The sequence below is a fragment of the Elgaria multicarinata genome, chromosome 11 (assembly GCF_023053635.1).
Source record: "Elgaria multicarinata webbii isolate HBS135686 ecotype San Diego chromosome 11, rElgMul1.1.pri, whole genome shotgun sequence".
NCBI classification, from domain to species: domain Eukaryota; kingdom Metazoa; phylum Chordata; class Lepidosauria; order Squamata; family Anguidae; genus Elgaria; species Elgaria multicarinata.
The window spans coordinates 19519420-19580579 of NC_086181.1; the positions used below are offsets into that span (position 1 = coordinate 19519420).

Here is a 61160-nt window from a genome sequence, read left to right on the forward strand (position 1 = left end):
ATACCCAGAGTGCTACCAACAATCTTGTGCCCACTTCCATCCTTACCTCTTTTAGTGCCAGGTCAGCCTGGGATACTTTCTGTAAGTAGAAGCACATGCAATCACAAGTCTCCCTCCCTGCCAATGTTTCTCCCCTCCTTAGCTGCTGCTTTTCTACCCATACATTTCTGTAACTGTCAACGTTATTGGTGGTCCCTGTACCCATATGTAATGCTGTTATCCACCTCAACCAGAGAAAGACTGAGCAATGTGTCCTCATGCTGATGCTGCCTGCCCTAGACGGAAAGACTGGCTGTTGTGATTTCATGCTGCTGATGGCTGCCTAAAAACCAGAGACTGCCCATTTCATGTTGCTTTTGCCTGCCTGAAGATTACAGATGGGACACTGTTATCTCATTGCTAATCTGCCTACCTGAAGGAGAAGCTAGTACACTTCTGCTTGCCTGTGCATCATTGAGGAGGCTGGTTTCTTGTAACCCCTGTTTGTACTCTTCCATCCTGTCAGCTTTAATGTTCTCCTCTCTTCAGACAGGCAAGTAGTCACCCATGTATGACTGTCTACCAGTGTTGTTTAGGACAAAGGATGATTGTCTTCCAATTCATGCTGGTTGTCAATAATAATGTCTTTCTGTGGTGTATCCATCCACCAAGCACTGCTTCTTGAACTCTTGAGTGCCATTTCTCACAATCATATTTGAAAAAAATGCTGTTTCACATAGTCTTAGGGCTCATCTACATTGAGCAGAATATTCCACTATGAAAGCTGAATATAAAAGGCAGAAGCCATATTACTGCTTTGTAGAGGTATTGAAGTGCCCTGCAGGATCTACACTACTGCTTAATAGCGGTTTTGGTGCACTGACAACTGTTGAGGCCCATGACACATCTACACCAAGCAGGATATAGCACTATGAAAGTGGTATGAAAGCGTTATATGGTATGTGTCAATGGGCCCCAACAGTTGTCGGTGCACTTCAATACCGCTATAAAGCAGTAGTGTGGCTCCTGCCTTTTATATACCACTTTCATACCCCTTTCATAGTGGAATATCCTGCTTGGTGTAGATGAGCCCTTAGTTTCATGCTCTATTGACATTATTGCCTCCTCCTCTTCTTCATCATTATCATCATCATCATCATCATCATATGGTAGAAAACCTGTAGTTTGATCATTGAGAAATAGCTTATGTTTTTAATTCAGCTTGCAAGGCAACAGTCCTGGAGGCAACAACCCTGATCCAGGTTGTAAACATGTGTAGGGGAATTTGAAACAGAAAGAAAGTTGGATGGGATGAACTCACATTGGTATTTGGCAGCCCATTTTCTCCCTGCCCCAATGTATATGCAGTCACCAAATCGGGCAGGAATTCCTTTTCAATTTCAATTTGCATAACATTTGCACATTTTTCTATGTATATATGCAAATACAGTAATAATCATTTAAATAGAAATACAGTACATCTCACTAGAGTGTGGAAGACTAGGATCAGGTAATCTGTGTGTTTGCCTGTTCAGTCTGCTATTTGGGTGCTGACTGTCAAAGGGGTACAGCTCTTACGGTTCTTATCTTGAAACCAGAATTGAACAGCACAGTCTGTCAAATAGAGGACACCTACAAATATGATCCTGTGGCCACCTTTCAAACTAAGAACTGTCCTTTGTTAAAGAGGACACATGGCCACCCTAATATTTCATGGCTGATCTTTGGATTATTTTCACATTTGTAATATTCAGGGTAAGTTAGACATGCTAAACCATGGTTAGGCTGCTAACCCATTTGCAGCAAATGGCTAGTGAGCATGTTTAAAACATAGTTATGTAGCCACCATGGTTTGGAATGGTTCACATGACACACTAGCTGTAGTTCACATGATATGCTAAGCCATCATGTTTATCTCAAAATGCTTAACTACCATGGCTTAGTGTGTCTTCTGAACAGGGTCAATGTAGGGTGACCATATGAAAAGGAGGACAGGGGTCCTGTATCTTTAACAGTTGCATAGAAAAGGGAATTTCAGCAGGTGTCATTGGTATATATGGAGAACCTGGTGAATTTCCCTCTTCATCACAACAGCTAGAGGTGCAGGAGCTATACTAGAGTGACCAGATTTAAAAGAGGGCAGGGCACCTGCAGCTTTAATTGTTGTGATGAAGAGGGAATTTCACCAGGTTCTCCATATATACAAATGACACCTGCTGAAATTCTCTTTTCAATACAACTGTTAAAGATACAGGAGCCTTGTCCTCCTTTTCATATGGTCACCCTAGGTCAATGTCTTCTTCAAGCAAGATAGTCCAGGTATTCCTGGGACATATTTTCTTGGAGCATGCAGTGTGTGACTTGAGCAGTACAAGAATTATAGTTAGAACTGAATCAGCTGGGATTACTAGGTTAACAGCAGCAGCAGGGTAATCTACAACTGGGAATGTAGAAATTAGTACAAGGAAGCTAGAACTATTTAAGTGGACAGTCCAGGTCACATGTTATAATCTCTGCACAAATGTGGCCCTGTGGACATTCAGGATACATTGCCTGAAAAAAAATGTCAAATGGGTGAGCCATTCATCAGAAGCACTATGGTTGCTCCCATGGAGCGCAAAGTAGCATAGGAATCTCCTTTGGGTATAGGTGGCTGGTTGCATCATTAAACTTTTTTCAGAAAGCCAGAAAATCAGCCGCAACTCTCCATGGATCACTTAGTTTAAATGCTCATGAGAAGCTGTTTCAGGAGCGCTCATTTGTCATAGCTGATAAGGTTACAGTTTGCTCACAGCTTTTTTTCCCCCCATCAAGAATTTGGAGAAACGGCGGCAGTGAAAACTGGGACCGCCCTGATTGTAAGAGTGACCTGTTGCAGGTAAGTTCAAACATCAGACACTGCTAACCTTTGTCAGGGTGATGCCATATTTCTCTGGCATTTGGATACACCACTTCACTCATTCAAGGGTTTTTCAACAAATGAGAGTAGGAAAAAAACTAATCTTTACTATCAGGCTAACAAAGTCCACCAATTTATTTCCCCATCTCACTCCTTCCCCCAGTCCAAAGGACTGAACTCATTTTTGACAAAATATGTCAAATTATTTAGAGAGCATAAACCCCTGCCTGCCTGCCAAGGGACAGCTTTGTGTATGGCAGATAACCTACCATGATCTATGCTCTACCATGCACACTTGGCTTTCTGAACCAATATCATTTCCTCAGTGAAATTGATCGATGACTTCCACGATTAAACTGATTCAGGGTTAGATCTACACTAGTGCTTTTTGTCAGTGTTGAACTGCACTGATAACCATTAGGACACATTATGCATTTTGTATACTGCTTTTCTAGCATTATTTCCTACTTTTTATTCCATATTATCCAAAATACTGCAACAGATAATTGTGTGTGCTACAAGGTATAAATGCATAAGAGGGATATAGTGTCACCATGATGGGATTGTATCGACATGACACAAGGTGTTGATCTAGCCCAGAACAGACTAAAGAAATGATACTTCTTCACACTGCGCCTGATGAACTAAAGGAATTAACTTCTATGATAATGATATATGGAGAACCTGGTTAAATTCCCTCTTCATCACAACAGTTAAAGTGGAGGAGCTATATTAGAGTGACCTGGGCTGGATCTACACTATTGCTTTAAAGTGCTTTATAACAGTTTTATAGCACTTTAAAGCAGTTAAAGCACTTTATAACTGTTATAAAGCGCTTTAAAGCAGTAGTGTAGATCCGGCCCAGATTTAAAAGAGGGCAGGGCACCTGCAGCCTTAACTGTTGTGATGAAGAGGAAACTTCACCAGGTTCCCCATATATACAAATGATACCTGTTGAAATTCCCTTTTCAATACAGCTGGTAAAGATACAGGAGTCCTGTCCTCCTTTCCATATGGTCACCCTACTCACCACAATGACAGCTAAATGGAATCTCTGGGTTTAAGCCTCTGAGTATCAGTTAGAGGAGGGCAAACAGCAAATCATCTCTCTAGAACTGTCCTCCCTCAACTGTCACCTTGCAGCAGCCATTTCATTGGGCCATCCAACGGGCAGCCATCCTGTCAGCCGGATGAAAGGCTATACCCAACGAAGCCCCTCCTTTCCCTGAATTGTTTCCAGCTGTTTCCATTATAAGAAATACTATTTAACTTGAAGATTTTGTACCGTGTTTGCTTTTTCTTCTTCTTCATTCTCCCCCCCCCCCCTTTTTGGTGATGGCCTCATCTACACCATGCAGGATATTGCACTAAGAAAGCGGTATATAAACAGCAGGAGGCACACCAAGCAGGATATACTGGTATGAGAGCGGTATATGTCAATGGGCCCCAACAGTCCAGTGTGGGGTCAACAGTCACAAAAGTTCAAAAGGCACTGGTCACAGAGAAAAAATCTTGTGGAACTGGAGAGCACCCCCATACTGCAGTATCGGAAGTAAATGGATTAAGTTTATTCTCCAGCCTCGTGTGTTTGATTGGCTATTAACGCGCCAGGGAAGCGGGCCTTTCAATCCTTGGTTAAAGGACAACAGTGTGGCTCCTGCCCTTTATATACCGCTTTCATAGTGCAATATCCTGCTTGGTGTAGATGAGGCCATAGTTTAGATTGTAATCCTGAATGTAGGGACAGCCTTGTTTTATTGGTTGTATGTAAGCAATTCTGGGAGCCTTTTGATGGAGGATACAATTGCTTTAAGGGGAATAACATAAAGAGAACAATTGTGGAAACCACTGCATTAGGATTAGTTTCTTACTGCATAAATGACTATACTCAGAATCCCTTGAGTTTCAGTAAGATCTCATGTATAAAATTTGATTGATACTTCTGCATTAAAATGCCTTGCCTGCTCATTATATTTTAGCATTGGTGTGACGCTCATTGAAGTAAAGTAATGCTGGAGACACAGAAAGGAAACCAGACAACCATCACAGGATTTATACTCGTGGGCTTTGGGAATCTCCCTGAACCACAGCCTCTTCTTTTCTTGCTTTTTTTAATTATCTTTATTGTGACAACTGTTGAGAATATTTTAATCATTTTGCTAGTTGTGGCTGATCACTATCTTCACACGCCCATGTATTTTTTCCTGGCAAACTTGTCCTGCCTGGAGATGTGCTATAGCTCAATCATCTTGCCCAAAACATTGGCCATTTTGTTAACTGGTGAGAGAACTATTACTATTGGTGGATGCATTGCTCAATTTTATTTCTTTGGCTCTTGTGCTGGTATCGAGACCTATCTCCTGGCAGCGATGTCTTATGATCGCTTTCTGGCAATATGTAGACCTTTGCTCTATGCCTCCACTATGAATAACACATTGTGTTTTCAGCTTATGGCAGGAGCATGGGTAAATGCATTGATGGCTAATTGCATTGTGGTAACTCTGATGGCTCAATTATCCTTCTGTGGACCCAATGTCATAGATCATTATTTTTGTGACTTCACCCCAGTGGAAAAACTGTCCTGCAGTGATACCAGTGTGGTTGAACTTGTATTGTTTCTCTCGACCTTCATTTTCACCCTAACCCCATTTCTACTGACACTCACATCCTACGCTTGCATCATTACATCCATCCTGAAGATCCCATCCACCACTGGAAGGCAAAAGGCCTTTTCAACCTGTTCCTCTCATCTAATAGTAGTTTGCCTGTTTTATAGTACATTAATCATTGTCTACATGTTGTCAGACACCCCCATTCTGAGAAACCTAAAAAAAATCGTTTCCATTTTCTACACGATCCTGACTCCTTTGGTCAATCCCCTCATCTATACCTTGAGAAACAAAGAAGTCCACAGGGCCCTAAGACGAATTTGTGGTAAATTGACAATTTTTTCCAGTAGTCAAATGGGCTTGTCCTTTTCATTTCAGTTCATCAGCTACTTAATTATCTAAGTAATAGCTACAAAACCCTGTTGTGAATGGTAGGCTGACCATATTAAAAGGAGGACAGGGCTCCTGTATCTTTAACAGTTGTATTAAAAAGGGAATTTCAGCAAGTGTCATTTGTACGTATGGAGAACCTGGTGAAATTTCTTCATCATCACCACAGTTAAAGCTGCAGGTGTCCTGCCCTCTTTTAAATCTGGTCACTCTAGTAGAGCTCCTGCAGCTTTTACTGTTGTGATGAAGAGGGAATTTCACCAGGTTCTCCATATATACAAATGACACCTGTTGAAATTCCCTTTTCTATGCAACTGTTAAAGATACAGGAGCCCTGTCCTCCTTTTCATATGGTCACCCTAGTGGGAGCTTCCCTCTCATTGCAAATAATGCCCCTGTTCAGAAAACACCTTAAACCATGGTTTAACAAAAAAAGCCTTAACCATCATGGTTAAAGTAGGGTGACCATATAAAAAGGAGGACAGGGCTCCTGTATCTTTAACAGTTGCATAGAAAAGAGAATTTCAGCAGGTGTCATTTGTATATATGGGGAACCTGGTGCAATTCGCCCTTCATTACAACAGTTAAAGGTGCAGGACCTATACTAGAGTGACCAGATTTAAAAGAGGGCAGGGCACCTGCAGCTTTAACTGTGGTGATGAAGAGGAAATTTCACCAGGTTCTCCATATATACAAATGACACCTGCTGAAATGTCCTTTGCAATACAACTGTTAAAGATACAGGAGCCCTGTCCTCCTTTTCATATGGTCAGCCTAGTTAAAGCTTTAGCCAACATGGTTTAAGGTGTTTTTTGAACAGGTTCAATGTGTGTGTGTGTATTAAAAACACCCTCTCCTCATGCCACAGTGCAATTCCAGATCAGCCCTCCAACATGGCGGCTGTTTGTTAAAGAGATATAAATTATGCAAGGAAAAACGATGTCAGATTTGTTCCTTAGTTTTACTCAGGTGTGTTTCACTTGTTTGTTCGTATTACTTTTATCATTGTTTTGTTTAATCCTGAACATCAACTTTCCATTCCTGTAGATTTTTGAGCTGCTCTATGTTTTAGCATGAGTGGCACATTGCCATGGCCTGGGTGGCTGAAATCTACTTTGTGACACTCCTTTACGTCCTACTAACATCTGTGTAGCATTTAGTTGGGATGTGGAAGGGAGCCTCTGCAGTGGCTATGCCCAACCTTTGGAATTTCATCCATGGAGATGTTCATTTCCCTCCTCCTTTATTGAATTAAATCAGCATGGAAATTCTTTTTTCCCCCAGTAGGCGATTGAGTTGCCAAGTTGGTGGTTTTAATCTTCATAGTTTATAATCTTGTGGGATTTTATATACTGTCTTTTATTTCTTGTATTATTTGTATATTGCTTTACTGATGTGTTTTTTGATCAAAGTGAGACTTGCCTGGTTCTTTTTATTGGACTTCAAAGATTATTATTATTATTATTATTATTAATAATAATAATAAGTTGTGTGTGTCGACTTTGATTCTTGGTTGTAATAGGCCACTATTCTATGAGTATCCTCTCTGCATAGGAGATTCGGGATAGGTCCCAAGGCAATGTAAAAGAAATAAAAATAATTCACACACACACACACACACACACACACACACACACACACACACACACACACACACACACTGTAACCATGCAATAAACAGCTGAAGAGAGGCTTCAGGGGTCTCTGCAGGCTGGATTAAGAAGCCCAGCAGGCCAAATTAGGCCTGAGGGTTGAGGATCCTTCAACCTTCTTTAACAAAATATGGCCAGTTCTTAGAGATTCTACAAAATGTCCTCCTAGAATATCTCTGATGCTGCCAACTTGCTGCTGCCCAACTCCATGTCTACCTCTTTTTGTATCAGGCCACCCTGGGTTACTTTCTGTAAGTAGAAGCATGCAATTGCAGGTCTCTGCCTGCCAACTCTTCTCCTCTCCTCACTTGCTGCTTTTTTACTCATACATTACTATGGATTTCAATGAGACATTGGAAGTCACTCTGCCCACACACATTGCTGCTGTCCACCTCATTAAGAAAAAGAGACTCGGCCCACATGCTTCTGCATATGCCTGTCTCAAAGCTTCATCCCATGTACCTGCTTCCCTTGGATTATCCCCGTAGCGCTACGCTTTCATGGTTGTTGTTTTTGCTACCGGGCAACAGCGATCCTTTGCATACCAGGAATCATATCATAAAAAATCAACAGATGACCCAATTTAATTCAAATTTGATATGCTTAAAGCTCTCCCTAATATATATTACTGTGCCAATTTTGGTGTCTTTATCTTTAAAGCTTACGCAGATGTAAGCATTTCTTTAAAAACCTTCTCCTGGCTCGGAAAATATGCTCAAAATTAGGGTTGTGCTCCGCTCCGATTAGGAGCGTAGAAGCAGTAGCGGATTGGCCTGCTCCGCCTTACCCAGAGGTGGAGTAGGAGCGGACCGCGGACCCCCTAGAAGCAAGGCGAAGAGAAGCGACCATTTTTCGGAGCTCCGAGTTCAGGCGGAGTGCTCCGGTCGCCATCTTGAAAACATTTCGCCCATAGGATTGCATTGCGGCAAATAATCGCGCATAACTACGTTGTTTTTGAAGCTATCATTCTGGAAATTCTTGTGCACAGAGAGTCGTGGATGGGGGTCATTTTGAGACCACTCTCAACTTTCTGCGTTGTCTGGGTCGCGGGCTATATTTTTGTGAAAATCGGGTCAACCGCGTGGCTCAAACTGCGTTTTCGGCTTTTCGCCCATAGGATTGCATTGAGGGAAAGAATCGGGGATAACTGGGGGGGGTTTTAAGCTATCGTTCTGAAAATTCTTGTGCACAGAGAGTCGTGGATGGGGGTCATTTTGAGACCACTCTCAACTTTCTGCATCGTACGGGTCGCGGGCTAGACGTTTTTAAAAAATCGGCGGGAAAAATACCTTTTTCAAAGGGCTGAGGGGCAGAGTCAGCTCCCGGTCATGATGATCCCAAAGTTGGAGGAGGGCATAGGCAAAAAAGGTAACTTGGGATTCTGGGAAACTTCTCTTTCTTCATCTGAACGGGCTTTTCCCCGTGTTTTTTAACACAGTAGCCCCACCAAATGCACAAACACAACCTGAAATCATATACTAAGCCAAGAATAAGAGATAGAACACAGCACTGCTCCCCACCCTAACCTTGGGGAACAACTGAATCGATGTGGTGCAAGGGGACGAGCTCCCCTAGGGCATCTCATCTTGGACGTGCCCCCACTCTCTCCTGCACTGGAAGGCCATTAGAGCCTTCCAAAGAGAGTAAAACGGTGGAGCAATGCCTATCATGAGTTGAAGTGAATGGTCACTTTTCAGTGGTGGAGCAATGCCTGTTCTGAGTCGAAGTGAGCGTTTTACTTCTTCTCAGAGCTGTGGCTGTCAGTGTCTTGAACTGGCAGCTACTTCCCCCTCCCCCGGGCACGTCCCCCTATTGCTGGTAAAAGACAGATATAGCCTTTTAAAAAAAGTTCTTCTTGTTGTTTATTGAGCAACACTGCTGCTTTTAATTCCACCCCTCCTTTGTTTATTGATTGATTTATTCCATTTTATATGCATTACTGGCTTATCCTTGGCTCACTTCCTTATGCCCCCAGAAATGCCAGCTGCATGCCTGCCTGCCTTCCCTCCCTCCTCCCCTGCCCACCTCGCAGGGATGTTGTGTGTGGGGTGCCCGATTTTCAAAAATTCCCCAAAAATCAGGGGATGATGGGATTGCTTTGAAACTTGGCATGCGTGTGTATATCCCCATGAGGTGTCATGGTGCCAAACATGAGGTTTCTAACTTGAACAGAAAAAAAGTTGTATAATTTTTTAGCTTTCAATGCAAGCCTATGGGGGGGGGAAACGGAGCTCCGGATCCGGATCCGGAGCTCCGGGCGGAGCGGAGCGGAAGTGGGCGGAGCGGGGGCGGGGCGGAGCGGCCCGATCCGGAAAATGGCGGATCTGCAAGTGAAGCGGAGCGGGGGGTCTGTGCACACCCCTACTCAAAATGTAGGGGCTAAATACGGCGAATCTTTTTGCTTTATTGCACAATTTAGGCAGGATGCATGGGAGTACTTCACAATCAAAGCACATTATAAAGTGGAAAACTTCTGAGTCCTTTGCATGCAATTCGCAGTGATTACACATTATAACACTGGTGTGATAAAACTCTCAGACCTCTTCTTTCATCACCTTACAGTGATAATTGTTGAAACTTGAAGCATATGTTGCAGGTACATCTGCCTGCCTGCCAAGTATATTTTCTCCTTACCTTCTGCTTCCTTGTCTGCACTTTACTGTAGATGTCAACAAGACATCAGTGGTCACTCTACCCACACACATTTATTCATTTATTTATTTAAGCATTTTTATGCCGCCATTCAGCCAAAAAAGGCTCTCACAGCGGCTTACAAAAGTATTTCTTGACAGTCCCTGCCCACAGACTTACAACCTAAAAGACATGACACAAAAGGAAAGGGGATTGGGAGAGAGGAGGAGGGAGGAAAGTAAAGCAAATTGGGGCACTACAATCTTAGTTGCAAAGTTCAGCAGTGACAGTTGACAGTTGGCAGCAGCAGGGAGGGGGCTCTCAGCTGAAGCTGGACCCAGGCATGATGGAGAGGTGCCTGGCTGCTGCTTCGTCCCTCACTGGTGGCCTCTGCAGAAGCACTTGGTAGCAGGAGGAAGGGGGGCTCTCAGCTGGAGCTGGACCCAGGCATGATGGAGAGGTGCCTGGCTGCTGCTTCCTCCCTCACTGGTGGCCTCTGCAGAGGCAGTTGGTAGCAGGAGGAAGGGGGCTCTCAGCTGGAGCTGGACCCAGGCACGATGGAGAGGTGCCTAGCTGCTGCTTCCTCCCTCACTGGTGGCCTCTGCAGTGACAGTTGATAGCAGGAGGGAGAGACACACATTGCTGCTGTCCACCTCAATAAAAGAAAGGGACTGCAGCCACGTGGTTGTGCCTATGCCTATATAAAACGTCTTCTTCTGCATCCTTTAGTAAGAGAGAGAAATAGTGGCCAGATCTACACCAAGCAGTATACAACCCTTTGAATGTGGTTTGAAAATGCTATATGGAATGTGTCAAGGGCCCAAGCAGTTGTCAAGTTCATTATTAACCATTATGAAATGGTAGTGTAGATCCTGCTAGTGTTTCCATGTTGCTGCTGCTTAAATGAGTGAAAGAGATTGACCAATGTGTCCCCCATGCTGATGCCGCCTGCCTAAAGGTGGGAGACTGACCACTATGACCTCATGCTAATGTTGCCTGTCCTGAGAAGAAAGACTGGGGCCCTTTCTACTGAGACATTTATCATGCACTCGTGATTTGTCACTCACAGACTTTCACAGGTCCTCTACATGACATCACCATCCTCCAGAGCACCTCACACTCATTGTAGCCTTTATTGCGTTCCCCCCCCATGACAACAAAAGTGCGGCATTTTCACTCCTTCTGCTATGAACCCTGGTTAATCTATGGTGTACTGATGAAACAGTCCTTTATCACACATCGCCATCTGGTGGCTTTATATTGAAACATATAGAAACACATAGAACCTGTGTAGAATTTGCGGGGGGGGGGGGGGGAGAAGGAGAAAGAACAAAACACACAGAAAGGAGCCAATCATAATTCCAGAAGGAATCCGGAAGCAGAAGCCCTGGTAAAGTTGTGATATTTTAGCTTCATGTAGAGAAGCCCTGGATATTGTAAGTTCATGCTGATGATGTTTGTCTAAACATGAGAGACTGGCCATTGTGATTTCATGTTGATTGTATCTGCCTCAAGTAGAGTGAAGAGCCATTGTGACTATATCCTGATGCTGCCTACCAGAAGATTACATATGGGCCACTGTGACCTCATGGCTATTCCGCCCAAATGAAGGAGAGGGACAATATATTGGCATACGGGTTTTGGTTCACTTTGCACCACTGAATAGGGTTCTTATAAACTTCATTCTTATTCTTCCATCCTCTCACCTGTCATCAGACTGTGCACCTGTGCTTTGGAGGACATGGATCCTCCAACTCCTGTTGGTTACCAATGTTAGTATCTCTCTGTGCTGTCTGTACCCTGACATTTGCAAGCACCACTACATGAATGCTCATGACTCCTCTTCTCACAACCACATTTGAACCAATGTTCTTGCACGTAAACACAAGAACATTGGTTCACAACAGCAATAGTCTAGGACAATTGACCAAGGAGACTACATCATCCTAAAACATTATCTGCCATATAGTATAAAAGACTGCTGGAATAAAAGAGTCTTCAGCAACTAGTGAAAACCAGCAAGGGATGGGGCCAATAGCACTGCATGTGGAGGGCTTTCCATCATCTGGGTGTAATTGTGTTGTTCCACCTTAGAGGGGACATAGAGTATGCCAAGTCATTTTGCATGGCAACTCCTCTCAGCACTTGTTAACTGGAGACAGAGCCATTACTATTAGTGGTATGGAGGCATACTACTTTCCCAATAGCCACCTCCTTTTACTCTGCCCCTCCCTCTTTTTCTCTGGCAGTCCCTTTTTTAATGTCCCCTGTATTTGCTGTGTTTGGGTCATAGGAAGGGAATGTAATATCGAAGGACAGGGGTACTCCTGTAAATTTATTTCCTTTGCTTTCTAGTAGGGGTGTGCACAGACCCCCCGCTCCGCTTCACTTGCAGATCCACCATTTTCCGGATCGGGCCGCTCCGCCCCGCCCCCGCTCCGCCCACTTCCGCTCCGCTCCACCCGGAGCTCCGGATCCGGATCCGGAGCTCCGTTTCCCCCCCCCATAGGCTTGCATTGAAAGCTAAAAAATTATACAACTTTTTTTCTGTTCAAGTTAGAAACCTCATGTTTGGCACCATGACACCTCATGGGGATATACACACGCATGCCAAGTTTCAAAGCAATCCCATCATCCCCTGATTTTTGGGGAATTTTTGAAAATCGGGCACCCCACACACAACATCCCTGCGAGGTGGGCAGGGGAGGAGGGAGGGAAGGCAGGCAGGCATGCAGCTGGCATTTCTGGGGGCATAAGGAAGTGAGCCAAGGATAAGCCAGTAATGCATATAAAATGGAATAAATCAATCAATAAACAAAGGAGGGGTGGAATTAAAAGCAGCAGTGTTGCTCAATAAACAACAAGAAGAACTTTTTTTAAAAGGCTATATCTGTCTTTTACCAGCAATAGGGGGACGTGCCCGGGGGAGGGGGAAGTAGCTGCCAGTTCAAGACACTGACAGCCACAGCTCTGAGAAGAAGTAAAACGCTCACTTCGACTCAGAACAGGCATTGCTCCATCACTGAAAAGTGACCATTCACTTCAACTCATGATAGGCATTGCTCCACCGTTTTACTCTCTTTGGAAGGCTCTAATGGCCTTCCAGTGCAGGAGAGAGTGGGGGCACGTCCATGATGAGATGCCCTAGGGGAGCTCATCCCCTTGCACCACATCGATTCAGTTGTTCCCCAAGGTTAGGGTGGGGAGCAGTGCTGTGTTTCTATCTCTTATTCTTGGCTTAGTATATGATTTCAGGTTGTGTTTGTGCATTTGGTGGGGCTACTGTGTTAAAAAACACGGGGAAAAGCCCGTTCAGATGAAGAAAGAGAAGTTTCCCAGAATCCCAAGTTACCTGTTTTGCCTATGCCCTCCTCCAACTTTGGGATCATCATGACCGGGAGCTGACTCTGCCCCTCAGCCCTTTGAAAAAGGTATTTTTCCCGCCGATTTTTAAAAAACGTCTAGCCCGCGACCCGTACGATGCAGAAAGTTGAGAGTGGTCTCAAAATGACCCCCATCCACGACTCTCTGTGCACAAGAATTTCCAGAACGATAGCTTAAACCCCCCCCCAGTTATCCCCGATTCTTTCCCTCAATGCAATCCTATGGGCGAAAAGCCGAAAACGCAGTTTGAGCCGCGCGGTTGACCCGATTTTCACAAAAATATAGCCCGCGACCCGTACGATGCAGAAAGTTGAGAGTGGTCTCAAAATGACCCCCATCCACGACTCTCTGTGCACAAGAATTTCCAGAACGATAGCTTAACCCCCCCCAGTTATCCCCGATTCTTTCCCTCAATGCAATCCTATGGGCGAAAAGCCGAAAACGCAGTTTGAGCCGCGCGGTTGACCCGATTTTCACAAAAATATAGCCCGCGACCCAGACAACGCAGAAAGTTGAGAGTGGTCTCAAAATGACCCCCATCCACGACTCTCTGTGCACAAGAATTTCCAGAATGATAGCTTCAAAAACAACGTAGTTATGCGCGATTATTTGCCGCAATGCAATCCTATGGTGAAATGTTTTCAAGATGGCGACCGGAGCGCTCCGCCTGAACTCGGAGCTCCGAAAAATGGTCGCTTCTCTTCGCCTTGCTTCTAGGGGGTCCGCGGTCCGCTCCTACTCCGCCTCTGGGTAAGGCGGAGCAGGCCAATCCGCTACTGCTTCTACGCTCCTAATCGGAGCGGAGCACATCCCTACTTTCTAGTATTAAAACAACACAGGAATACACAACACACACACACACAAACACACTTAAAAGGTTTGCTCTACAAAGATCAGCTTGCTGGAGCCAGAAAAATGGTTGCCATTGGCCAGATGGTAGTTAGAGGCCTCATCTACACCAAGCAGAATATTCCACTATGAAAGCGGTATGAAAGCGATATATAAAAGGCAAGAGCCACACTACTGCTTTATAGTGGTACTGAAGTGCACTGACAACTGTTGGGGCCCACTGACATATACCACTTTCATATTGCCATATCCTGCTTGGTGCGTGCGACGGCACCGACCTTATACAGAAGGCCTTGCCTAGCACACTCTTCTCAAGCCAAGCACTACCACTTGAACAACCTGAGGGTAGGGTAAAACACAACCTTTTCCTCATATGAGAGGGTAAAGGCTAGAATCTGGAAAGGTTTTACTGTGTAGGTAATAAGCTGAAAGATATATATATATATAAAGCCAAGCAGACACGTGGTTTGAGGTAACAAAACAAAATAAAATGTTTATTTTTGTTTAACAGATCTTAGTTACTTTAAATGCAAGTTAACCTGCTTAATCTACTAGTTCTAATAAAAACAGTAATCTTCTCTTAAAATCTTATCTCCATTCACTCTCCACGCCACTGAACACTCTCATGACTAAACAAACCCTAATTCCCTTAACTAGGGCTTTGCTAGACCTACCGGGTGTTCTGTCGTTGAGGAGCGGTGAAAGCGGATTTTCCCATTCAGCCGTGACGCCTCATGATCCACACCTGCCTTAGATTTGTGGCGGAAGTTTGCGCCGGTTGTGCTGCTGCCGCTGCGAGCACGGTTGCGCAGCCACACTGGCCTGATTGCCGCGGCTTTTTTTTTCGCTCGCTGCACGGTTTGCGCAAGTCTGAAAGACCGCAAACTTGCGCAGCCATCAGCGATGCTGCCGCCGGCCCCGGCGGCAGCAATGCCAGTGCCAGCTGAAGTGCTGCTGGTGCTGTTGAGGGTCAACATTGATGCGGTCACTTCCTGATGGGGGTCGTGGCGGGTGTAATATGACCCGAGGTCAATCGTCTGCATGGGCACTCTGTGCCTACATCTCCCATCATGCCTCTGAGGTGTCGGCGGCGATGACCGCCTCTGTACCCTGTGCCCACCTAAAGGAGAGGGACAACATATTGCCAAACACGTTTGGTTTGCTTTACACCATTGACCAAATAGGGTTCTTGTGAACTTCATTCTGGCTCTTCCATCTTCTGACTTCTCAGACAAGCAGGACAGCAGGTCCTGCCTGTGTCTGCCTGTGCTTTGGAGAACATGGGATGACTGTCCTCCAACTTCTGCTGGTTGCCAATGTCAGTATCTCTCTGCGCTGTCTCTACCCAGGCATTTGCAAGCACCACTACATAAATACTCATGGCACCTCTTCTCACAATCAGGTTTGAACAAATGTTCTTGTACATAGACTTCGTTTCAAAATCTATCAAGATCATTACCTCCATTAAAAAATAATGCTAAAAAAGCCTGTAGGTAGATCAATAGAAAATAACTTGTGTTTCCAGTTCATCTTATGAAGAATGGACCAGAGGCAACACTTCTAGGGTGACCCTATGAAAAGGAGGTCAGGGCTCCTGTATCTTTAACAGTTGCCTAGAAAAGGAAATTTCAGCAGGTGTCATTTGTATATGTGCAGAACCTGGTGAAATTCCCTCTTCATCACAACAGTTAAAGCTGCAGGAGCTATACTAGAGTGACCAGATTTAAAAGAGGGCAGGGCACCTGCAGCTTTAACTGTTGTGATGGAGAGGAAATTTCACCAGGTTCTTCATATATACAAATGACACCTGCTGAAATTCCCTTTTCAATACAACTGTCAAAGATACAGGAGCCCTGTCCTCCTTTTCATATGGTCAGCCTAGACACTTCTGAGTCAGGTTGCAAACATGGGTAAGGAAATTGAAAAAGGAAAGAAAAGAACAAGCTGAACTCTCATTGGTATTTAAGAGGCTAGCTCCTTCATGCGTGCGTGTTTCATGCATACACACAGCCATCTCATGGGGAAGGAATTCCTTCAGGTTTAAGAGGCTTGATAAACAAAGAAAATCCTGCTCAAAACCAAAGGAGAAGCAGAAAGCACAATTCTTCTGCTCAGGAGAGACAACCACAAGATTTTTTTTTTAAATGGAAGAACGTAGCTTGTAAAGCAGGCTAGTATGATAGAAAGTAAGTAAACAAGAAAATATCCCCCAGTTCAACATTTTGTATTTGCATGGGAGCTGAAATCCAAAAAAGTGGAGGAAGGGTTCAAATCCATGGTTTAGAAGCAAATCTGAGAGACAAGAAGTGCATGATTATAAAGGGAATATCCAACGATGGCCTGTTTAAAGAGGGGAGAGAGGGAGGAAGGGGAGAAAGAAACAAGTTTCCTTTTCCAAGTATGGTTAAACATTTCATATCTATTGAAAAGGAAGCCCTGCGTGTCAGGGATTCGAATCCTACCTCCACTGATGTTTTTTTAATGGGTTGTGTTTTACTGGAAATTCATTCAGCTGTTTTAAATATTGTGTGTTCTAATTTTGTTGTAAGTTGTTTTCCTGATGATGATAAATGTTTTGTTAGGACTAATTCAGCATTGATGTAGGCAATATTGAAGTCTTTGAGTATTAATATCTTTTCTTTTTGTATGCAGCACTCCTTGCTGTTAGCTGGCGACCAATTTCTACAAGACTGTTTGGTTAAATATAAATAAATAAACCTGGAGAAAAAAAAGGAGGCATTTCTGTAATACTCTTCAGCTTGTCAATCCATTGCTTAAACAACTGTAGATAGACCAGTATCTTTCCAAGTTCAGATGTATCCAAGACCAAAGTGCAGCATAATGAAAAGAGATAATACATCTGCATGGGGGAAAATGTCATTTTGTTTCTGTTCACAGCAAGTAACTCACTGAATGAAAACTTGAGAATTATGGTAAAAATATTGCATGGAAATCAATCGGGCATCACAGAATTCATCCTCCTTGGCTTTGGGGATCTGCCTGAGCTGCACATCTTCCTCTTCCTTGTATTTCTAGTGATCTATCTTGTGACTGTGGCTGGGAACCTTCTCATAATTATAGTAGTTGTGGCTGATGAACACCTACACACCCCAATGTACTTCTTTCTGGGGAACCTGTCCTGCCTGGAGACATGCTATACCACAACCATTTTGCCCAGGATGGTGGCCAGCTTCATATGTATGGACATAACCATTTCAGTTAGTGGATGCATTACCCAATTTTATTTCTTCTGCTCTTTAGCTTCTACAGAAACATGGTTACTGGCAGTAATGTCTTATGACCGATATTTGGCAATATGCAGACCTTTGCACTATGCTACCATCATGAATATTAAGTGTTGCTTCCAGCTTGTGTTTGTAGCATGGATCAGTTCTTTCCTGGCTACTTGGATACTGGCTTTCCTGATGTCCAGGTTATACTTCTGTGGCCCCAATGAGATTGACCATTTCTTTTGCGACTTTACCCCAATGGCAAAACTCTCTTGCAGCGACACTGCCCCAATGGAGCTTGCTTCCTTAGTCTTTGGCTTTATGTTTGCAGCAATGCCATTTCTTTTAACAATCACATTCTATATATGTATAATCGACACCATCTTAAACATTTCATCCACCATTGGGAGGCAAAAGGCCTTTTCAACCTGCTCCTCTCATCTCATTGTGGTTTGCATTTTCTATGGTACAATAATCATTGTCTACATGTTGCCAGATACCCCTACTCTGAGAGACCTCAATAAAGTCTTCTCTGTTTTTTACACAGTCCTGACTCCTTTAGTCAACCCCCTCGTCTACAGCTTGAGAAACAAAGAAGTTCACAAAGCCTTAAGAAGAATTTACAGTAAATTGGACATCTTTGCAAGGAGTTGGTCAAATCTATCCTTTACCTTTACAGTTTTCAGCCAATCAAGGTCCTAAGCCATAGCTGCTGAATCCCCGTGGATAATTGTACTCTCTGAATGGTTAGCATTAGCTAAATTGCTGTGGCTGGGCTAGTTTTTTTCTGTTTTGCAGGAACAGTTTTAGCCGTTTTAGCCGTTCCTAACTTTGTATTGTGTTGTGTAAGCAGTAAAACTTTGGTTGATAGATTAATCACAGTACTAGACCAATTTAGCATGGGTCATCTGCAATAGAGAAGACCTTCTTCACCTGCCACCTTAGTCCTATGCAGATGGTAAAAATTTAGGTAAATTAATGCATGTAAGGGGGAATGGGATTGTGCCTGACTTATGTACAAATAGTTATGTTTGCCATAATAAATGTTTTAGTTTTTAATGTGCCCCAAGAGTCTTTGCTGTTTTTATTTCCTTATTTTTAAGGAAGCACAATTATTGGGAAAGCAAGATCATAATATGTTCAGGGACATCATTGTCTGAAATGATGTGATGTTGTTACTACACTTAATATTAACTATTTCCTTGTGGCTCCTTTTTCCCCATGAAGGGTGAGAAAATTAAAGTCCCTTTCTAAGTGGATGGTGCCAAATCAGTTCCTTTGGTTATCAATTATAGTACAGTTACTGAAGAATTTCAAATTACTGGGGATCTTTATTGATGTAGGAAACAATGACACATTTATGCAAATAATTTCACCATTGTTCATTGGTACTTCCTTTGTGCTATCAGAATTTCATTGAGAAATCCTTAACATTCACCCAGGAGCATAAGAAATTGTGCACCACAATAGCACCAAAATAGTTGTGCTTTATGCAGACACCCAAAGTTCTTTATACTAACAGGTAGATAGAGTTGGAAGAGATATTGTCTCACTAGCCAAGTTAATTTTCCTTGCAAACAATTTAAATATTTCTTTGATGATTCATTTTACTTCCCTGGTGCTTGGCTCTGTGCAAGCCTTTCTAAGGTAGTGCTAGAATACTGGGAATTTCTTCTGAATTTGATCCTACACGCCATCTCCATACATTAATCAGAACATGTACTCAGTAGCTTACATCCAGATACCCCCAATGTCCTTAGGCACTTTCTATGAAATCCGTACCCTGGAAAAATGGAAGGCATATAGATCCCATGGACACAGCTTATATGCATCAGAATGTAGATGAATAGGTACCTGAGTCAAAGTTCTGATAAATGTGTGGAAGTCACCTACAGGTACAAGCCCTCACAATGCCATCTTATCATTTAGTCAAGAACTTAGAATAATGAATGCAAGTGGGGATCACATCTCAGGAATAGACTTCATCCCTGATCTATACACATTCATTACTCCTTCAGAGGATAAACAGCATGGATAATATATCATGGATCACGGACTATTCATGGGCACAGTTCAAACTATTTTGAAGGAATGTTATGGCAAAAGAAGGTGACATCTCTGGTGATGTGACTGCAGAGAACAACACCAGGAAGCTGCAACTATGTTGATGGAAAGCCAGCACACCCCCCCCCAACAAACCTAGAAACTAAAACAACAACAACAACAACAAAACCAATTCCATAGGTGGGCGGACAGCTTAGTTAATGAAAGGCATCTAACAATCCACAAAACACAGACGAATCTGATTTTGCACAATTCATACATCTCTAGCCCGAGCTACTTGGAAGGAATTTTATGGTAAAGAAGCTCTGCTGATGTAATTGCAAAGATCACCACCAGGAAGCTGCAACTATACTGATAGAAAACCAGCATCTCAGTTTGAATTCTCTGTATTAAAGTACTACTGCAGATTGTGAGATCCTAGATTTTTTAAAAATCTTCTCTACATTAAGGGAAATCCTGTTGTGTTCCCACTGCTGTTATGCTTCCTGTTTCTTTGGCATGATTGATATGAAACAGATTACAAGGGAGGAGAGGGGTGACAAGGTGGAAGTTCCTGCTGCTGTTTCCCAGGGTTCCTTTAAATGGCAGACACAGTTAAATTAAGGGAGCGCCTCCCTCCCTCCCTGGTATGTGTACAAAGGAGGGAGGAGGGGGTCTTGTTGTCTGTTTCCTCGAAGTCCCCAGAAATAGGTTGGTCATATGAAAAGGAGTACAGGGCTTCTGTATCTTTAACAGTTGTATAGAAAAGGGAATTTCAGCAGGTGCCATTTATATGCATGCAGCACCTGGTGAAATTCCCTCCCCATCACAACAGTTAAAGCTGCAGGACCTCTGCCTAGCATGACCAATGAGAGTTCAGCTTGTTCTTTTCCTTCCTTTTTCAATTTCCTTACCTATGTTTGCAACCTGAGTCAGAAGTGTCTAGGCTGACCATATGAAAAGGAGGTCAGGGCTCCTGTATCTTTGACAGCTGTATTGAAAAGGGAATTTCAGCAGGTGTCATTTGTATGCATGCAGCACCTGGTGAAATTCCCTCTCCATCACAACAGTTAAAGCTGCAGGACCCCTGCCTAGCATGACCAGATACAAAAGAGGACAGGACTTTTCATCTGTTCTCCTTTTCATATGGTTACCTTAGTTTAAAGTCCCTCCTCTCTTCCTCGGCAGGTTCATAGTGCAATGTCAGCTTTACATGCCGCTTATTTCATGCCATTTGAAGTTTATTCCATCTTATCTGTGATGTGTTTTTAAAATAGAATAAGGGAGGATTATGAGAGAACTTCTGTTTGTTTGCTGCATCATTAAATTGACCCCAAAACTTCTGTGAGTAGCCAGAAATGAACATGCTATAAATAACTCATTTCGAGAAGCTCTTTGTTTTGCAAGTCTGAACACAGCCACCTACCCATGGAAGACATATGTTACCTTATATCCGGAGAGTATAGTAATCCCATGGGGGATGAGTCAATATAATTATCACCTATTGGTTTAGGAGGCTGGTTGCATCATCAGTGTTTCTCAGGCTGCCGCAAAATCATCAGCAAGGACTTAGGCTCACTTTTTTTTAAAAAAAAACTGTAGGCATGCAGCAATTTCAGGGACGCTCATTTGGCTATAGAAACACATCCTTCTACAGCCCATGGGTTATCACCACACATTTAAAAATCCTTTGCTTCTGGTACTGAATCCTAGAACATCATTCAATGCTACAGTAAACAGTGGCAGGTAAGAATTAATCCTATATGTCTACACCCTTAGGAATAACATTCTGGTCTAGAAAAGTGTAGAATGAGCTGGCATTTTCAAACCAATTTTAATTCAGAAGCCCTAAGTTCCATCAGATTTTAGTGTGTGAAAAGGGAACTGTTTAGTTCCAGAACTCTCTGCTTGATCATGATGACTTGTGGATCCCCAGCTTATTTCCCTGCCCCCTGCTGCACAACCCTTTCCAACCCCTAGGCCTGGAGTTTGGTAGTCTGAAACTCTAACCCTGTGGAATTAGGGTTAGATTTACAATGGGGAGACATGGATTCAAAATCACTGGTAGCCATTGAGTTGTCACAATCATCCTGAGGTAGAGGCGAGATTCAAACTTGACATTTCCTGATTTTAGCTCAGTCTCTTAGAGAGCAACCCTATGAGTCATGGGCAGGAGCTACAATGTTGCTTTTAAACGGTTTATAACAGTAGCGACAACTGTTGGGGCCCAGGACACACTCTATATACAGTTTTCAACCCGTTTTCAAAGTGTCATATCTTCCTTGGGGCTCATCTACACCAAGCAGGATATTGCACTATGCAAGTGGTATATAAAAAGCAGGAGCCACACTACTGCTTTATAGAGGTATTGAAGTGATAATGGTTGGGGCCCATTGACACATACCATATACCGCTTTCATACCACTATACCCTGCTTGGTGTGGCTCCTGCCTTTTATATACCACTTTCATAGTGGAATATCCTGCTTGGTGTAGATCTGGCCCTAAGACAGCATCTTGGGGGAGAGAGAATAGGAATCCTGGATCTGAGCTCAGAGACAGGGGTCATGTCTATATGAGGTCGCTTTGGCGCCTCGTTATCTGATAACACACAATTGAGCTCCTCCAAAGTAATACACATGACACATGGAAAGGAGTGTAATTGCGAGTTTTAATTCTTTCCTTTTCCAGCGCCCCAAAACAAATGAGTCAGAGGGGAAGTCAGCTCCTCGCCCCCGTTTTCTGTTGTTTATTTGTAAACGTGCAATTGTGCATTTAGAGAGAGGTGTGGAGATGAACAACCACCTCCCTCCTTTCCCCCCGGTGAGCCTGCGGTCAAGTTCTATTTTTTAGTATTATTTATTTAGTTTTTAGGAAGGAGCCAGTGGGTGCAACATCCTGGGTTGGAGGAGGTGGCAATGAGGGGCTGTGAGAACGCCGCCCCCTGCTCCAGCTCAATGCACTGTGCACCCTTGGAGGCACAGCAGAGCAAGTGAGGGAGGGACGGGCAGAGGGACAAGGCTGCTTCCCCCTGACAGGCAAAGCGGAGTGCGGGGAAGGGACGGTGAAAGACAGAGAGGGAGTGAGGTGGTGGAGAGGGGGCTGAGTGAGTGCCAGGTGACCCAGACAGAAGGAATGAGGCAGGGAGCCAGGGGAAGGGGAGGCAGCCGGGGGGAGGGAGGGCTGGAGGTGCATTTATTCATTAATGTAAAGTAATTTATTTATACAGTGCTCTGCAAGGTCCATAGAGGTGGCCCAACAACCATTTGGCTCACTGAACTGCCTCCTCCTCTGGCAGGGTGACCAATCAGGGGGCACCACTGGCTGGGGCACACCTCCACTGCAGCACCAAAGCAAGCTGGCAGACGGCAGATGCTGTGGTCGCCTCACTCCAAGTTAAAAAACTTGAGGTAAGTGCTTGACTTGCTTTGGGGGTTTGCCCCTGGATGGCTTCACGACGGCGACTGAGTCATGTAGATAACCTGCCACCACTCTGGATCCACCCCAGGGCAGACCCTTCATCACGACAAGCCCAGGGTCCTGACTTTGGATCCAGAAGTCTGGGCTCCCACTTCCTCCTTCTCCCCACTGTGGTGGAGAAAACTGCCCCAGCTGCAAACGTGAGCTCAGAAAGAAGGGAGGAGGGTGGGGAGGAGAGGATTATGAACAATCTCCCAGCTATCTCAGCCTCTTTCCCTGCCTCTCCACCACTCCCATCTAGCATGGAAGAAATGACGATTACTGCATTCCTCTCCCTATGCATAAAAAACCCTGTCAGCCTCTGAGTTCAGACACCGATGGGCATCTGGATATAACTGCACTCATAATAATTTTTGCTAAATTAAAAACATGCTCCCCACCTGACAACTCTCATATTTATTGGCGGGAGGGTGCTGTTGCACTCATGTCCTGCTTGTGGGTCAACAACGGGTCAGCCACTGTGTGAACAAAATGCTGGACTAGATGAAACCTTTGTCTGATCCAGCATGGTTCTTCTTGTTTTCTTAATCTCAGTGAGATAAAGAAAATATTTTCAGCTACTCCTTGCATGTAGATATATCCAACATACTTTGCAACAGACAATTTAAGGCCCCAGACATAAAGATGTTGTAAGCTGCAAGCACAGGTAGTAATCGGAATTGGCCATGTGGGCAATATGCCAACTCACCCTGCTGCAAAACACACCTTCAGTGGCATACTAGACTTGTGATAATCCATCGTACCAGATTTCACAAGACAAAATTTGGAAAAAGGTCGCCATGGTTTAATTCCCATCTCAATATTCTCTATGAACTCAACACAAAAGGTAAAGTTGATTCCTCTTCATAAAAAACAAATTTCCTTCTCATTATATTCTAGGGTTGGTGTAACTTGTACTGGATAAAATCAATGTTGAACACAGAGAAAGGCAACCTGACGACGATCACAGAATTCATCCTCGTGGGTTTTGGGAATATCCCTGAGCTGCAGCCTCTTCTATTCTTGCTCTTCCTAATGATCTATATTGTGACACTAACTGGGAACTTCCTTATCATTTTGCTAGTTGTGGCTGACCATCATCTTCGCACCCCCATGTATTTCTTCCTTGCAAATTTGTCCTGCCTGGAGATTTGCTATAGCTCAATCTTCCTGCCCAAGATGTTGGTGAACTTGCTAAGTGGAGAGAGGTCAATTTCAGTTAGTGGCTGTATAGCCCAATTTTATTTCTTTGGGTCTTTTGTTAGTGTAGAAACTTATTTCCTGGCAGCAATGTCCTATGATCGCTACCTGGCAATATGTAGGCCTTTGAACTATGCCTCTATTATGAATAGGAAACTGTGTTTTCAGCTCATGGCTGTGGGATGGATAAATGCCCTGGTAGGTGATTCCATAGTGGTATTTATGCTAGTTCAGTTAGACTTCTGTGGTCCCAATGTTATAGATCATTACTTTTGTGACTTGATCCTGATAGAAAAACTCTCCTGCAGTGACATCAGCCTGATCCAAATTGTCACATCTGTCCTCCCTTTCATTTATATTGTCACCCCATTTTTACTAACTGTCACCTCCTATGTTTGCATCATCACCACTGTTTTAAAAATCCCATCTGCTATTGGGAGGCAAAAAGCCTTTTTGACCTGCTCTTCTCATCTCACTGTGGTTTGCATTTTTTACGGTTCACTCATCATTGTCTACATGTTGCCAGACACGCCCACCCTGAGAGACCTCAATAAAGTCTTCTCACTCTTCTACACCATCCTTAACCCCTTAATCAATCCTCTCATCTACAGTTTGAGGAACAAAGAGGTTCACAAAGCCCTAAAGACAATATGCAGTAAATTGGCAAATCATGCAAGGAACCAATTGAACTCAACTCTTTCCTTTGCCTTTTTTCAGCCAGCATCCTGAGTCAAGGCTTGTAAGAACAGCCTCTGTGTGTAGTGGTTAGTGTCAAATGAGACCTGGGGAGACCTGGGTCCAAATCCCTGCTCAGTTATGAAGCTTGCTAGTGGATCTTAGGCTTGTCATACTCTCTCAATTGAACATACTTGAATGGGTTCTTGAGAAGATAGAAGATGGAGAGCGCTATTATTATGTTGGAAGGATAAATGTTCACTGCCCATATGGACTGAGTACTTAACACTATCCACATGTATGGTGCTTTATTAGAAAGTGCTATATAAATAATTTTTATTATTATTAACATTTGGACGGGTGACATATAGGTGCCACTTGCGAGTGGATAAATACATGGATATTTAGTCTGCTTTTCTTCAAGACTGCATAACTCTCCCCTTTTTAAGAATAGCATATTTGATGAAAAAAAATGACATTCCTATGCAAGTAATTTTTATTTATTTATTTATTTATTTATTACATTTTTATACCGCCCAATAGCCGAAGCTCTCTGGGCGGTTCACAAAAATTTCTCTGGGCAGTTCACAAAAATTTTGTTCTTTTTTTAATCACACGATTTGTTTTCTGTTGTGTTGTGTTAAATTCACTATAAAAGGAAAAATATTTTAAAATAGAGGGAGAGCTCATCATAGCCTAGCTTGAGCTTTTTTGAGGAAAGACAAGATACACATGTTTTAACTAAATCCTTCTATTAGGCTGTCTCTGGAAAGTCAGTTTCTTTGTGGCTGCACTTGGTTTACTTTTCCAATGTTTTCAATAATTGATTGCTGGCATATACTGTGTTATAGCTTTCAGTTTAGCAATAACGTCTTGTTTGATGAACTGACTAATCAGAATTAATCAAATATAAGGAAGGTTATCTGTGTTACAAAGGAAGCCCTTGTTTTCTCCTTTATCACTTTAGCCCTGTGCACTTTTCTCATGACATATTTAATGAACAAAAGCAGTGCAGAATTGGTTTATCTAGGGATGGTCAAATCTGCCCATTTTCGCTTTACATTCTCACATGCACTTGTGTTCCATCCCCCCCCCCGGACAGAAATGTGTATGTATTTACATAATATATGCATTAATGTGCAATTTTGTACACTCTGTTCCTGAAACAAGCTTAATTGGAAAGCCCACAAAAATGTGGATTTCGGAATGCAACTCACAGAACGTTTCAGGAAATGGAAATCATCTGAATTTGTGAACACTCACACCAGAAAACAAATCCACATTTCTTACTGATTTCTACCTATCATTATTTATTTATTTATTTATTTATTTATTTATTCATTTATTTATTTATATAGCACCATCAATGTACATGGTGCTGTACAGAGTAAAACAATAAATAGCAAGACCCTGCTACATAGGCTTACATCATTCTATTGTTTTTGATAACTAAAGAAAAGTAAAGATGACTACACAAGTGTCTTTCTCTTGTGTTCACTTACAGATGTACATACACTAACATGTATATACAAGGATATGCAGTAACACAAGGTATTAGCATAACACTGATCAGGAAGCAGCGGCTGAAATAAGAAGCAGGAAGACAATTTATTTTTAGAATGACCATTAGGTGGAGCAGAAGGTAATGTATGTGTGTCTTTGAAATAAAATGAATGAAAAAGAACCCATTGAAATTCATGGTCTCATTCCCAAACAGTTAAACTGGAGAGGGGAAATTGGTGATTTGTGGAGAGGGAATGACATTCTTTGAAGATTCATTGGTTAGAGCTTCTACAGAGGAGGCCATAGTATGGGAATAATGGTGGTGCTCCCCCTCCCCTTTACCCCCAGGTTTGCTACCTCACTTAGCACAGAGTTGAACTTAACAGCCACCTTATTTTCCCCAGAATGCCCCAGTATGATTTTATATCTGGGGCATTCTGGGTGGGAAGTGATAACCGCTAGCTACCAGGAAGAACAATGTATGTCATTGCCTGTGGCAGAATTTAAAAATGAAAATTAAAAAGAAACACCTTTTTATTCTCCCAGTATTTTAACACTTAATTTTAACTTAAATTTAAATTTTACTGTTTTAACTCTGTATTTTAATTTTATATCAATTTTGCTGCGTTGTTTTTATTCTGGTTGTGCTTTTTATATTGTATTGTGTATTTGTGCTTTTAACCTGTTGTTTGTCTTACTATGATTTTAATTTTTGTGAACTGCCCAGAGAGCTTCGGCTATTGGGCGGTATAGAAATGTAATAAATAGATAAATAAATAAATAAATAAATACACACAGTATCTGCACCTATGATATCTTCACCTCCATGAGCCTTCATGTTTGTTAAATCCCCAATGACCACATGGCTTAACCCCTCCTAAATTCCACCACCTCAATTTTGAGCTGAGAATTCTCACAGAAGAGCTTTAGCTTCAATTTGAATTAGGCATTTTCGTAGGAATTAGGACACACACCCCGGATGATGCTATATCCAGGGCATTCTGAGCTGACTGGCTACTGCCTTGAGGAGCACTGCACACCCTTTCTCAAGGAAGAAAGTTAACTTCAGAATTAATTTGAATAAGGAATTTGGATTCTTTTCCAGATATTCGGAACTAGGGATGTTTTAGAAATTCAAGAAATACTAAAATGAGTTAGGATTTTAAACTTTTTTGACATGTGGAATCCACTGCAGACTGGCCTCCTCAGGTCCCATGAACTTTTGAATTTTTTTTTTTTTACTTTCTCAAAATTTACACAAATTTATTCATAGGAAGGTACACATGTTCCTGCTGAGAAATATGTCATCCTGAAAACATATGTAGGGAAAAGTTGAATGGAATGGGGGATGATGCTCTAACTGTTATGTATTAAGGTAAATTACGTAAATTGTTGTGAAACTCTTATGAACTTATCTGAGGGCTTTTCTTCATAATGGGTCAAAAAATTGAATCTGTCAGTGAATGGATGCCAGAATGAACAGCACTGCACAATCCCTGACATATGTGTAAGATGGATTTCACAAAATCCAGACATCTCTATTCAGAAGTGGGAATTAAGAATCTGTTGCTTGATGCCACATCTCAGGAACAGACTCAGCCCATTTTACACACATTCAGTAGAACCCCTGCCAAAATCCTTCCACACATGCAACAGAAGCTGCAACTGTATTGATGGACAACCAGCATCACACTTTGCCTTCCCTTTACAGATGAGCCCTTGCAGATTCTGTTTGTCTGAATCAACCTAAAGTATTTATTTATTTATTTAAAACATTTATATCCTGCCCTATATCAAGAAGATCTCAGGGCGGCATACAGAAGCGTTGACCAAAAGTAGAAGGAAAGAATATTCTCCTAGGCAATACAACGGTCCCATGGAGCCAGAATTAATATAGCCATCTCCTTTGGGTTTAGATGGCTGGTTGCATCATCAATGTTTTTCAGGCAGTCAGAAAAACAGCAGCAGCTCCCCAGACTCACTTCCTTTAAGTGTGGGCAAAAAGTAATTTCAGGCCCAGTCATTTTGCAACCAAACTGTTCCTTCCCATTAAGCTAGAGTCCATTGTTTTTCATCAGCGATTCAGAGAAATCCTCTGCTACTGATACTTAACACTGGAGCATCACTCAGTGCAAGAGTAAATGGTTGAAGGTAAGTGCTAATTCCGTATGCATATATTCTGTGCTGAATCTAGATTTTGTAACACTTATAGATCTGCTGAAATCCATGGGGCTTACTTAGCAAGTCCCATTTTGTTCAATGCATCTACTAGGTAGACTACATCTTTGTCTGTGAGAGCCTATCTTGACAATTTTGTCTAACCCTGAGAACTAAGTTATGACAAACAGAGATGGTGCAGGCATTCATCTGGGTCTCGAGGCCTGGAGAGAAATCACCAGTTCAGCTCTCCAGATGCCAGTCTACAGATCCCTGTGCTTGTCCGACTCGCTGAGTCCACACACAATGAGTTGGGCAAGTGCGTGGCCATTCAATCCCTCACCAAGACACCATTTTGTGTAAAACTGGCAGCTCAGCCTTTTTCATAAAGGCTCATTTGCACAAATGGCGGCTGTGAAGGATCCATTTACACAAGATCACAGATTTACAGCTGCCATTTGCATACGTGGGCCATTACGAAAAAGGGCATGACGAAAAAGGCCAACCCACCACTTTTATGCAATGGCAGCTCAGTGAGGGATTGGGCATCCATGTGCCACTTGCTGGGCAGCTTGCCCTGGATGGTGACTATAGGCAGGTGGCAATTTGACAAGTGACACACAACCTGGACTAGGGTGAGTTTGCCCATCCCTAAAATCCAAGGATTTGGGGTGAAAGAGCAGAAAAAGTATTTGCTTCTTGTGAGTAAATTAGGGTGGGTCCTTTCCATGCTGGCTATGTGGGGGCAGTGGAGGAGAGGTGTGGATTGCCATCCCTCCTCCCAAAGTATCCTTGTTAGACAGACTAAAACTTCATAAATCCACTTGATTGGCAGGATAGTTGCTACTCAATGGTTACCTTGTCCCTATGTAAGGGTAAGTCTAACTCTAATTCCACTACACCAGAGGGTTACAGATCCAGCTGTCAAGCTCCTGGTTTATAGATTGGGAAGGTTATGCAGACTTGGGCCACAGCTAGACCTAAGGTTTATCCTGGGATCATCCAGGGTTCGCCCCTGCCTGAGCACTGGATCCCCTGTGTGTCACCTAGATGAACAGGTTTGACCCCTGGATGATCCAGGGAGAAACCTTAGGTCTAGCTATGGCCATAGTTTTGGCTATTAATGCAGGGTGCAAGGGAGAGGGGGAGCTGAAAACCCACAAGCCATCATGACACAACCTGTTAAAATAATTTATCTCTAATTCTTACAATCAATACCAACTCTCATATCCATTCTCAATCAGAATAGGAAAATATTTTCTCTTGCATGTAGACACGTTATTCCCACAAGGTAATGTGTGTGACTTGGTTGATGCATCTGCATTAAACCCAATGTGCTTCTGATTGTATTCTAGGATTGGCATGACTGGATTGAATCAATGTGGAACACAGAGAAAGGCAACCAGACGGTCATCACAGAATTCATTCTTGTGGGTTTTGGGAATATCCCTGAGCTGCAGCCTCTTCTTTTCTTGCTCTTCCTAATGATCTATATTGTGGCACTAACTGGGAACTTCCTTATCATTTGGCTGGTTGTGGCTGATCACCATCTTCACACCCCCATGTACTTCCTCTTGGCAAATTTGTCCTGCCTGGAGACTTGCTATAGCTCGGTCATCTTGCCCAAAATGTTGGCCAATTTGTTTAGTGGAGAGAGGTCCATTTCTGTTAGTGGATGCATAACTTAATTTTATTTTTTTGGCTCTTGTGCAGGTATAGAAACGTATCTCCTGGCAGCAATGTCCTATGATCGCTACCTGGCAATATGTAGACCTTTGAACTATGCCTCTATTATGCAAAGAAAACTGTGTTTTCAGCTCATGGCTGGATCATGGCTAAATGCTTTCATAGGCAATTCTATAATGGTATTTATGCTGGCTCAGTTAGACTTCTGTGGCCCCAATGTTATAGATCATTACTTTTGTGACCTCATCCCAATGGAAAAACTATCCTGCGGTGACACAAATTCGATTGAACTTGTTACCCTTCTCTTGCCCTTCATTTACACTGTCACTCCATTTCTACTGACTCTCACCTCCTATGTTTGCATCATCACCACCATTCTAAAGATCCCATCTGCGATTGGGAGGCAAAAAGCTTTCTTGACCTGCTCCTCTCATCTCACTGTGGTTTGCATTTTTTATGGTTCACTCATCATTGTCTACATGTTGCCTGACACGCCCACCCTGAGAGACCTCAATAAAGTCTTCTCACTCTTCTACACCATCCTGAACCCCTTAATCAATCCTCTTGTCTACAGTTTAAGGAACAAAGATGTTCACAGAGCCCTAAAGACAGTATGTAGTAGATTGGCAGTTTATGCCAGGAATCAGTTGAATTCAACTCTTTCCTTTAAGTTTTAAATGAAGATGACCAAGCATGCTCTACGGCACAACCAAAAAGGCTTATTTTGATGCCTCCATTGCATCCACAAGTAGCCATCCAGTAGAGCTCTTTTTGGTACTTCAGGGGTTGTTCACACATTCTTGAATGAATGGAGCCCTGGAGCCCTCAAAGACCTGCTGTGACCTTTTTGCATCACACGTTGTGGACAACATTTCTCATCTCCACGCTGAATTTGGCACTGTTGTTAGTGCAGCTCCAGTTGAGTTGCCTATTGGCACCCTTTGCCTAATTCGGTGGGATCAGTTGTGGCCTGGTGATGTGTACAAGCTTCTTGCAGCAATGGGACTGACCACTCATCCTCTTGATTTTTGCCCTTCCTGGTTTGTAAGTGTTGCCCTGGGAATATTTGACTGGGTGGGTCAAGAAAATGGTAAATGCTTCTCTACATGAAGTAGTGGTTCCTGCTGCCCTTTTGGAGGCAATAGTGTGCCCACTCCTGAAGAAACCTGTGATGCTTCACTGTTTATTGCTATTTATTTATGCTGTAAGTGCTGTTTGGACTTCTGATGATAAGTGGTTAATACTGTTGGGAGGGGGAATGAGTGAATGGAAAGTTGGAGTGAATGCTGATTGGCTGTTGGATTCAAGCGTGTGACAGTTAGCAGTTAGAAGCAGTAGAGAGTTGTGAGTGGAGGGGTGAGAGAGTCTGGGTTTGTCTGCTGAAGGGGTTGGATCACAGTAGGATCAACATTTTTATTGTTTTGGGGAAAAGAGGGAATAGGAGGAGATAGATTGGACTACTGAGTAGAGTAGGCAAGGATACATGATATATACTGTATTGTAACAAACAAGTATTGCAACAAATAAAACCACAAGATTGATAAACTGCATGAATTTATTGTTAAATAAAAGTTATTCTGTTTCATAAACTGGATTAGAGTCTTAAAGTACATGAGGTAAAGTACTGGGATATATGGTGGCAGCAGTGAAGTTAAAGGGTGAATAGAGTGGAGCACAGAGTGCTGAGCTGGTTGCTGTTGGGCCAAGAAGGGGGTCAGTGAATCACAGAACCACTGAGCAGCAGTATTCCGACTGGGTCCATGGTTGGGATCCTTTATAGAAAGAGGTAAAAAGGAGACCCAAAGGGAGCAGTCATGACAAAACCCACTCTGGACTTAATGGTATTTGACAACTTCTGCCCAGTTGTGAATGCACCTTTCTTGGCTAAGGTACTTGAGATCATCATGGCAGGGCATTTGCAAGTACTCTTGAAAGATAGTCATTATGCAGACTAATTTCAATCTTGGTTTGAGCCTACTAACAGGAAAAAACCAGCTTTGTTCACCTTGATGGATAACCTTTATTGAGAGAGTCAGGTGTAGTACGACCCTTCTAATTCTACTTGATCCCTCCTTTACTTTTGATACTATTCACCATTGTATCCTCCTGAAACAGGTACTGGAAGACATTGCGTTACAGTGTTTCTGGTCCTACCTGCTGGGTCAATTTCAGAGAGCAACACTGGGTGACCTTTCTTTGGTCCCTTGGCAATTGAGCCATGGGATTCTGCAGGGTACCATCCTGTCCCCTATATCTTTGAAGTCACTGGGAGTGCTCATTAGAGGATTTGGAGCAAAGAGCTGATGACTCACAGCTCTATCTCCCTGTGGCATCTGAATCAGGTGAGGCTCTGCAATTCCTGGATCAGTGATGGGTTGGAGGAGGGCCAAGACACGGAAGCTGACACCTGGCCAGACGGAGCACCTATGGGTGAGTGGCTCCTGTATCTGGAAGGTAGACGCTATGTTGTCAGGAGCTGCCCCCTTTTATCATGTAATTCCTTTGCTGAGGCTGCACTGGCTGCATATTTACTACTGAGTCAGGTCTAAGGTTTTGTTATTGTTGTATAAATCCCTAAACAACTTCAGAACAGGATGTTTCATATATACTTCCTTTAGCTTTATTTCAATGGGTGCAACTGCACTTGTTTCTCCTGACTATGTTTTCAATTATTGAGTGCTAATCTACTACCACGTTAATGGCTTTGGTTTACCAATAAAGTTTTTGCTTGATGGACTCACTGATCTGAATTAATCCAATTTAAGGACAGGCATCCGGGTTACAAGGAAAGACTTTGCTTTCTCTCCTACATTAGCCCTGTACAGAGGGTCAGAATATGAGTAAATAAACAAAAGGAATACTTAACCACACACACTTATTGGATCTTTTACATGGGAGCCTAGGCACATATACTCAATGTATTCCATGTATTCCGTCCATATATTCTGTACCGTTCTAATGACCCTGTCCACTAGGGATGGGTGAACTAGTGATGTTCAAGATTGCTAGGATTCTCCAAACACTAGTTCAGGGCTCATCATGCACCTGATTCCCATCATGCACCTGCTTGCTCTGTGCAAATAGGAAAATTGCACAAATTGAGCTGTGTGATCAAATGTGAAATTTGTGCAAATTTCCCCAAACCACGTAGTGCATTCAAGATGATAACCAGGACTTTGCATTGGTATTGGTAGCCCAATGCAATTCCTTTCATATTGTTGTAATATGACTCTATCAAGATCAACCAGTCGGAATACAGACTGCTGGATTTTGAAAAAGATGAAGCTTCTGAACCATTTTTAAGGGCAGCCCAATATATAATGTATTATAGTAATCAAACTTGGCTGTTACAAGAGCATGAATCACTGTGGCAGGGCTATTGCTATCCAGGAAGGGCCACACCTGGTGAACCAGCCAAAGCTGGTAAAAGAGAGAGGGCCAAATGGAAATCCCATGGTAAGGAATTCCTCAATCTAGGCATGGCCATAGAGAAGGCCTTCTCCCAATTCACAGCCAGTCTGGACTATAGGGCTGTCCCTGCCATTAGGCAGAGTGAGGCAGTTGCTTCAGGTGAGAGATGCTGGGAGGCGGCAGCAAGATGTTGGAGGAGCGAGCCATGGGCCAAGTGGCCTGCCATGCACCCCCAAGCTAGCCTGCTGCCCTCAAGTGTGGGAGAGGATGCTGTCCCATTCCTAGTGTTGAAGAAATAATCAAGTGCCAGTCCAGCCAGTTTTTGTACATGGAATGTGTGGGGGCACCATCTCCTTCTTCAACTCAGGCAGCATAATGTCTCAGGAGGAAAAGGTATCCTTTTAACACAAGTCTTTGGTTATTGAAGTGTCATGGCCACTTCCAAGTGCTTCAAGGCCGGGCTAAGTGAACATTCTGGAAAGGAGAGGGAGGGACATCTAGGCCCTCTCAGTGAAGTAGCTTGGACCATCTCCAACTCAGCTTTAGTCTTTTTTTCTGGAATAGGTTTAATCTGAATTCTGAAATGCCTGATTTCCCTCTTCCCTTCCCCAACTCTTTCTTTTTTGATGAGAAAATGGAAAAAAATAATAGTATTAGGGAATGCTGGAAAGAAATCTGCAAAATGAAATCCTAAGCATTTCTCTGACTTTTTTCAGAAAAAAAATCTGGTGTCCACCCAGCCCAAAGGCTTGGGCGGGAAGCTGGCGGTTGCGTGGGGGAGGGGAGCAGAACGGGACACCCCATGTGGCTCAAAACATGTGCCACATGAGGTAGGGCAGGGCTGAGCCTATAAAAGGCATCGGCCTCTTTCGATTTTGGCTCCCACCCTCCCGCCCTTCTTCTAGTATGGCATTAGCCAATCACTCCCTTTGGAGGCGGGGGGGAGTAGGAACTTTTTTCATCCTGATGGCTTTCGCCTACTTCATACTGGAGATCTTATGCGAAAGGGTGAGTAAATAGGTCAATTTGTGGCAGGGATGTGCAAGAGTTGCCTGTATTTAGTTAGGGACAGTGAGCACTCTGGTACCCATTGGGTGATTGGCATAGCTGGAGGGCCTGCTCCGCGGGGGTTATGTGGCTCACGAGTCAGGATATGGTATGCCTTTGGAGACCCTCCTGTCTTCACCTACTCACTGTCATTATGGCAGTGGGCAGGGGGTGTAGTAGGGTGGTCTCTCCACACTTAAAAAGTGTCACATAAGCAAGGAAACAGACTTTCCGACTCCTTGCTTTGAAGAGTGGCTCGCCCTTTAAGACAGGCAAGTGGCCTGAGGTAAGGACTTAATTCCAACACTTGCACATGTAGATCCAGGAAGGGATGAATCTTGATTATAAATAAAGAGGTCCTAGTTTAATCCAAGCTCTTGTGTCTGTGTCTTTATTCCACGCTTACACCTGCACTTGCAAACAATCATCATTGAGGCTTTCCATAAAAACATCACCATGACCGTTTATTAAATTAAATAGGCATACATACACAGGCTGGTTTCCTTAAGATATATCAATGTCAGTCTTTCCCAGCCTAGTACCCTTCTGATAAGTTGGATTGCAACTTCCATCATTCTGATCCATTATGATCAATACTCAGAAATGCTGGGAGTTGTAGTCCAGTACATCTGGAAGCCATCAGGTTGGGGATTGCTGGTCTACATGAATGCAGTGTGTGTGTGATTTAAAGATTACTATGATTTTAGGAACTCTAACAAAACATGACCCCTACCAGCACCCTAAACAAACTTTGTGTTTGATTTATATGGAAGCAACTTAAGGAAATGGAGGTGGATCCAGATTTAGTCATACCTAGGGCTCATCTACGCCAAGCAGGATATCTCCCTATGAATGTGGTATGGAAGCAATATATAAAAGGCAGGAGCCACACTAGCGGTGTTGAAGTGCACTGCAGGATCTATATTACCTCTCCATAGTGGTATTGAAGTGCACTGACAACTGTTGGGGCCCATGACACATCTACACCAAGCAGGATATTGCACTGTGAAAGCAGTATGAAAGCGGTATATAAAAGGCAGGAGCCACACTACTGCTTTGTAGCAGTGTTGAAATGCACTGCAGGATCTATATTACTGCTCCATAGTGGTACTGAAGTGCACTGACAACTGTTGGGGCCCAGGACATATCCACACCAAGCAGGATATAACACTATGAAAGTAGTATGAAAGTAGTATATGGTATGTGTCTTATGGGCCCCAACAGTTGTCAGTGCACTTCAATACTGCTATAAAGCAGTTGTGTTACTCCTGCCTTTTATATACCACTTTCATAGTGGAATATCCTGTTTGGTGTAGATGAGCCCTTAGAATAGAACTATTCACTTCAGTTTGTCATGAGGAACTGAAATCCAGATGGCCTGGAGCCAGATCAAGGTGTGGATCCCCTTGTCCCCACAGGATCTGTTCCAGCTGATTATGTTGGAGAAATCTGCAGTGGATTCAAATGAGTGTGGATTTCTTTGAATCTGACTTTCAGGTTCCACAGCAAATCAGCTTTTTCCACGTCATACAGATTCTTTGGACTTATAGTCCAATTGTTCACTGTGGAGTTGCACTTCTGCACTAGTTCTCGTTAACTAATGGGCAAGTGCACAAGTGCACGCTTGTGCTATTGTGAATTAGCATAAGTAGAACAAAATTCTGGTTAAAAAAAAATCCAGTTCCAGCAATAAACATACAAGGGAATGAAAGCCTGACAATCCACAAAACACAGAGAAGTCCTTCTTGAGCAAGGCTCCACCCAAGAAGTTTCCTCTGCAGGATTTTGGGGTGTCCCCCTTTTCCCCAACATCATAACCTCCCCTCTTCAGCAAGCTCCCATGGTCCTTGGGTAGCATTTTAGGGTGGATGTAGGGGTGTTGAAGGAAGTATGCTGGGAAAGAGTTCCACTTCCATCAGCACAGTTGGATGTACCTGAATCTGGATCCCACCCATTGATTCTGATGGGCCTTTTTTAAGGATGGCTAAATTTGCATCCAATCCAGAAAGACGTTAATCACAAGATGATGATAAACAAGGGTAGAACAAAATAGCTAAACTGCACACATATAAGAAAATTTAGAAAGGGATTTGGAATTTCATTACAGATTCCATTTGTGTTCAAATGTTAAATATTAATGGATAAGTACAAGTTGTTGTTGGTATCCTCATTGTCTTTGTGTCTTTGTTATTACACCAGTGTTCATGGCAGTTCACAGAATTTCATCAAAACCTTATGAGTTCCTATCCCCATGAGCTACAATTAGGTCTGAATGCCGTCCACTAGGAAGGTGGTATGAAAGCAGTATATAAAAGGCAGGAGCCACACTACTGCTTTATAGCAGTATTGAAGTGCACTGACAAATGTTGCAGCCCATTGACACATACCATAGACCACTTTCATAGTGGAATGTCCTGCTTGGTGTAGATGAGCCCTCTGAGGCTATGAAACACTGTTTCTGAATTTCTGAACAGATCGGAAAAGAGCCCCCATCACCTCTCTATTTCTCAAACTGTATATGAGGGGGTTGAGCATAGGAGTCAGGACAGTGTAGAACACAGAGAAGGTTTTGTGCAATTCCTTCAGTATTTCTGTTTCAGGAACGACATAGACAAGGAATATTGACCCATAGAACAATGTCACAACAGAAAGGTGGGAAGAGCAGGTGGAGAAGGCCTTCTGCTGTGCAGTTTTCAATTTAATTTGCAAGATGGTGAGAAGAATGCAGACATAGGAGGACAAAGTTAGCAGAAAAGGGCCACCTATTCCTATTAAGCCTAGAATAAAAGTTGCAAGTTTTACTGAGTTAGCTTTGCTACAGGAGAGGTTTGCCACAGGATATACATCACAAAAGAAATGGTCAATTTCACTGGGTCCACAGAATGTCAGCTCCAGCAGAAAGTATGTTATTATACTGTTGGTCAGCAAGCCACTAATCCAAGATGTGAACACCAATTGGAGGCAGATCCTACCATTCATAAGATATGTATAATGTAGAGGTTTACATATTGCCAAATATCGATCGTAAGACATCGTTGCCAGAAGATAGCATTCAGTAGCTACACAGAACCCAAAGAAATAATATTGTGTGATGCATCCCTTAATAGAAATGGATCTATCCCCAGTTAGGAAACTAGCCAGCATCCTGGGAAGGATGGTTGAAATGTAGCAGGTCTCCAGGCAAGACAAGTTTAGGAGGAAGAAATACATGGGGGTATGAAGATGTCGGTCCACCACAATGAGAAAAACAACAAGGAGGTTCCCAACTACAGACAAAACATAGATGGCTAGAAACAATATGAAGAGAGGAATGTGCATTTCAAAGCTATTGCCAAATCCCAAAAGAATGAATGTTGTAGTGCCTGATTGATTCACCTTCATTTCTCTTTGCTGATGAGTAAGGAGGTCTTCCTGGTGGGAAAAAATGAAGCACATTTATGAGGTAGATGGCTCCCATTTCCTCCTCTTTCCATCCCTCCGTTGACTGAGCCTAATGTTGATGTACCATTAACAAACCTCCCAAAGGTACATCTAAACATTTGGAAATAATATGTGGTACAGCTCTAAGAATGAAAGAATACCTATGGTTGAATGTTTCTATACAAAAGTCAAATAAACATTCAAGGATTTTTTTTATTGCTTCTGGCTAATAGCCATTACAACTTACCAAGAAAAAAAGATATAATTCAGAGATACAACTTGCAGAAATTCAAGTGCAAAATTTAAAAAAAACCATGAAAATTAAAACTTTGAAATAATCAACAATGTATTAACCTGATATTTCAATGGGTTCATCACATTGAAACATTACTTTGATAATCAAGTGCCCAATATACAATCCTTTTTCTTCAGATTCTCAAGAAACCTGATGGGTCAAAGGAGAACCTGAATCAGCAAGTACATAACTTTCCTGAAACAGGACTTGACTATAGATAGGCTAGAACAACCCCTGGAATTATTATTTTTTTAAAAAATGTTTGGAGTATGAAGAACAGAATAACGTATAGTATAGAAGGTTTTCCAATGACAGATAGAAAGAAAATTCTAAGTGCCAATGGAACTCGATGGTGCCTGCCATTAATCACAGCAGTTGGCATGGTTTTAAAGTGAACAGCCATGGAAGGTTGCTAAGCTTCTGGAAAACAATAGTAATTGTTCTGGTCATTTTCAATTTCCTTTGACAGCCGGCAAAATGATTTAAAAATAATTTTCCAGTTTGGTAGAATGTTTTGATCAAAATCCCAATCCGTATTTTTAATACCAGATAGAGGAAGAATTACTGGGCAAAAATAGAGCTGAACTTTATGACCCATTCTTTATAATGCTGTAAACTCCCTACATATGAGAAAACTCCCCACATATAAGAACATAAGAACATAAGAAGTGCCCTGCTGGGTCAGACCAAGGGTCCTTCTAGTCCAGCACTCTGTTCACACAGTGGCCAACCAGCAATCGGCCAGGGATGAACAAGCAGGACATGGTGCAACAGCAACCTCCCACCCATGTTCCCCAGCAACTCACTCCAACATGTCATATAGAAATATATGACAACTTGGAGAGAGATAGGAATCCCCCTTCTACCAGTTCCTTAATTTTGGAGTATGGCTTTTCAAGTGGGTGGGTGAAAATGCAGAAGGACACAGAATTATCAAGGAACTGTAGCCAAAGATCTAGCTAGTTGCGTATTCTCCTTGTACATTAGGCATGCTGACTCAGATAGCCACTCCTCTGCTACAGTGGCTGTTCCCGACATGAGCCTGACCATATATGAAGATAATCTTCAGATGGGTCACACTCCATCACAGGTGAATTGCTCCTGTGCAATTTTTTTTAAAGAAAAACCAGTATTGTCTGGGAGGTTCATTTCAAATGATACATTTGAGCTATACTTTAGTGTGTGCAAATTACAGGGAAAAGGAGGCAAGTAGTTGCATAACACCCCACAAACATGTCTGCCTGACTTTTTATTTTCTTCTCTTTTCTCATTTATTATACTAATTCAGATATATCAGATAGTCCTTTGAGGTACCATATTTATACCACCACTAATATGAATCCAGTTTATCAAAAGTTCTTTGTTGAATCACTATAGAAAGCTGTATAAGCTACTGCTTAATGTTGAATCATATACTGTGTGAAGAAAAGATGTTATTGTTTAGGAGGTGGGCATCCTGGAACCTCATTGTAACCTCCTTGACATGACTAATATTACTTTGTAAGGTATCTCAAAACTGCAGTGCCTTTATAAAATACAAAATATTGGGAAGTCAACAGTTTTCATTTTGCTTCGTGCACTTAGTCTAGGATGAGTACCCTGTGCCATCCAAAATGTAACTCTGAGTATTCTAAAGTTTCTAATTTTTAGAATTCTGGCTCTGGAAAATATGTCATTTCATTTGTTGTAAACATACTTGTGAAATTTATTACTTCCCTCATGAACCCTGGGGCTGATCAAACTGAACAGAGATCAGATTCTACAGATTTACAAAGCACAGTATATTACACAACCCCAACTATCAGTCCCATGGTTTACCAAGAAGTTGTAAAGTTAGTTGGAATACATATTTACGATTTTAAACTCTCTTGAAATAAACAAGAAATATCCTCTCCTAAGAAAAGTACATGAGAACAGAAAGCTAATATGACAGATAGATAAATACTGACCTCTAAAATAGAATTTCTGTTCCATTCATGTTCTCTCCTTAGGCTACAAGGCTTTTTCCCTCCATGTCTTTGCTATCTTCCAATAGTAGCTTTGAAGTCTTGTTGGGTCTTGCATTCCTTCAGCAGTGTAGTTTTTATGTGTGTTTTTAAACACCAAGCCCTTTTTATAGATGGTTATTGAAATGTCTGCAAAGGAGAACTGAGCAGTATGTCTCTGGTTTCCTTCAGTAATTAGTGCAGTGCTAATCAAATCCCACCTTTCTCTATTGGGGGCAGTAGAGGAAGGAGTAGAAAGAGAAGAAACTTCTAACCTCAGGGACTCTATCACAATCTCTGCTGGCAATTGCTGGGTTGTTCATTTATCAATAAGAATGATTTCAAGTCTTCTATTTCTTTTTTAACAACAGCAAGGCCAATTAAGTTGCCTTACGTTTTTGAATGAGAGGTTCCAAAACCAGTATCCCACTCAGAATGTGTAAGCATTTTGAATAATATTTAATGTCTGAGGAGGCAGAGTTGTCTAAAGCTCGGGTAAAATGAGACCCTTTTCTTTTTCTTCCTTTTCGGAATAATAAAAAATCACATCAAAACTGTTTGAGTTGTCTGCATTGTGTTGGATACACAATTTTGATGACAAAGCTCTATTGATTAGAATATTTCCAGAATCTTATACGAGATGACTGGATAGATGGAAACTCAATATATCTGCCCCTATACAGCTTCCCAAATGTTAGATGGATTTATTGTGTAATTTTTTACACTTATATAATTTAGTTATATCCTATACAAAAATGTGATCAGTATTTTATGCTAGAAACAATGACAATGTCTCAGATTCATTCATGTTTTGAGAGATAAATAATTTCCATAAATGTCTTAATGTGGAATTCATTTCATAATGATGCTCCAACCTCCTAGCATATTGCTTATGCTGAAATACCAAGCACATAGTTTGACAAGATGTTTTACATGAGAGGAAATTCATAAGAATTATATTAATTATGCCAAGTATCATAAAGTATTTTTATTATAATAAGGCCACCTCAAACAGACATCAATAATTTTACAAAATATTTACAAATTTTTCATGGGGAGAAACTCTGAACTGGAAATGTTACAGGCTTCCAGGATTTATATTAACTTCCAGCATACATGGACGTGCGGGAGGATATATTAGAGCATACATATATTAAGTGTATGTGTATGGGATTCATGTCCAGAAATGTTTACCCACTTCCAGATTAGTTAGAAACTTGAAATTTGGCAAGCTGATAGGTGTGGCTGTACAAAGTACCAGAATAATCTAAAAATATAAAATTTGGGCTTTTAAGTATTTTTAAATAATTAATTAAAAAACCCTAGGCTTTCACCTACAACTCCCAGGCCTAGCACCAGCCTACTGCTACAAGATGATTACCTTGCAGATATATATCTTAAGAGCCTGAGCAACACTGGGTGCATATATTCTCCAATAGTCTCAAAGGCAATGAAAAACCAGTTCAAAAAGAAAAAAGAGGACTCTTAGGGCTCATCTATAACAAGCAGGATATTCCACTATGAAAGCAGCATGAAAGTGGTATATAAAAGGCAGGTGCCATGCTACTGCTTTATTGCTGTATTGAACTGCACTGCAGGATCTACATTATTGCCTTAGAGTGGAACTGAAGTGCACTGACAACTGTTGGGTAGGGTGACCATATGAAAAGGAGGACAGGGCTCCTGTATCTTTAACAGTTGCATAGAAAAGGGAATCTTAGCAGGTGTTATTTGTATGCATGTCACACCTGGTTAAATTTCCTCTTCATCACAACTGTTAAAGCTGCAGGAGCTATACTGCAGCTATACTGTGACCAGATTTAAAAGAAGACAGGGCACCTGCAGCTTTAACTGTTGAGATGAAGAGGAAATTTCACCAGGTTCGCCGTATATACAAATGATACCTGTTGAAATTCCCTTTTCAATACAACTGTTAAAGATACAGGAGCCCTGTCCTCCTTTTCATATGGTCACCCTACTGTTGGGGCCCATGACACATCTACAACTAGCAGGATATAACACTATGAAAGCGGTATGAAAGCAGTGTATGGTATTTGTCATGGGCCCCAACAGTTGTCAGTGTACATCAATACTGCTATAAAGCAGTAGTGTGGCTCCTGCCTTTTATGTACTGCTTCCATACTGCTTTCATAGTGGAATATCCTGCTTGGTATAGACAAGCCCCAATTCTCTCAAAAGGGAGGCAAGAACCAGGCTGAGTCTGCTTCTCAGACTTCAGGCAGCAATAAAAGATAGTGTATTTCAAAACTCCAGTCATCAGTTCTTTGATGAAACTGATTAATACTTTTGGTGATTTCTCTGGCTAATCAATTAATTGGTCAAAGTCAGAAATAATGCCAATTGGAGATAAGTTATATTTTAGTGTATTACCTAACTGCCAATTTTGACAGTGCCCTGATTCCATCACTTATTTGGGAATAATCATTTCCAGAGACATATCTCAAACAATTAAGTTATATCTAAATAAGTTGATTAATGATATTTCATGAGATATTGATAGAAGGGCAACCATAAAGTTAAGTTTATGTGGCAAGATTAATACACTTAAGATGAATACTATACCTCAACTTGTTTATGTTATACGTGAAATCCCTAGTAATTTTTTTTCAAAAACTTAATATTTTGTTTCATAAATTCATAAATTCTTTTGAGGTTCTTCTCCACCAAGAATATCCCTGAAAAGGATGCAACTTCCAATCAAACATGGTAGGTTTGGCTTTCCAGACCTTGCTATATACTGTTGTGCTTATTTGCTCACCTGCACCAAATTTTGGTCTGTTCCACTTAGATTTGGTTTTCCACCTTGGTCAGTTTTGGAATCATCCTGTTTGGAGTGTCTTTACAAATGGATGGCACTAGGTTCTTGGCATGTTAAAGTGAAAGGGCTCCGCCTACAGTATTAGCAGTAATGGATGTATGGCATATAACGTCACACCAATTAAAGTTTGATCCATTTTTGCATGCTAAACTGACTATGTGGGGAAATCCGTATTTAAAAATAGGAAATTGTTTTTATGATGGACTTGAACAGACAGAATGATTTTTATCCTACAGATGATGAGTTTCTGTTATTTTCAGCTGTGTGTGATAAATTTAAATTACCTGCCAAAACTGAATGGCAGTATTTGCAATTGCAACATTTGTTAGAATCTAGATTTGGTCCTTCAGCTTTCACTGCTTCAGAATTGCCTTTGCTATTGGAAGCACTTATTGAGGCTGACTGGATAAATAGACCCACAATACATATATTATTATTATTATTATTATTATTATTATTATTATTATTATTATTATTATTATTATTTACATTTATATACTGCCCAATAGCCAAAGCTCTCTGGGCACTTTACAAAAGTTAAAAACAATGAACATTAAAAAACAAATATACAAAATTTATATTGGATTCAAATGAGTTTGGATTTCTATGAATCTGACTTGCAGCTTCCGCAGCAAACCAACTATTTTCCAAGTCATACAGATTCTTTGGACTTACACTCCATTTGTTCACTGCAGAGTTGCACTATTGCACTAATTCACCTCAACTAATGGGCAAGTGCAATGGGGCACATTAGTGCTAATGTGAATTAGCACAAGTAGAACAAAATTCTGGTTAAAAAAATCCATTTCCATCAATAAGCATAAAAGGGAATGAATGCCTGACAATCCACAAAAAACAGAGAAATCTTCCTTGATCAGGACTCCATCCAAGAAGTTGCCTCTGATGCTTTTTGGGGTCTCCCCTTTCCCCAACATCAGAACCTCCTCTCTTCAACAAGCTCCCATGGTCCTTGTGAAGCATTTTAGGGAGGATGTAGGGGTGTTGTACGAAGTATGCGGGGAAAGAGCCACACCAAGAAGTATATAGCACTATGAAAGTGGTATATGGTATGTGTCAATGGGCCCCAACAGTTGTCAGTGCACCAAAAACCGCTATAAAGCAGTAGTGTGGCTCCTGCCTTTTATATACCGCTTTCATAGTGCAATATCCTCCTTGGTGTAGATTAGGCCCATGTTGGAATTGTTTGTAATTGTGCCTTTAAAATTTCCTTTTTTAAATACTCCCACCCATCTTGGACTCCTTGGCGATAGCTAGACCTAAAGTTTATCCCTGGATCAACCAGGAGTCAAACCTGTTCATCTAGGTGACACACAGAGGATCCAGTGCTCAGGCAGGGGTGAACCCTGGATGATCCCAGGATAAACCTTAGGTTTACCTGTGGTCCTTTTCTCATTAGGGACACTTGCCATGGGACCTTACTTATCATAATTCTGAGTTTATTAAAATCAGCTTTCCTGAAATCCAGAGTATGCATATGGGTACACTCAGCTTTTGCTTCCTTTAAAATGAAGAATTCAAGTTGTTGTTGGGATCATCATTGTTTTATTTTTACATTATAAGTTCCTATCCCCATGAGCTACGATTATTTCTGAATGCCAAACTCTTTCTGTATACTTCACTAGATCCATCAAGAGATTGTGAAACTATGAAACTCTGTTGCTGAATTTCCAAGCAGATCGGAAAAGAGCCTCCTTCACCTCTCTGTTTCTCAAACTGTATATGAGGGGGTTGAGTGTGGGAGTCAGGACAGTATAGAACAGAGAGAAAGTTTTGTGAAGTTTTGTCAGTGTTTTTGTTTCAGGGACAACATAGACAAGGAATATTGACCCATAGAACAATGTCACAACAATCAGGTGGGAAGAGCAGGTGGAGAAGGCCTTCTGCTGTGCAATTTTGGATTTAATTTGCAAGACAGTGAGAAGAATGCAGACATAGGAGGACAAAGTTAGCAGAAAAGGGGGTCCAGTTGCCATCATGCCGACAATAAAAGTTGAAAGTTTTACTGAGTAGGCATTGCTACAGGAAAGGTTTGCCATGGGATATACATCACAAAAGAAATCATCAATTACATTGGGTCCACAGAATGTCAGCTCCAGCAGAAAATATGTTATTATACTGTCGGTCAACAGGCCACTCATCCAAGATGTGAACACCAATTGGAGGCAGAGCCTACTGTTCATAAGAAATGTGTAATGCAGAGGTTTGCAGATTGCCAAATACCGATCATAAGACATCATTGCCAGCAGACAGCATTCAGTAGCTGCACAGAACCCAAAGAAATAGAATTGTGTGATGCATCCCTTAATAGATATGGATCTATCCCCAGTTAAGAAACTAGCCAGCATCCTGGGAAGGATGGTTGAAATGTAGCAGGTCTCCAGGCAGGACAAGTTTAGGAGGAAGAAATACATGGGGGTATGAAGATGTCGGTCCACCACAATGAGTAAAACAACAAGGAGGTTCCCAACAACAGACAAAACATAGATGGCTAGAAACAATATGAAGAGTGGAATGCGCATGTCCAAACCATTGCCAAATCCCAAAAGGATGAATGTTGTAGTGCCTGATTGATTCATCTTCATTTCTCTTTGCTGATGAGTAAGGAGGTCTTCCTGGTGGAAAAAGAATAAAGCATATTTTTGAGATAGATGCCCCCATTTCCTTTTCTTTCCCTCCCTAATGTTCACATGCCATTAACAAACCTCCCAAAGGTACATCTAAACATTTGGAAATAATATGTGGTACATCTCTTAGAATGAAAGAATTCCTATGGTTGAATGCTCCTTTACACAAAACACAAATAAACATTCAAATAACTTTTATTGCTTCTGGCTAATAGCCATTACAACTATCCAACAGAAAAAAGGATTATAGAGTATTATAGATAAATTGGGATTTGGAAATAAATTTAAAAATGTAATAGAACAGCTATATTCCCAAAATACGGCGGTAGTGGTGGTAAATGACGGACTTACTGAAAAGATACGACTAGCCAGAGGAACAAGACAAGGATGTCCGCTCTCGCCGGTCCTGTTTGTAATGGTTATGGAAGTTTTGGCGAAGGCACTAAGGGAGGATGAAGAGTTAGAAGGAATTGGAGAGGTAAGGGAAATAAAGTTAAACATGTTTGCGGATGACACTTTATTGACCATTAAGAATCCATTAAGAAAGTTAGAAAGAATTAAATATCAGTTGAGGGAATTTGAGGAAATTACAGGGTTAAAAATAAATTGGTCTAAATCAGAGATGATGTTGTTTAACTATACCAAGAAGGAAGAAAAGGATTGGGAATTTAAGGGAATGGAATTGAAAGTTAAGAATGAGATTAAATATTTGGGAATTAAAATTACAAAAAATTTAGAGAATCTTGAAAAGGAAAATTTAACGAGGTTAAAGAAAGAGGTATTAGAGAAATTGGAGAAATATAAAAGATTAAATTTATCTTGGTTCGGAAGAATAGCCTTAATAAAAATGAAGATATTAGCTAAAATTAATTTTGTATTTAGAATGTTACCTATAAAAATATCAGAAACCGAGATAAAAAGTTGGCAAAATATTATTAATAAATATTGTAATGGAGAAAAGAGAGCAAGAGTGAATAAAAATAATTGGTACCTAAGCCAAAAAAAGGGGGGAATGGGTCTCCCAAACATAAAATTATACTACGTAGCAAATAGATTAAGACATGTTGTAGAAGCAATTATGGGAGTAGGAGATTTATATTGGATGGAAGAAAAAACCATAAATAAGGTAGAGATGAATTTGGAGAATGTTTTTTTTAAAGACGGAGGAAGAAAGTGGGTTGGAAGTATAGATAATCCACTCCTGAGGACTCAATGGGAAATTTGGAGTAAATTTAAAGGGAAGCTGCTTCCGAGCAACTCTCCCTTAGCACCGATAATAATGTTAAAGAATTTCCCAGAGGATCTAAAGGGTAGATTATGTAAAATATTAAAAGAGAAAAATAAAATAAGATTAAAGGATTGGGTAAGAGATATTAAAACAAGAGAGGATATGGAAAATTTGTTAAAGGAGAAGAAGCTATCTTGGCTAGAATATGGTCAATTAGAGCAATGGAATAAAAAGTGGATTAAAGATAATAGAATGTGCAGAAAGATGACGAGGTTTGAAGAATTAGTAGTAAGTAAGGAGGAAGGGAAAGGAGGGAGTATAGTTTCAAAAGGATTAATGAGTGAAATATATAAAATATTGTTAGAGAAGGAGTTTAGAGAGAATACAGAGAAAATGGTTTGGGAATCAGATTTGAAGATACAAATAGGGCGACAGAGCTGGGAGGGACTATGGAAACAAAGAGTGTTGAGAAGTTTATCAGTAAGAATAAAGGAGAATTATTTTAAAATCCTATGGAGGTGGTACCTAACCCCGGTTAGATTGAATAAGATAAGTGATCAACATTCAGCAAATTGTTGGAGAGGTTGTGGGGAAAAAGGAACGTATTTACATATGTGGTGGCAATGCAAATATGTACAAAGATTATGGAAGATGGTGTTCTCAGAAATTGAAGAAATAGTGGGAATGAAAATAGAACAAACACCAAAAATAGCATTGCTGTCACTATTTGAAGATATAAAGTGTGGAAAAGGAACTATAGAGCTGATATCGAATTTGTTGGTTGCAGCACGACTGATGGTAGCTAGGAACTGGAAGGTCCAAGGGGAATATACTATTGAGGAATGGTACAAAGAAGTATGGGATATAGCCATTAATGATAAACTGACATGTAATATTAAGTGGAGAAAAGGCGTAACTAAAATAAATGAGTTCGAAGGAATTTGGAAACAGTTCCTAGTGTTTGTGTTTACTAAGGGAAGTGGGAAACCACCAGCAGAAGAAACGATTAGATTTTGGACTCAAGAATGATCCCGAGGTGGGGGGTGCACTTTTATGTTAAGAACGAAGATGTTGTAGTATGATAAGGTATATGTAATAGTTTTTGATATTTGTACTCAACAATCATTCAATATGTATGCAGCAGATATTTGATGTATTTTTTTTCTTATTGTGTTTGTTTCAGTTATATTTTGGTAATGTTTATCTATGTTTATATAGTGTTGAAAATGAATAAAAATTTAATAAAAAAAAAAAAAGAAAAAAGGATAAATTTCAGAGATGCAAACTTGAAGAAATTAAACTGCTATTGAAAAAAACAAACTGAAAATTAAAATTTTGAAATAATCAACAAGATATTAACCCAATATTTCAATGGGTTCATCACAATGAAATGTTACTTTGATAAACAACTGCCCAGTATACAATCCTTTTTGCTCAGATTCTCAAAAAACCTGATGGGTCAAAGGAGAACCTGAATCAGCAAGTACATAACTTTCCTGAAACAGGACCTGACTATAGATAGGCTAAAGCAACCCCTTGATTTTTTTTTTAAAAAAAGGTTTGGAGTATGAAGAACAGAATAATGTATAGTATAGAAGGTTTTCCAATGACAGATAGAAAGAAAATTCAATGTGCCAATGGCACTCGATGGTGTCTGCCATTAATCACAGCAGTTGGCATGGTTTTAAAGTGAACAGTCATGGAAGGTTTCTAAGCTTCTGGAAAACAATAGTAATTGTTCTGGTCATTTTCAATTTCCTATGACAGCCATCAAAATGACTTTAAAATAATTTTCAAGTTAGGTAGAATGTTTGATCAAAATCCCAACCCATATATTTAATACCAGACAGAGGAAGAATTACTGGGGGGAAATAGAGCTGGAATATTATTTGGAACTTTGTGACCCATTCTTTATAATGTTGAAATATGACTTAAGAGTTTTGAGAAAACTCCCTACATATTGAAATATATGACATCTTGGAGAGAGATAGGAACTCCCCCTTCTACCAGTTCCTTAATTTTGGAGTGTGGCTTTTCATGTGGGTGGGTGTAAATGCAGAAGGACACAGAATTATCAAGGAACTGTAGCCAAAGATATAGCTAGTTGTGTATTCTCCTTGTACATTAGGCATGCTGATACAGATAGCCGCTCCTCTGCTGCAGAAGGCATTGGTCATTCCCAACATGAATCTGACCATATATGAAGGGGTCACAGTTGGGTCACACTCCATCACAGGTGAATTGCTCCCGTGCAATTTTTTTTAAAAAAGAAAAACCAGAAATGTCTGGGAGGTTTCTTTCATATGATAAATTTGAGCTATGCTCAAATTACAGGGAAAGTTACAGGGGAAAGGAGGCAAGTAGTTGCATTACGCCCCACAAACATATCTGCCTGACTTTTTATTTTCTTCTCCTTTCTCATTTATACTAATTTAGATATATCTGATAGTCCTTTGAGGTACCTTATTTATACTACCACTAATATGAATCCAGTTTATCAAAAGTTCTTTGTTGAATCACTTTGGAAAGCTGTATAAGCTATTGGCTAATGTTGAATTATGTACTATGTGAAGAAGAGATGTTGTTTAGGAGGTGAGCATCCTGGAACTTCCTTGTAACCTCCTTGACATGACTAATATTACTTTGTAAGGTATCTCAAACCTGCAGTGCCTTTATAAAATACAAAATATTGGGAAGTCAACAGTTTTCATTTTGGGTTGAGCACTTAGTCTAGGATGAGCACCCTGTGCCATCCAAAAGGTAACTCTGAGTATTTGAAAGGTTCTAATTTTTAGAATTCTGGCTCTGGAAAATATGTCATTTCGTTTGTTGTAAGCATACTTGTGAAATCAAACTGATTTCACAAGTATGCTTACAACATACTTGATCAAACTGAACAGAGATCAGATCCTACAGATTTACAAAGCACAGTATGTTACACAACCCCAACTATCAGTCCCATGGTTTACCAAGACGTTGTAAAGTTAGTTGGCATACATATTTACGATTTTAAATTCTCTTGAAATAAACATGAAATATCCTCTCCTAGGAAAAGTACATGAGGACAGAAAGCTAATATGACAGATAGATAAATACTGACCTCTAAAATAGAATTTCTGATCCATTCATGTTCCCTCCTTAGGATATAAGGCTTTTTCTTTCCATGTCTTTGCTATCTTCTAGTAGTGGCTTTGAAGTCTTGTTGGGTCTTGCATTCTTTCAGTGCTGAACTTTTAGTAGGTTTTATGTGTGTCTTTAAACACCAAGCCCTTTTTGTAGATGGTTATTCAAAATGTCTGCAAAGGAGAACTGAGCAGTATTCTGCGTTCGGTTTCCTACGTTAATTAGTGCAGTGCTAATCAAATCCCACCTTTCTCTATTGGGGGCAGTAGAGGAGGGAGTAGAAAGAGAAGAAACTACTAACCTCAGGGACTCTGTCACAATCTCTGCTGGCAATTGATGGGTTTTCCATGTATCAATGAGAATGACTTCAAGTCTTCTGTTTCTTTTTTAACAACAGCAAGGCCAATTAAGTTGCCTTATGTTTTTGAATGAGAGGTTCCAAAAACAGTATTCCACTCAGAATGAGTAAGCATTTTGGACAACATTATTTATTATAAATAAATAAATAAATATAATAATAATAATAATAATAATAATAATAATAATAATAATAACAACAACATTTAAGGTTTGGGGAGGCAGGGTTCTCTAAAGCCCTGGTAAATTAGATACTTTTCTAACAATTGTTAGAAACTAGATAAGGGCCATAGCTAGACCTAAGGTTTATCCCTGGATCATCCAGGGGTCAAACCTGTTCATCTAGGTGACACACAGGGGATCCAGTGCTTAGGCAAGGGCAAACCCTGGATGATCCTGGGATAAACTCTAGGTCTAGCTGTGGCCTTGGTGCTGCAGCATTCACTGCTTCAGAATTGCCTTTGCTATTGGAAGCACTTATTGAGGCTGACTGGATAAATCGACCCACAATACATGTTTATAAATACTTATTATCAGTGAATAAATATGATACAATGGGGCTTCAGCAGGAATGGAATAGGGAATTGGAATGTCCTATTTTATTGAATTAATGGACCACTGTTTTGGCATTGGTATCTGATATGACAATGGCTCTCCAGTTACATCTTATCCAGCAAAAAATACTATTTTGGGTATACTGGATGACACAGCATCTGCTTAATAAAGTTTTGTCCAAAACGACTAATTGTTGGACATGTCACACAGCTAATGCTTCTTTTGTTCATATGTTTTAGAAAAGTCCAATAGTCACTGCCTTTTGGGAGGAAATTATGAGACACATAAATTTTGTATCAGAAAGCTTTTTAATATTTTTGGATGTACATGTCATCTTAAACTCCATACCGGCTTCTTGGAAAATAACACACAGTCAACATAAATGGATGGGGGTGGGTTGTTATAACCTTACTATAACTGAAAGGGTAAACATGAACAGGGTTTGGCTGCAATGAAAGAAACTAAAAGCCATGGGACTTGAGGCATTTCATGATTGATTGAAATATGTACATCCAAGCTTTCTATCCTACACCATGGGAACACCCAAGATGACTAACAACACTGCTTTTTAAAAATAATAATAACAATATTCTCAACAAAACAAATAAACAAAAGAGAGCCATCAAAACAGGTTACATGCTTTCAGTTGCTTTCTTTGCCTAAGACACACCTGAACAAATTAGAGTTTACCAGACATCTAAACATAATGAAAGAGGGGACAAAAACACACCACAATAAGCAAGGGGCTTTACAATGTCAGGGCCACAACCAAGAAGGCCCTGTCCAATGTACCCATCAACTACACCTCTGCCAGTGGTAGGACATAGAACAGGATGTTCCAGCAAACCACAGGAGGTGGACAAGATCTTGCAGGTGAAAGTGGTCCTTTTGGACAACAGAGTCACAATTCATAAAGGGCTTTAAACAAAAGAACATGATTAGTCTTCATTGGGCTATTTGGGTTCCACCCATCTCCTTGGTAAAAAGATTGGTTGTTTTTCTTCAAATATTGTCACTCCACTGAGCTTGCTGAACTTTCTTCTTGTGTGTGTGTCTTGGGCCTTAGCTAGACCTAAGGTTTATCCCAGGATCGTCCCGGGGTCATCCCTGCCTGCTCCCGGGATCCCCTGTGTGTCATTTACATGAACAGGGATAACCCCGGGATGATCCCGGGATAAACTTTAGGTCTAGCTAGGGCCTTGGTGTCATTTTGGCTATATGCAGACCAGAAGTCAGAGAATGGAGGTCACATTTAGTATATATGACAATTAGTCCTTTGGATGAGAAACAAACCAGGCACCAATGTATGTTGAACAATAATGTTTGCATGATTTTAACTGTATGCTGCCCTGAGATCCTAGTGATATAGGGTAAGATACAAATGTTTTAATAAATAAAACAAACATTTGCATTGTTTTTAATGGAATGCAATTATGAAGAAATCATAGGAATGATTGTGTCAATATGTGGGAAATGGATGTGATTAAATGAAGGAATGAATGAGTGAATGAGAGGTCACAGTGCCTACAGAATAAGGGAAGTTCCACACAACTTCTAACAACTTCTAAGTCAACACTTTTTTTTTTACTTTGCCACTAAAGAGTTAAGCATGTACTACAGCTTTTTGGCCCAATAGCTTCCTATTAATGAAATCACTTGAAAGAAACGTCTTACATTTAAGCACATCACACAATGTAGGAATTGTTAGACAAAAAAGAAAGGAAGAATTGTATTATTTATTTATTTATTTCATTTCTATACCACCCAATAGCCGAAGCTCTTCAATAAGTCAACTATACATTTGCCCTCATGCTTGTGAAAGCACCACTTTGCAGCAAACTCTTCTTAGAGCTTTGTGGACTTCTTTGTTTCTTAAGCTGTATATTAAAGGGTTGACCAGAGGAGTCAAGACTGTGTAGAAGACAGAGAAGACTTTATTGAGGTCTCTCAAAGTGGGTGTATTTGGCAACATGTAGACAATGATGATCGTACCATAAAATATGCAGACCACAGTGAGATGAGAGGAACAAGTCGAAAACGCCTTTTGCCTCCCCTTGGTGGATGGGATCTTTAGGATGATGACAATGATGCAAACGTAGGAAGTGAGAGTCAGCAGAAAAGGAGTGATGGTGAAAATGAAGGTCGAGAGAAAAGTGACGAGTTCAATCAGGCTTGTATCACTGCAGGAGAGCTTTTCCACTGGAATGAAGTCACAGAAGTAGTGATCGATGACATTGGGGCCACAGAATGATAACTGAGCCATCAGAAACACTATTATGCCATTAGCCAACAAAGAATCAATCCATGCCCCAGTCATGAGCTGAACACAGAACTTTCCATGCATGATGGAGATGTAGTGTAAAGGTCTACATATTGCCAGATAGCGATCATAGGACATCGCTGCCAGGAGATAAGTCTCTATACCAACACAAGAACCAAACAAATAAAATTGGGCCATGCAGCCACTCACAGATATGGATCTCTGACCATTTACCAGATTCGCCAACAATTTGGGCAAGATGATTGAGCTATAGCAAGTCTCCAGGCAGGACAAATTCCCCAGGAAGAAGTACATGGGTGTGTGAAGGTGCTGATCAGTCAGAACTAGCAACATGATGAGGAGATTCCCAGTAATTGTCACAATATAAATCATTAGGAAGAGCAAGAAAAGAAGAAGCTGCAACTCATGGAGATTCCCAAAACCAATGAGGATGAATTCTGTGATGGCTGTATAGTTGCCTTCTTCTGCATTCGACATTGATTTAAGCCAGTGCAAATCACACTAATCCTAGAATAAAATCAGAAGGACATTGAATTTAATATAGAGGTATCAACCAAGTCTTATATGTTCTAAGTGTGTAGAGAATGATGAGTTGACTTATCCAAAAAGACCTTTTTGCTAACATGTACTTGGGAAATTTGAGATTACAAAACATCACTAATTTATCTGTTTTCATTTTGAGACGTTCACCAAGTCATATGTGTGTAAATACACACACACACACACACACACACACACACACACACACACACTTACTTTATTTCAGCTGCATAGGTAATTTTGATTTCAATGATTTACCCAATAAGGAGCTCTTCCATTCCCATTTATTGTCCTTGTAGAATCTGAGACTGGGGCCTCATCTACACCAAGCAGGATATTGCACTATGAAAGTGGTATGTAAAAAGACAGGAGCCACACTACTGCTTTATAGCAGTATTGAAGTGCACTGACAACTGTTGGGGCCTATTGACAAATACCATACACTGTTTTCATACTGCTATATCCTACTTGGTGTGGCTCCTGCCTTTTATATACCACCTTCATACCACTTTCATAGTGCAATATACTGCATGGTGTAGATGAGCCCGCAGAAACACCATTGATTTCTGGAGTGACTAAAATAGGGTTATGAGGCTTCTTTAGTCTACCTAACAGATTTTGCTTACTACACCTGTTGGCAACTTTCAGTGTTATCATAATCCTGCTTAGATCTGCAACTCTCTGAAGCCAATTGGAAATTACCTGCAATATACATACATTCAAGAGGTAGTGGCTGAATTATCTTTGTCTGATCCGAGTGAAAATGGATATTAGAGAATTTTGTGGATTTCTGTTTCATCAGTTTTACCAGGCTTCTCCAAGGAGATCAAACCACCCTGCAAAAATCCCCCATCCCGGCCTTAGTCTGGGTTTGCTGATCTTGTCAGGTCAAAGTCAAACTACATTTGTGGGTTGCCGAAGTGAGACAAACTCACAAATGGATCAATTTAACAGTTTATTGATTACACACAGATGATAAATGGATACAAAAAGCAAAGCAAAGATAGCACACACATCCCTTCAGCAGATCAGAACAGTCCTCTGTCTCTGCTGATTTTTTACAGGGGTTCCCAAAGCATACAGGACACCACCTCATGGAACAACAGATTTCTCCCTACTGGTAGTGCACATTGCTCCCCCCTTGGAGCAAGACCAAAGATCAAAACCAGCCTGCTGGATTTTTAAGGTGTCACTTCTAAGCTTCACAGCTTGCAAGCTTCTCTTTTGCTTCTCATGGGAAAAAAGAACAACATCCTTATCTCAAAGGATGAGGTCACTTCACATAGGCCAAACAGCTGTGGCTGTACTGGCTTGCTACCAATTAAGGTGTGTGAGAGGCCTACTAAAAGCCACTCATTGTTATGCTGCCCATATGAAAAGGAGGACAGGGTTCTTGTATCTTTAACAATTGTATTGAAAAGGGAATTTCAGCAGATGTCATTTGTATATATGGAGAATCTGGTGAAATTCCCTCTTTATCACATCAGTTAAAGCTGCAGGTGCCCTGCCCTCTTTTAAATCTGGTCACAGTATAGCTGCAGTATAGCTCCTGCAGCTTAAACTGTTGTCATGAAGAGGAAATTTCACCAGGTGTGGCATGCATACAAATGATGACACCTGCTGAAATTTCCTTTTCCATGCAACTGTTAAAGATACAGGAGCCCTGTCCTCCTTTCCATATGGTCTCCCTAACTAACAGTAAACAATTATTTAAATATATCTGAAGCAGGCAACCAATGAGGGAGACAGTTGGACTGTTGCATGGCAATGAAATTAAAGAAGCACTAAAGGAGGAAAGGGAGATTGCAGAGAAGGTGAAAGAATTCATTTCATCTGTCTTCACTGGAGAAGATGTAAGACAGAGATACCTATGCTTGGACTGATGTTTTCAGGGAGAAGAATTTAGGCAAATATTGGTGATAAAAAGGAGAAGTTCTTAACCTTATTGACAAATATAAATCTCATAAATCACCAGGCCCAGATGGTACCCATCCTTAAAGAACTCAAATGTGAAATTGCAGATCATCTAACAAAAATATATAACGTGTCCCTAAGATCAGCATCTATACTTTGCTATTTGCTAATTTGATTGGGAACCTTATACAAAGGATATCAGCATATGGGATCAGCACTTACCTGCAGTTATTCACTGTTAGAGTGAGTGATGTTCCAGGATTAAGCATCAGTAAGAGAGGGTTTCTCAAAAAAGGTGAAGGGAAAACAATGGCCTCCAAGCTAATTGGAACATTCTCTGTTGCAGAATTAAAGTACCTCTCATAAAAGCTTAAAAGAACTGCCCCTGTGGACATGCTGCTGATTGGCTATCTGAAAAACATTTATGTTGCAACTGGCCTCCAAAGGAAGCCCCACAGGAAATGCCGATGATATTATTTCTTGCTCCATGGGACTACTTTACTGTCTAGTGAAAAATAAAACTTAGCTCTTCAAAAAGATGGTTCAGACATTCAAAATTCTTTTCAGGTCTTCACAGCTTAAAATTAATAATGAGTATGAAATGTGTGACGCTGGTTGTCCACTGATATCATTGAAGCTTCCTAGTGGTGATCTTTGTAATTACTTTAGCAGATTTTTTTTTAGCTGTCCCCATCATAAAAACCAATGCAAGGAACTAGTGTTGTATGCAAATAACTCCTTCAACTTACCCTAAATTTTTGAAATTCTGTATAGTAGAAAAAGAATCCATGGGCCGTTTGTGGTAATCTACATTTCCTGTAATTGAATAAAGCAAATGGATTGTAACTTTAAAGAATCCTATTCATTATGAGTGGGGATGCTTCAGGAATTTCAACTTTGTAAATTCTGACTTGATCTGTATCTCCTTGATTAATGTGTGGGTTGAAACATAGCCAGAGCCTCGTGTGGCGCAGAGCGGTAAAGCAGCAGTTTCTGCAGCTGAAGCTCTCCCCACGGCCTGAGTTCGATCCCAGCGGAAGCTGGTTTCAGGCAGCTGGCTCGGGTCGACTCAGCCTTCCATCCTCCCGAGGTCGGTAAAATGAGTACCCAGTTAGCTGGGGGAAAGGTAATAACGGCCGGGGAAGGCAACGGCAAACCACCCTGCTATAAGGCCTGCCAAGAAAACGTCAGCGAAAGCTGGCATCCCTCCAAGAGTCAGTAATGACTCAGTGCTTGCGTGAGAGGTCCCTTTCCTTTCCTGAAACATAGCTATCCAGTCAATTTGCCCAACCCAGATCTCTCATCTCAAAAAAGTATCAAAATGTGCCAATTTTGAGAGAAAACATGTTTAGAAATGTGTATTTTGCTGGCAAAATGCACCCTAACACACACACACACACACACAGAGAGAGAGAGAGAGAGAGAGAGAGAGAGAGAGAGAGAGAGAGAGAGAGAGAGAGAGATGGGTGATTTTCATTATGATTTCATTAAGATAGGGTGGAGCTGGAACACTCTTTCTCCTCACACATTGCTGTTAACGCCCCTCCCCTTAGAATGCTTATGAATCAGAGGTTTCTGGTTTCAAGTTCAGCCAGTGCAGTAGATGCTGGTGGCTTTTTATTCAGCAGTGGATGCTGGTGGCTTTTCTAAAGCAGCTATCCAAGGTGCTGAATCCAATCTAAGATTCAGGACCTCTAGAATTCTGACTGGTTCTGACTGAAACCCAGAAAAAATACTCTCTTAACCCTGATGGCTTATTTGAGCTAGCTGCGGTGTGTGTGTGTGTGTATGACTAGATGGATCAGGGGAGTAGTGAATGCACCACTGTGTGATGGGTTGGTCCCTGCTGCCTTGAAGGAGATTTATCTATTACTTGTCACAAATACCCCATTTTTGAGCAAGGTGCTCAGGGGAGTGGTGGCATCTCAAATGCAGGCTCTCTTGGATGAAGCTGATTATCTGATCCATTCCAGTCTGGATTCAGGCCTGGTTTTGGGATGTAATTGGCCTTGGTCACACTGATGGATAATCTTCTTTGGGAGAGAGACAGAGGGAGTGTAATTCTGCTACTTCTTCTTGATCTCTCAGTGGCTTTTGAAAGTGCTATTGAAAGTTTTTGTATTGATAGTTCATGCATTCATAAATCTATAATATGACTCTTATTGTATGTATTTGATGTCATATAGTCTGGTTTCCAGTACAATTGTAGATATTTTTACATACATGAATTTATTGGTCTGCATCTATCTACTGGTCAGACTCCACTACTTTTACCGGGTCCTCCCACCTGTTTTTTCATGAGGATTCCTCTCTTTCTGCACATTCACATCTGTCTGGACTTATCACACCATGATTGGTTATTCGGCTGAATTAACCAACATAAATAATCAACACTGTGCAGAGTTGATTATTTGAACAATTATTTGAACAACCATTGGGTATTGTGTCATCTGTCAAGCACCATGGACTAATTCATTGCACACAGTTATTTTCAGTGACTGCAGAGTCCCCTGGCAAGAGCAACCAAAGCAGTGACTGCCTCTCTAGACTATCTGGCAGAGCTCACAATGGCTGATGGGATGCCAATGGGAGGACTGAGGGGGAAGAGGGTGTGGGATGTGTCAATAAAGCACTCCATTGACAAATAGCCAAATCGACCCTGGCCTTAATCCACACCATGATGGATTACCCTTGATAATCAACAGTGGACTTTACTATTAACCCACCATTGACTATTGTGTTGTCTGAACACAGCCTTTGTGTTTATCTTTTATAGTTGCCCTTGGAAGGATAATCCTATGGTACAAAACTAGGGCAACCACATGTAAAGGAGGACAGGGCACCTGCAGCTTTAACTGTTACGATGAAGAGGGAATTTCACCAGGTGCTGCATGCATAACAATGACACCTGCTGAAATTCCCTTTTCTATAGAAATGTTAAAGACACAGGAGCCCTGTCCTCCTTTCCATGTGGTTGCCCTAACAAAACCATATGGTACACAATAAATGGAGAGTGGCTGGTGGCTCACAAATTTGTAGCCTACATGCTTTAGATCAGGAGTGCTGAACCTGCGGCACTCTAGACTACAACTTCCATCATCCCTGACCATTGACCATACTGGCTGGGGCTGATGGGAGCTATAGTCCAACAACATCTGGAGGGAGTGCAGCTTGCCAAATCCTGATTTCGATCAAGCAAAGTCTGCAACTACTTATTATTATTATTATTATTATTATTATTATTATTATTATTATTTATTTATATAGCACCATCAATGTACATGGCTTCTTTATTTTAACTCCAGTGCTCAAGGATGGATGTGCGAATCAGCAAAACTCCATGTTGCCAAATTTCTCCACATTCCATCTCAAAAGCTCATTCAAAGTCATGTTCATATGAGATTGCAAGCTTTCTTTTATTTTATTTTTGCATGAAAATCCATGCATTTGTGTGTGTATGTGTATTTTTTCCAAAGGTATGCATCAATTATGCACATCTTTGGAATGTGTGCATTCTGCCCTCACTGTTTAAAGTATATTAGTGCACTTTAAAAACAACAACTACTACAACAACAACAACAGTATTTCTTCTATGCACATTTTTCAAATATACACATGTTGTTGAACACAGGAGGGGGCTTGGGGGAGGGTCTGCAAATCATATTGCAAGCTCAGAGATGTATGGACTTCAACCGCAGATTGCATCTGAGTCCATGTTCAATCTGGAAGGTGTGAAGTGTGTAATTCCTGATGAAAAACAATCTGAAATGTATATTTCATAGGTCTCTATGTTCAAGTATGCAAGCCTTGCCAGAACTAGATTGGCAATTAACAGAAATTACTTGTGAGGAATATAGTGAATTCTTACAAGCATGAGTTACCATGTAACTTTGCCTGTTTGAGAAAGTTTATCCTGCTTGTTTGTAATGGGACTTGCTATGCTAAAAATAGTTTTAGATGCTTGGCATAACTCCCAGAATTCTTGGCATCTTCCTTTCACATTGTCAATTTAGCACACAATTAATTTGTTAGGAGATGAAAGTATAATTGTGAAAAGTTTCCCTCATTATTACATTTGCAGGGAATAATTTTTCTCTGTCTCTGAATTATAAAAGGGATTCCGCACCTCCTCCCAGCAAGAGCTATCTTCCATAATTTACAGAGAGGTTACAATGACCAGATTACTTGAGTATAGAAATGTATGCAAATGATAAAGTTGACAGATCTTGGGAGAGTAGTGTGGGCAGGAGCTGATATGATTTGTCTCAATAGCTAGGTTTTAGGGTATTCTGAAATAATTGTTTTAATTTCCATATCAGACCTTGAGATTTGCATTCAGTATTTTGAATCCCATAAATGGTGGATATCTCAAACATTCTGTGATTTTAATGAAATTCATATGATTGGAAAACTGTAGCCATATGCTTAAATGGTTTACAAAATGCTATGAGGTTCTAAATATGATACTGTTTTCTGAGCCATTTGGTTGGTAATATTATTACTATCTATTTAAAGTGGTTGAACTTGTTCTCAAGATTTCAGAAATGCAACCCTTGCCAGCTGAGACAAAAAGAAAGTCTCTAAAGTTAGAGATTTTCTTCTTCACTTTCCCCCCTCCCTCATCTGCAGCCCCAAGAGAGAAAGGATGGATTTTATTAGCACTGCTGTTATTAACACATGAAACCAAATGTAGAGTAACTGCTAAATTCTTTTTCCCAGTCATTTCAAATATCCATCTCTAGAAATAGTTTGTAATTGATCATTTAGTGTTTGGTATTTGCTACTGAAATGAAGCACTACTAAGCAAGACTCCAGAACCACCATCTAAAACAAAAGTTTGGACACAGAGAAGACACAGGAGATAAACTTACATCCTCGGGATGGAAGATGACTGGAACATATTAAAGAATCCACCTCGGAATACAGTCATTTTAGAGGTAAATATATTTCTGTGTCTATCATATTAGTCTCTTGTCCCATGTGAGGCATTTGGGACAGGATATTTCATTTTTTATCCATGTGAGTTGTAAATGTTTCATATGCATACCAAGTACACTTTTTTGGTAATTTGTGGGAGTAGCTGATTGGAAATGGAGCAGAGCTTAGCAAGTCTGACGGATTGAATCTCTGTTTGGACAGACAGAACATAACAGAATTCGCAGAATCTGCATTCCT

General features: G+C 41.0%; 6 protein-coding genes and 1 pseudogene across 6 annotated transcripts; 4 read left to right on the forward strand and 3 right to left on the reverse strand.

The window, feature by feature from the left end:
• The first annotated feature begins 4887 nt into the window (after positions 1 to 4887).
• LOC134406680 (olfactory receptor 1361-like) lies at positions 4888 to 5889 on the forward strand. Its single transcript, XM_063138197.1, has one exon. The coding sequence runs from the start codon at positions 4888 to 4890 to the stop codon at positions 5887 to 5889; it is 1002 nt and encodes a 333-aa protein (XP_062994267.1).
• An 11434-nt stretch (positions 5890 to 17323) lies between these two features.
• Positions 17324 to 18325, forward strand: LOC134406681 (olfactory receptor 11A1-like). Its single transcript, XM_063138198.1, has one exon. The coding sequence runs from the start codon at positions 17324 to 17326 to the stop codon at positions 18323 to 18325; it is 1002 nt and encodes a 333-aa protein (XP_062994268.1).
• Positions 18326 to 24054: 5729 nt separating this feature from the next.
• Positions 24055 to 25053, forward strand: LOC134406682 (olfactory receptor 11A1-like). The gene has a single exon (XM_063138199.1). The coding sequence runs from the start codon at positions 24055 to 24057 to the stop codon at positions 25051 to 25053; it is 999 nt and encodes a 332-aa protein (XP_062994269.1).
• A 4985-nt stretch (positions 25054 to 30038) lies between these two features.
• On the forward strand, positions 30039 to 31022 carry LOC134406683 (olfactory receptor 11A1-like; annotated as a pseudogene).
• Positions 31023 to 37245: 6223 nt separating this feature from the next.
• On the reverse strand, positions 37246 to 38184 carry LOC134406825 (olfactory receptor 10A7-like). The gene has a single exon (XM_063138423.1). It carries the CDS (start codon positions 38182 to 38184, stop codon positions 37246 to 37248), a length of 939 nt encoding a protein of 312 aa, XP_062994493.1.
• Positions 38185 to 45006: 6822 nt separating this feature from the next.
• On the reverse strand, positions 45007 to 45945 carry LOC134406824 (olfactory receptor 6B1-like). The gene has a single exon (XM_063138422.1). It carries the CDS (start codon positions 45943 to 45945, stop codon positions 45007 to 45009), a length of 939 nt encoding a protein of 312 aa, XP_062994492.1.
• Positions 45946 to 53057: 7112 nt separating this feature from the next.
• On the reverse strand, positions 53058 to 54020 carry LOC134406684 (olfactory receptor 11A1-like). Its single transcript, XM_063138200.1, has one exon. The coding sequence runs from the start codon at positions 54006 to 54008 to the stop codon at positions 53058 to 53060; it is 951 nt and encodes a 316-aa protein (XP_062994270.1). The 5' UTR covers positions 54009 to 54020.
• Between the last annotated feature and the right edge of the window lie 7140 nt (positions 54021 to 61160).

Coding starts and splice junctions, on each gene's coding strand:
- LOC134406680 (XM_063138197.1), top strand. CDS start 4,888: ATGCTGGAGACACAGAAAGGAAACCAGACAACCATCACAGGATTTATA.
- LOC134406681 (XM_063138198.1), top strand. CDS start 17,324: ATGGTAAAAATATTGCATGGAAATCAATCGGGCATCACAGAATTCATC.
- LOC134406682 (XM_063138199.1), top strand. CDS start 24,055: ATGTTGAACACAGAGAAAGGCAACCTGACGACGATCACAGAATTCATC.
- LOC134406825 (XM_063138423.1), bottom strand. CDS start 38,184: ATGAAGGTGAATCAATCAGGCACTACAACATTCATTCTTTTGGGATTT.
- LOC134406824 (XM_063138422.1), bottom strand. CDS start 45,945: ATGAAGATGAATCAATCAGGCACTACAACATTCATCCTTTTGGGATTT.
- LOC134406684 (XM_063138200.1), bottom strand. CDS start 54,008: ATGTCGAATGCAGAAGAAGGCAACTATACAGCCATCACAGAATTCATC.